At 48.1% G+C, this 54236-nt stretch overlaps 1 protein-coding gene across 1 annotated transcript; it reads left to right on the top strand.

Moving 5' to 3' along the window:
* Positions 1 to 9067: 9067 nt before the first annotated feature.
* Positions 9068 to 51186, top strand: LOC144936461 (tumor susceptibility gene 101 protein-like). The gene is made up of 10 exons (XM_078863531.1): positions 9068 to 9300; positions 15757 to 15841; positions 19266 to 19331; positions 20557 to 20720; positions 42815 to 42971; positions 45151 to 45199; positions 45978 to 46093; positions 47084 to 47286; positions 48138 to 48377; positions 49837 to 51186. Exons 1-10 carry the CDS (start codon positions 9256 to 9258, stop codon positions 49924 to 49926), a joined length of 1215 nt encoding a protein of 404 aa, XP_078719657.1. The 5' UTR covers positions 9068 to 9255; the 3' UTR covers positions 49927 to 51186.
* Positions 51187 to 54236: the final 3050 nt, after the last annotated feature.

Raw genomic sequence — 54236 nt, 5'->3', positions numbered from 1 at the left:
CACCCGTCGGGAACTATTGGCAATCGTTTTCTTCATTCAGCAATATCGCCCATATCTGTACGGTCGCCACTTCACCGTCCGCACAGATCATGCGGCATTACAGTATGCCTTGCGGGTTCAACAGCCTTCAGAACAATTGTCTCGATGGTTGGAGATTCTTCAAGATTTCCATTTCGAGACTACATATCGTAAGGGTGTTCGCCACACGAACGCAGATGCTCTGTCGCGTTTGCCGCCCACTTCCGATTGCGCTTGCCTCCTGGGTTCGGGGCGTTGCAGACCTCCAAATGAGATCTCTAATTTGGTCCTTGCGGCCGCCGCCAATGCACCTTCGATTGCGGGTCCTATTGAGCAAGAGGGGAGGGATTCCTTGCTGGGGTTGTCCGTTGCGGAGTGGGGGCGCCTCCAAATGGAGGACACTTCCCTCCTCGTTGCGCCGTCGCATAGGGGGATCTGTTCTGGGTGCAGCGAATATCGACTCATGGGGGTTGTACCAGGGTCTCCTGATGCATTGGGATGGGAGATCCCGCCGCCACAGGCTCGTGGTGCCTTCCACACTGAGGGGTAGGGTGGTGTGGGCTGCTCACGAGCGGTTCCTGCACCTGGGGACTCACAAAACTCTTGCCATGCTCCAGCTGGATTTTTCTTGGCCAGGCATGGCAAAGGACGTGTATGATCTCCTAGGGTCCTGTACTCAGTGCGCGCAATGGAAGCCACCAGAAAAGGGGTCCAACCCACCGCTGCAGTCTATTAAGGTTACCCGGTTTACGAACTCGTCGCACTTGATATTTTGGGTCCATTCCCTACTACACCAAGGGGTAATAAGTACCTATTGGTTGGCGTTGAATATTTTACGCGATGGCCTATGGCCTGGCCCCTCGTCAACCAGTCGGCAGAAGCCATCGCTGAGGCCTTTGTCCAGGGCTACGTCCTCGACAAGGGCACTCCGGAGCGGCTGCTGACCGACCAAGGGAAACATTTCTCTGGTAAACGTCTCCACGAGGTGTGCGAGCTCTTGGGTACGAAAAAGATTCGTACCTCGCCATATCACCCGCAAACTGATGGGATGGTGGAGCGTCTACATCGGATTATCACGTCCATGCTGTCTCACCAGGTGTCTGAATCCCAGACCGATTGGGACCTTCATATCCCGGGGGTTTTGGCAGCCTACAGGATGGCTCCTCATGCGGCGACCGGATTTTCGCCCTTTTTCTTAATGTATGGTTGTGAGGCTGAATCGCCTGTCGCGACCCAGCTGCGGGTCTCCACGCCGCATGCTAAATCCAAATTGGCCGACCATGTCAAGTTCAACATCTCTAAATTGGCAGAGGCGCGGGAGGCGGCCATCCAAAATTCAGACCTCCGCCAAAAGGCGAATGAAAGGCTCAAGCTGGGCCGGGTACATGTGCACCGGTGGAAGCCGGGTGACAAAGCGTGGTTGCACTGTCCCCAAGTTCCGCTGGTAACCTCGTCGAAACTGTTGCGGCCATGGAGGGGGCCCGTGGAAGTGGTAAAGGTCTTGCGGCCACAATGTGTCCGTATTCAGTGGGGGAAGCGTCGTTGGTTCGTCCACCCCTCGCGGTTGAAACCGTTCGTTGCGCCCCATGTTCCTACTCCACACACACATGGCCGAACATGTGAGGTTTCCACTGACTCCCAGAGTCCGACTTCGCTGCATGCGCCTGATTTGCCACTGACTCTTCCACTTCCAGGTGCACCGGGACTGACGCGCTCGCAACCGCCAACCCCTCCCGGGGGGGTCGGGGGTCGCTCATCCGCGAAGCCAGACCCTCTCGCACCGGAACTGCTGACACCAACCGCTGGGCAGACCGGGGTTGCCGCTTGTGACAAAAGTCGCCAATACGCGCCGACTTTTGTGAGGCCGGCCTCTTGTGCAGCCCTCGCTGCGGTCACGGGGGAAATCCGTTTGGGGTGGGGAGACTTGTATTGTATATATGTTGGTTTCTTTATGGGATGGGGTATTTATTGGGGGTACGTCGTTTTTTTCAGTGTTGTTGTTGTTGCTGTTATTAATGCGAGGCACACACGGTTTTGGGGGGTTTTCATCTTTTATTGTAAAATTTTGTTGCAGCCGGGATGGCTGCGGGCTGTACAGGGGGGGGGGGGGGGGGGTGGGTGATGTAGGGGTGTTACGGGAGAGCAAACAAACACACAAGGGGTGGTTGCGCCCGCACAAGTAAGGGTGCCTACATCCACGTCCGCAACGATTAGCACTGGGGGGCTGTGATGGCGCAGTGATCCCCCACGGCCCCACCCCTCGGGCGGGGAGCCGGTGGGCTCGGGGTCCAGTATTACAGCTTAAACCAGTGAAGAGTGAAGACCAGCAGGATAGGCCCTGGAACTCCCCTGGCTCGCTGTCCTTCTAAGGACCGACCAGGGCAAGCCAGTGGCGCGGCCCTGAGAGCCCAGAGCCGATGCTCTTGTAAGAGCCGGTCTGGTTGGCTAAGGGTGCCGAGATCCTAGCTTGGCCAGAGCTGGATCAGCTAGCCTCCCCTAGCTCTCTAGTGGAGGACCTGGGAGCAGACTAGCCAGGCTAGCACTAGTGGTGTCTCCCTGTTAGACGGGTGAAGGGGCCGTTTGCCCCTTCAAGTATGGTGTCCTGCCCTTTGGTTGAATAAATAAGTGTGCCTCCGACTACGTCGTCTACGTCTCCTTGAACTCACTACACTAGTACTGATCTGGGAGTATTGCGAATAAAACCATGAGGTTTGTTAGGTTTATTAAGATTTGAACTTTAAACCTCAAATTCAGATCTGAAAAAAAATGTTTTTTCCACCCCTGCTTCAAACCTCGACGTCCAGTGAGTGTCTCTCACGAATAAAACTACCAGCGTTAACCCTCATCTGAATTCACCGCCCTCCTGAGGGCAGCATCATCAGCTTCCTGAACGAACTTTCTGACCTACTTTATCTGCTTCACGTTAAAGCTCGTCTGCATTCTTTGTTATTTAAAACATAATATTTAATATTATTTTTGTTGCTGGCAGTGAAGCAACAATACATTTCAAAATATGGTAAATGCAATTCAAGTATATTAGTTTCAAAAATAAATGTCATTGGTTTTATGGTTAAGTCAGACTTTAATCAATAATGTTTAGCTAAAGAAGATGGTGGTGAATTTAATTGTGAATGGATGAAGGTAGACCCCAATGCAAGGCTCATTGAGACTTTAAGTGAAAGGGCGAATGCTTCACAGGCAAAGGCTATTGGTGAATGAAGTCATCCATACAACACGTGGAGTGCTTCCATGGCAATGTCACCATAGCCGTGATACATAAAAGCCACTGCAAGGCAGTAAGTGGGGTATACGGGTTTTCAGTCAGTCGCTGTGCCTTACAGAACCCGACTGGGTTCACATATTTGCAGTAAGTCGTTCAGGAACGGAACGCATCTTGGCTTTGTTATCTACAGAGGCAGACACACGCATGTGAATAGCAAACCTCCTTCTTCTGAAAAATCGCTCAATACCAAAACGAGCCTTTGCCTTGAAGACTGCTCAACACGCCAAAATAGTAAGTTTTTGTTGATGTCGTTGTCTTTTTTCATGCTCAATTATATTTTATTGGATTGATTTAGAGGTTTCACTTAGCGATTGGATTATCAGTTTGTTTTAGTGAAATGTGTTAATTCCATAAATGAGTATGTAAGGTTGGGATTGTAGATTAATGCATGTTGTACTTGTCATACTATATTACTTCTCAAACTGTATTAGAAACAAAGTTTTGCTGGCAAGTGTGCGGTGGTGAAGTCAGTGGGGAGTGGTGGTGTAGCGGTTAGCGCTCTGCGCTACGAACCCGGCGACCTGAGTTCGATTCCACTAATGATGATTATCTGAACCGGCCCTGGGGCTTCTCTAGGTCGACTCAGCCTCAAATGACCACCTGGTGCGATGTGTAAACATCGCCACTGCGTAGTGGTGGACACCCACCCCTTCGTGTGCCGTTCCGGTCTTCATAGGTGCTCGCTAACAGCACTTGTCCCAACAGTATGTTAAGGCGATACGGGATTGTTTAGTGGTGAGTCACCCACGTTACACAGCGTTGAACCGGGTTCGTGCGTGCTGACATTACACCTCCACCCACAAACACCCTCCGTGCAGCCCGTGCAAATGCGCGGGTAGTGCTGGTGCGGTTTAAAAACTAGGTGTAAAATTACATTTACACGCTGGAATGTGTAAAGTGAGTGTGTAATCACGGAGCTTTATCTCCAATGGAGGGCAATTCGATGTTCTAATCTTCAGTTTCGCTTAAATTGTTTATGGAGATCACTGGGAACAGAATAACAAAAACAATAGAGGCCAAGCAACCACGTGAGCAAGCAGGGTTTAATCAAGGTGTAGCTACCATCGACCACATCCATGCTATTAATCAGAATTTGGAAAAGACCAATGCGTTTCTATTTCCATCGTGTCTCTCATTTCCAGAATATGGAAAGCATTCGACTTGGTAGAAATTTATGTAGTCATTCGAAGAGCAAGAAATACAAGTAATAAAAACCGTTAAGAAAAATGGAACAGCCACACTAAGATTACATGAAGACTATGGCTGATGATGATGAAGCTTTAGAAAACAATCATGTTCAGAAGTATCGTAAAGTATTTTGTTTTCAAATTAAATACTTTAAAATGGATTCTTCAAAGTTTCCAAAGTTCTAATTTTGAGAATTAAGGTGGTTGTTTGTTGAAAGCCCCTGTTTTTCCAGTCTCTGCTGCGCTGCCATGCGGGGACTGACAGTCGTGGCATTCCTGTTCCTCGTCTTGTGCTGCGATTCTTTTGGGAAAGTCGTCTCGTTTTATGGCTTCAAAGAATCCACCAAAAGCGGAGGTGAATGATGATAAACTCACAGTGACCGTCGTCATGCAAGCTGCAAAAGCATACCAGTCCATGCTTTGAATCTGGTGTAGGTCATATTAACCGGGCTTAAACTAGCACATATATATTTTTAAACTGGACGTTTAATTTGATTGACTTATGCACTAATCTAGTAATTTTTGCCCCAAAAAAATGAATGTAACAAAATGTGTGTTATTTCTTGCCACATGCGACAGACATCACAATGGCAAATGGTGCAAAGTGTAACTTTGTTCATGCATCATGTATACAGGACCGGATATATATATATTTTATATATTACACTGTTGTAACAAAGGCAATTTATATGTAGATTTGAAGCTTTCGTGACTGCAAGTATTCATACTCTTAGGTTTTTTCGGTAAAGTCACGTAGGTAAAACAATTTTAAATTAATAAAAGTAAAATAAAACAAATTAAAAAATTAACGACGTTTCGCAAGCAACACAAGCCTCCGTCTTCAGGTAAAATAAAAAAAGTGTGCCGTTCCTGGCCCTTCCCCCCTCAACCATTATATATACGGGGTAGTATTTCTTGTGATCTCTCATTTACTTGATACAGCTGTCGTGGCTGTGACGGTTCCACCTGAAGACGGAGGCTTGTGTTGCTTCCGAAACGTCGTAATTTTTTTATTTGTTTTATTTAATTTTTATTAATTAAATTTTTTTTTACCTACGTGACTTTACCGAAAAAACCTAAGAGTAGCAATTTATATGTGTTTAACGTATTAAGGTCGGTTGTGTTAAACAGATATGGCCTTCATCCAGCAGCGGATGGAACATGGATGATGATGATGATGAAACAATGTATATGTCAAAATAATGGCATTGCACTATTCACTGTTGTATGCAAAAGTACCTATTCTTATAAAAAATACTGTATACATGTTTTTTGTGAAACTATGCTGCCATATTTTTTGGGGTTATTTATTCATTTCATCACCTAAAATGCTTCATAAGTTGAATAGTTTTCTTGTTATTCGAGATACCATAACAAATGAAAAAAAACTATTGTTTTTTTAATATGAAATCTATGTCAGCATCTCCAATAACTTAATAACTATTCAACGTTATTTTTGGTATATTCATTTTCGGACACCCTGTATAGTATTGCTGATTGTATGAACCAGAAGCAGATTGTTTCGAGGGAGTGCTCTTGCCAATAACATCTGGTGTCTCAGTAGTATTTGTTTAACGTGGCTTACTGTCGATGATGCCAAACGGATTGAAACCTTATCACTCAACTGGATAATATTGATCTGGCAAGTCCATTGGCTGATAAATGACAACGTGTAATTCTTCTTTATCTGGTGATATGGGGTGGAGGTAAATTTATTTCTGTATCGTATCACCGGTACTTTATTTCACATTTACATATTTGTGTTCGGTGATGAGTTTCAGCTAACCCCGTTCTTTTCCTCAGGAGGACAGCCGCCTGGCGATGTGACTGACATTTTGAGAGAGATTACATCCCTGCTGGAGGGGGGTCCCGTTGACAAGGCCTTCATGTCGCCTCTTCATTTCTATCCCATGCTAAGAGCCCGGATGCGCAGCCTGCCTGCCAGTGACGCCGACGAAAAGAAAGGCTCCACCTACAACTGGAATTCGTTTGGGTTACGTTTTGGGAAGAGAGAATTGGATTTAATGAATTTAAGCAAATTATTGATTATTTTTACGAAGCGACAGTAACCTATTACTGGCAACATGAGCAGAGAGGTCATACGAAATGAGTCTTCTGGGAAATTGTCCGCTTATCTATGTGCTTCTATATCAAAGCTCGCATGGCAAAATTGTGACAGGTGTGACGTCCTAGTAAACAGTGGCTTTATTGCCAGGTAACATTCACCATCAATACCACGACAGATGGAAACATTGTGACGTCATGTAGGAAAAGAAAATTAACACTTGTTTGCAGTATTGTACGTTGTGATGTTTGCAATAAAATTACTATGATTAAACTACATTGTTGGGAAACACATTTTCAACTGGCATCATCAGGCATAAATATCCACTGCTGGATGAAGATTTCAAGACACCACCATCCCTCAATGTCAAGATACAACAATCCATCTCGCGCCTGCGCATGAGCTGATGTCATCGATCTGTCATCTCCACCGTGGTTGTACTCTGGGGTGTGTACCCTCCTTCAGCTGCCGCTCCATTAAGCAGGCTCATGTGCCATACTTTCTTAAAGCGCACCGGGGTTGTCAACCAAAATAACAAGAGACATTTTTGTTTAATTCGGTAAAACTAAAACATCTCAATGTCAACAGCCGCAATGCACTGTGACGAATACGAGATGGTGGGTCCTTAATAAATAACATCACGAAGCAAGTCCTAAAAAAGCCGCATGCGGCTCCGGAGCCGCGGGTTGACGACTCCTGTCCGAGCGTGCCCTGCCAAAGTCTCTCATTTGTGTTCGTTCTCTGACCCCAGTGTTCCTCTTTCTCTATCTCGGTGTAGCTCCAAACATCGACATCTCCGCGATTTTATCTGCATTTGTTTCAGCTATGCTTCCATTTTCTTTGTTAAAGTGTGTGTTATCGATCCATGTCATAGCAAGTACATTAATATGCGCACTGAATTAAACATCTCCTCTAGCCTTGTGTCCAATCGACCAGGATACGACCATCAACTCGCTCCACTTCAGCCCAGCCACTGAAACATGGAATTGAACCCAGGCTCTCGAGCGGTGCCGGCTTAGCATCTTACGCGGTCATTATAAACTCAACAATTTTTATTTTATTTTACCAGGTAAGGCCCACTGAGCTAATATAGATCTTTCTCAAACGCGGCCTGGTCACAAGAGATAGCTCAATGAAGTGGCTTATCACGTGGACATTTATAACAGCCAAATACTCTCAACGCATTACGAACTTCCGAGCGACTTAGGTTGCCACTACTGCCACTGACTTAGGTTGCCACGATATGGCGACACCATGATACGATATTGTTCTATTACCATCATGGCTCAGTTTTTTCACACTTTTATATTGATTGACGTGTTTTTCTTCTTCTGGGTTGTGGTCGCACCCACCACCATGGAGACGAGGCTTGGTAGATGGCACAACATCTTGTGAAACTCCCTTTCCATGGGCGTCGAGGTGCCAGAAACCCTGGCTCGCCAGACGGCGGTACAGCAAATGCGGACTCCATCTGTTCCATCTTGCACTGGTGGGGTTTCTCCAGGTACTCCGGTTTCCACACAGGGCGTATGAACACTCATTAATTTGCTCAAACAACTTCATATGTAGAGGACCACAGAGCTTGGGGATTTGTAGCTCACGACGTGGCCGCTGCCTCGTCTGTGGTTCCATCTCGGGCTTCTGAGTCCTCAATGAAAGCAAGCGAATCCTATGCTATCGAACATACTCTACTATTATTATGCATCACAGATTGTAATTATTAAGACTTTATGGGCAGGCATTTGTTGAGTTGAACTACAGTTTAATGAACGTTGAGTTATCTTTATTTCCAGTGGAAGTTACAGCGAATCACACAAAAAAAACACAAAACAAATGGGGAACACAAAACACGTTTTGAGAATTTGATATAATCGTCACATTGCGAAAAATGGTAATCTATGGAAAATGACGCTAAGCACATTGGTCGCGAGTCAGAAGGAGATAAGAAGTAGTTACACTATGGGGCCGGTACAAAAATAAAGTGTTCCAATTAAGTGTGTTTTTATTGGCATATGAATAGTTAGTATACACTGAGCAACAGACCCCTAAATAATAAAAAATGTGACGTATAATGTACTATTATGAAATACATTCATCCCGGGCCTGATGACGTCACCAGATCAACTCCTTGTGTAAACACGCGCGGCACCACGTGACCACCCTGGCGAAGACGGAGGGGTCACGCGCGTGACGTCACCGTACCGGGGAGTGGGGGGTCAGGCACGTGACGTCCCTACGCGGGGGTGGGAGGGGTCACGCGCGCGACGTCACCGTACCGTGGGAGTGGGGGGTCAGGCACGTGACGTCACTACACGGGGTCGGTGGGAGGGGTCACGCGCACGACGTCACCGTACCGGGGGAGTGGGGGTCAAGCACGTGACGCCACTACGCGGGGTGGGTGGAAGGTATCACGCACGCGACGTCACCGTACCGGGGAAGTGGGGGGTCAGGCACGTGATGTCACTACGCCGGGGGGTGGGAGGGGTCGGGTGCGTGACGTCACCGCGCGGGGAGCGGCGAGGGGTCACGCGCGTGACGTCACCACTAGACGCCGCCTGGAGTCGCGCGGGAGCCGAGGCGGTGACTGCACCGCGGGTCCCCCCCGCCCCCCCCCCGCGTCGTCGTCGCGACCCAGCGAGAGAGAGAGGAGAGAGAGAAGTCGCCCATCTCCCGTGCTCCTTCCCGCTCAGCGCAGCGGAGCCATGGCGCTTCCCACCGAGGCGAGCGTCAAGAAGCTGCTGAGCAAGGTGCGAGGGGGTCACGCGACCCGGGCCTTGAGCGGGCGACGGGGAATGAGAACCGGGCGGGGGGGCTGGGGCTCAGTGGCGTTGAGGAGTCGTGAAACCCCGGAGGTCGCTCGACTCGTGGTGGTTGTGCGGCCTTCAAAGAGGTCACCGAGCCTCAGATTGCGCGTGAGGCGCCGTGTTTGTGTCCCTCCCTCGTGTGTGTCGGGGGCGGTATTGGTGCGGTTAGCGCGCTGCGCTATCCGAGTTCAATTCCTGCTCACGGCCAACACCGGCGATGAATATCTGACCCGGTCCCGGGCCTCCCCTAGGTCGACTAAGCCTCAAATGAGTACCTGGTGCGGTGTGTAGTAAACATCGCCACTAGGGAGACAAAGGTGGTTGGGCGTGGTGCTGGCCACCCACCCCCTCGTGTGCAGTGCCGGCCTTGTTGGTTGCTCGCTAACGGCACTTGTAACAGTCTGGTAAAGGCGACACGGGGGATCTTTGTGTGAGCATGGGGACCACTGTCACTGCTGGTTGTGTTGGTGGAGCACGGGGCGGGAAGCATCAGGCACCTGCGAGTCGCGATATGACTCGGGTCACCCCCCACACCCGGGTGACCCCTCAACCGTGTCACCCCCCACCCACAGCCGGGTCACCCCCCCCCACCCGTGTCAACCCCCACCCACCCATGTCAACCCCTCCCCACCCACCCATGTCAACCCCTCCCCACCCACCCATGTCAACCCCCCCCCACCCACCCACCCATGTCAACCCCCCACCCACCCACCCATGTCAACCCCCACCCACCCACCCATGTCAACCCCCCCCCCACCCACCCATGTCAACCCCCCCCCCACCCACCCATGTCAACCCCCCCCCACCCACCCACCCATGTCAACCCCCCCACCCACCCACCCGTGTCAACCCCCCCCACCCACCCACCCGTGTCAACCCCCCCCCACCCACTCGTGTCAACCCCCCCACTCGTGTCAACCCCCCATCCGTGTCACCCCCCCCCTCCACAGGGGTCACTCCCCACCCGTGTCACCCCCCTGCTCCTCCTTCCCGTACGTGGAGGAGTCGGGAGGATTCTCTTCTGGCTGTAGCGACACTCGCCTTGAGATGTTATCTGGCCTTTAGATGGTGTTTGACCAAGGTCCGCTAACCAGGCGTCATTGCTGGTTGCAGGGCTCGAGCAGACGCGTATATCGTGTCTGTACTGTATGTTGAACTTCTTTCGCACTGTACATAGCTCAGAATCAGAATATTTATTTATATTTGAAGAATCCGATGGGCTATAAATTCATTTTTCGCAGATGCCCAAGTGGCGCGTTATACCACATTGGCACCTCTCACCCCGGTCCATGCACCTCCACAACCCCTTTCCCCAACTCGTGACCCGCTCGCCAGCTGACACCGATGACAGCACCAAGCAACCCAAGCTGAACAAACTCGGCAGCATTCAAGTGCAGTGTTAATAATGAAGTACAGTCTGTTCTCCTATAACGCGTGTTTTCATTACGAATATAACGCGATGAATGTATTAGGGAACACATTTTCTATAACGCGGATGCGAATTTTGATATAACGCGATTGAGTGAACGGAACTACGTCGCGCGAGTAGGAATAAGCGGTTGTACGGCTGCCTTGGCGTAGCATCGCACAAGGTGGGGATGCTGCTGGATGCTTCGAGATGCTACCCACAGGCTGAACAAATCACCGGTGTGCTGTACTACTAGTAATTAATTGGCATGTTCTGCTAACGTGACAAACTTTACTGTGTCAGGTGGTGGCGGGTTTAATGACACATTAACGCGATCTAACCCAAAAAACCTGCATTATAAGGAATGACATTTATAAGTTGGCGAGCTTGCCTCCACCGAGACGGGAATCCGCCAGGCATAAAAAAACTTCCAAACTTTGAACCACGCCCTCGGATTTTTGTTTTGCACGAAATGAGGAATTCAAACGACGTGCCAAAAAGATACCTTAATATGAGAAGCCTCTTAATGTTGAGATTGGTGCTTAAGTAAAAAAAAACTGGCTTTATATTAGCCACTTGGACCCACAGTACCAGCTCTTTAAGGATAAACAGCTTGAAACAAGTGGTTAGCACACTGCACTATGCGTCTGGAAACCCGAGTTTGATTCCCAACTACGGCTAGCATCAGTGGCGAATGATCTCTGAACCAGTCCAGGGTACCCCTTCACTAACCTTCGCTGACTAGCATGGTGAAGTGTGGTTGAATCTCGAGACACTGGATTGAGATAGATGTAAAGCATTATTCTAGCTCGTGACTACAGCACCACGCCACCCGTGTTGGGTCTCAACTTCCCATTTTCGCGCTGGGCTCAGCAGCCTTATTATTTATTAATATAATTTGATACTCGTGTTTATAACATTTCCCTTCCTTTTTTCTACGGAACCCCTGTAAACCCTCCATTCCCATGTAGCATATCTCCTATTGTCTTATCAGCTGTTCTATGCAACCCCTCGAAACCTTCTCTTCCCCATGTAACTTGTTTGCTGCTTTGGGTTGCCATTGAATAAGAGCTTCTGAGCTCGATGGGCCTTACCAAAAATAAAATGACATGATTTAGGTCCTAGAAGCTAATAGACACGTCCTTTGAGCACATGTATATGTTGATTTTCATTATTTTCTGATGTTCATTATTAACTTCAGTTTTCCAAAAGCTCTGAAACCTGTTCTCACTTGCCTCTATTTAATCGTTTAATCCCAGTCCATTTTAACTGGTATCCATGTTGTGATGTGTTTTCCACTTGCATCCCTCCAATAGATCAATTTTGTTTAGCAGACTTATTGCACTAGACTCGTTTTGCTTGTATAATTATTGAGCTCAAATATGCAGTATTTTTGATCAAACTATTCAATAATTTCCAATCAAATTTTCACGTTGTGTTATAATAACACGTCATTGGCTGATCTGAAATGCTTACCATTTTCTTCATTTATGTTCGTGCCTTTATTTCTCTGGCCCCGTTTTCAGAAAAGCACCTAGTGCTGCCATGAATAACTTTCACCAAAGTGTGTCCCACACGACTTCTGATGGCTACCTTTGTTATGTCATGCAATCTCAGTTCAGCTCTCAGTTTCATTCTTGACATTTTTATTTTTTATAGGTATAGATTTCTGTGAGCTCGAATTACTGCATCAGTTTCTGCAGACTCAGTGCTATTTCATAGGCTGCAAATGATAGATATAACAAATGGTCCTTAATAAAGAAATGTTGTGTGAACAAATGGTGTGTGATATAACAAGCTTTGCTTGCTCACTTTCTTGGTTGGTTGGCCTCTTAAATATTCCAGAAATATTAGTGAAAAATTGATGTATGGTAAGTGGCTAAGTGGTCTGTAACTCCTTAAGGTTTGTGCCCTTGAAATAGAATATTCAGGCATCATTTATTTAGGTGTTTATTAATTTCAGTGTAGATGTTTATTGAAGTTCCACTCATCTTGCTCCAACAACTGGTCCAGTTTTTTGGATGATGTCCTTAGTTATGCCATGTGGCCCATTTATTAATTCTGCGAAGGGTGGTATTTCCAAAGTGTGTCATCGTGATGTCCTCCTCTTCATATGATATTTTGTATATCGCGATATGCTTACAATTTTAACACTTGTGTTTAGTTTGTCTTTTTTCCGTACATCCGATTAACATGGTTGGCTACGTACGATGCAAAAGAAGTTCAACATACGTACATGCATATATAAAAATATATATGTTCTTACTCATTCTCCCTAAGCACTACCATTTGTGAATTGTCAATCAACATCACTTTTGTGGTTTTCAAGCTCCCATTGCTTCTTATTTCTTCAATCTTTTTTTGTGGTGTTCTCTAGGATTAGAGCATTTTAAATACCGGATTGTATTTCACGTAACTCATTTTACTCCCACCATCTCTTCCCTTTTGTCAATCCACTATTGGATCAGGGCCTCACCATGGCGTACGGGTTATGGGGTACTTTGACCACATTTCACCGCATTGGTCAGTGCAGGTTGGTTAAGGTGGGGAGAACATAGGTGTACAGTACTATGGATTTGTCTGCAGTGCCCAAAACTGCCCTCCATGTGGTTGTGCGGCCTATTAAATGTTTCGCAACATGGTCGCCCAATCCAAGGACTGGCTCACCCCTACTTAGCTTCTGAGATTTGACCAGATTGGGCACATTCCAGCTGAATTGGTCATAGGACTATAAACATAACTCTGTCATAATTGTGGACACTCATTATAAACCCCGTGTAGACTAACTGAAGCCACTCTGCCAAAATATTGAACTGTTTACCAGCTATTATGTAAGTTCATTGCAGCAGTAATCCTATTAATACCAGTGTTGTTAGGGAAGCATATTTTTTGAGGCACAAATTGATCTACAGTAGTTGTTGCTATGTGACTGATTTACAATAAGTCCATGATGAAACATTTAGCTTAACCTAACCATATGTGTGTGTCCTTCTACACCATTTCCTAAAGTTCGTTTTGAGCGCAGAAGGCAGTATTCGTTGCGTAGTATTCTTGAGGGTTATCGTGACATTGCATTCATACGATATTTTTTGTACGATATAAGATCGTTGATAATTGTTTAGTCCATTTTGCGCAATATTGTAACATCGTGGTTATCTTTGCTTTTAACATTTTATGAAATAGATTGTATTTTTCTCTAACAGTACGAAATAATAATAATTAACGTTGAAAATAGCAACATTCTAAAACAATAGCTCTTAGTCGTTAAATGAGTGCTTTAAAAAACTTTTCCAAATGAAAAAAATGGCAAAGTGGTTATGTAACATAGTTTTATTAAAAGCGTGTGCGCTTTCAGCGTTGTAGATTGTATCATTGTAACAATTACATGGCTTATGTTGAGCGAACTGCAGCTGAATAACTTTTAAGAAATCTATATTCGTATTTGACTCATCAAAGCACAAAATTGCAAAGTTAATGGAAACCGATCGTGGAATAAACGTCTTCTTGTGAAATTTAATATCGTATCTTGAAAAATGACATGGCAGCAACTCGGGTAATCATCCAGTATATTTCAACAATTAAAAACTCAGAATTACATGGCTTTAGAATAACATAATAACAATTGCTGCAGCATAACCGAGCCTGCTGTGAGGGTGGTCATTTTAAACAATTCTGTCAAGTAGGAACGAGGTCATAGTTTGTAATGTTCAATGTGTGCTGCGGTCTATCTTAAAGTTATCAGGCTTGAGTGGCGCGTTATTACCTCTGTGCTCCTATTATTGGATAACATTTACCTAAAGTAATGTCACACACCTCTTCACCGTCAACATTTAAGGGACATCTTGCCAGCAAAACTACATCATTATTGGCCGATTAGTTCAAGTGACTGTTGAGTCGTTTTCAACTAAAATAAACTTAACACGCACAGGTTTTGTTTTTATGATGAGCATTAAGAATGCATGTTTCTGAATGAGTGCACATTTTCTGGTTCTATAGCATGCATACATTGGCATGCTTGCCTGTATATGCTTACACACACACATTCTGGTTGCTGCAGACAGCATTAACGGAGCAATTTAATAAAAAACCTTTAAATGTATTTTAATAAATAATTAAAACGGCTCAAGTATCTTTGAGCTTAAGTGTTGGGTGTACATGTTGTATTGACAACAACAACCTACCCCATCAACCAAGACTTTAAGATTGTACCTCGCCACGAACTCAAGTCTCGATCCCCCTTCTGGAATCGTGCTGTCGCCACCCTATAGTCTCATTCAGATCTGGAAGAACGCTGGTGAACAGAGTGGAACCATACGCACGTTCAGAATAAACACCGCATTCAATACCCAAACATTGCACGTCCTGGCTTTGACATTCCTCGAAGACACCGGCGTAGTGGTGTCACGATCAAGCGCATCAGAACATCCACAGCTTGATGCGCACATCTTCATAAATGGAAAACTAGAGACAAGCCACAGTGCAACTTTGGCAATGCAATCAAAACTGTGGACCATATCGTAAACCACTAGTCTGCGCTCCTTCAATAGAGCAATCGCGTAACTACACGAACTGTATCCTGAAACTAGCAGAGCACGACAGTGGTACTTAGCTCCAAAATTATATTGCCATACGCAAGAATGGAATACTCTTGAATTAGCATATAGTAATAACATGTATTACTATATCAGAAGAATAAGAATCTTTATTTACTTTCTATACGGGTTGGAACAATGTGGAAAAGTGATCAGAACACTTTGCGATGAGCCTGACAAATGGAGGATAGGTAGTGGATAATATCTGAATCGGTCCTGCACCGCTGTCTGCTCCCCTTCAACCCACACTAACCAGCATGGTGAAGTATGGTCAAACAACGATGATCGTCATATGTTGTGTAGACATCTTTGTCCAACAGTGGATTGACAAAGCGCTGTCAATCATTATTCTTATTCTGGTACAGATGACTATTAATTGTAGTGTTTTGTGTGTTGCAGTACAAGTACAAGGACATGACAACCAAAGATGTCATGAACGTAATTGCAGTTTATAAGGATTTGAAGCCAGTTGTTGACATGCATGGTATGTATAAACCCATCATACACGGCATTTAAAATGCTGTTCAATGCGCACATTTTCTGAAACTGGTGATTTTTCTTAAATGTACAATCATTGTAAGTGATGGAAACAGACATGTCAAGTCGAGCATTGTGGTACCCAGTGCAAAAATATACGTTGTGGTTCGAGTGGAGTTTTAAATTTAAAACATTGTAGGAATTTGCCTTGCTTCCAGGACATGATACACTTTCACGTGATTTCATGGCTTGAGGGTTATCAATGCTACAGATTACTGAAACAAGTACAGGTGTCTCACTCGCAATAGAGCTACAGTGAGGGAAAAAAATATTTGATCCCCTGCTGATTTTGTACGTTTGCCCACTGACAAAGAAATTATCATTCTATAATTGTAATGGTAGGTTTATTTGAACAGTGAGAGACAGAATGACAACAAAAAATCCAGAAAAAACGCATGTCAAAAATGTTATAAATTGATTAGCATTTTAATAAGGGAAATAAGTAGTTGACCCCCTCTCAATCAGAAAGATTTCTGGCTCCCAGGTGTATTTTGTACAGTTAACGAGCTTAGATTAGGAGCACACTCTTAAAGGGAGTGCTCCTAATCTCAGATTGTTACCTGTATAAAAGACACCTGTTCACAGAAGCAATCAATCAATCAGATTCCAAACTTTCCACCATGGCCAAGACCAAAGAGCTCCAAGGATGTCAGGGACAAGATTGTAGACCTTCACAAGGCTGGAATGGGCTACAAGACCATCGCCAAGCAGCTTGGTGAGAAGATGACAACAGTTGGTGCGATAATTCGCAAATTTGAAGAAACACAAAAGAACTGTCAATCTCCCTCGGCCTGGGGCTCCATGCAAGATCTCACCTCGTGGAGTTGCAATGATCATGAGAACGGTGAGGAATCAGCCCAGAACTACACGGGAGGATCTTGTCAATGATCTCAAGGCAGCTGGGACCATAGTAACCAAGAAAACAGTTGGTAACACACTACGCCGTGAAGGACTGAAATTCTGCAGCGCCCGCAAGGTCCCCCTGCTCAAGAAAGCACATACATGCCCGTCTGAAGTTTGCCAATGAACATCTGAATGATTCAGAGGACAACTGGGTGAAAGTGTTGTGGTCAGATAAGACCAAAATGGAGCTCTTTGGCATCAACTCAACTCGCCGTGTTTGGAGGAGGAGGAATGCTGCCCATGACCCCAAGAACACCATCCCCACCGTCAAACATGGAGGTGGAAACATTATGCTTTGGGGGTGTTTGTCTGCTAAGGGGACAGGACAACTTCACCGCATCAAAGGGACGATGGACGGGGCCATGTACCGTCACATCTTAGGTGAGAACCTCCTTCCCTTAGCCAGGGCATTGAAAATGGGTCGTGGATCGGTATTCCAGCATGACAATGACCCAAAACACACGTTCAAGGCAACAAAGGAGTGGCTCAAGAAGAAGCACATTAAGGTTCTGGAGTGGCCTAGCAAGTCTCCAGACCTTAATCCCATAGAACATCTGTGGAGGGAGCTGATGGTTCGAGTTGCCAAATGTCAGCCTCGAACCCTTAATGACTTGGAGAAGATCTGCAAAGAGGAGTGGGACAAAATCCCTCCTGAGATGTGTGCAAACCTGGTAGCCAACTACAAGAAATGTCTGACCTCTGTGATTGCCAACAAGGGTTTTGCCACCAAGTACTAAGTCATGTTTTGCAGAGGGGTCAAATACTCATTTCCCTCATTAAAATGCAAATCAATTAATACAATTTTTGACATGCGTTTTTCTGAATTTTGTTGTTGTTATTCTGTCTCTCACTGTTCAAATAAACCTACCATTAAAATTATAGACTGATCATTTATTTGTCAGTGGGCAAACGTACACAATCAGCAGGGGATCAAATACTTGTTTCCCTCACTGTATGTCACATGTCGTTTTTAAAGCATTTTTTGCATGGGTATATCCTATTCTCTATGTACTACATACAGATGTACGCATGCCGTGCAGTGTCATGCACTTCAAGCCTAGGGACCACTGCCTTAGCATTAACAAGGTCCAAAGTTTAGTAAAACCCAGAAAGGTACCTTGGAAATGTTTATAAATAGCTTATTCTTTACATCCAGAGAATATATGAACACATATTAACGTGTGACTTTCAGTTGGATAAAAACAATTTTTAAGTATATATTTTTTAATCTGGTTGGTTAATTTTCATCACCTTTTTCAAAACTACAATATATTGCACTTGTTTATGTGCAATCGCAAATGTGAATGTGCTCCAAGACACCTTTTCTAGGTCCCATGAGCCCAGCAGCATCCTGCCATCGTTATCCAACTGCCTATGCTTCCTGCCACATAGTAACCCCCCTCCTCCCCCAGCCACATCTTACTGCCCTGCTCTTCCCATTTCTCTCTTCTGTTTTTATATAAAAGCCCCTTATTGCTCTCGCTAAATAGAGCTCTTTTGTGGCCTGTAATTCAACGCCTCTCCTTCACCTGTGACCTGCGGTTATTTTCTGTCATAGGGCCTTAGTCGCCAGGCAACGCGGTGCCCTGTAACCTGTTTGCCTATGGGTTTCTGCGTTTGTTTTAGCTTAGTGCTGTGCCATCTGCCTGCCTGCCCCTCTCAGGTGTCGTGGCCATACTGCTTCGCTGTGTTTAGAGCGTTGTAGGCAAATGTCCCACTGACTCGCCCGCCACCCTCCTCCTCTCATCACTGCTCCTCTGTCTCTATATTGATATCTCCTGCCACTCCTAACCAATCTATTAAGGCCCGAAGATAAAGCTAATCACAAGTTATCACATGCTTTGTGTGGTGTAATTCACTTTGTATACCTGTGTAGCAGAGTGACTCACCAATGCACCACGCGCATACTCAGAGATTGAGCAATATGGATACAGTACTTAGATTTTCCAAATGTCTTTTTTCAACCTGTTGCTGTGATTGGCATGCATGATAATATAGGTGATGCATTCCACACACTATTTGAATCATTAATCATAGTTGTATACATTTTGGGTTAACATCTAAGTTTATTTTCGTTCTGAAATCCGAAGAGGTTTATGTATTCATGGATTAAAAGTTGGTGGGGAGTATTTTTTAACATAGTGGAATGTAGTGCGAGGAATAATCTGTGATAGTTATGAATTGTAATTGTCGCATTATTTACAGCTGCACCAAATAACATCTATAATTTTAGAGTGGTTAAAACAGAAATGCAATGTAATTGGCATTAAAAACAATCCAGAATGCTATTGTTGTTATTTATGTTTTGTTTAAATACACGCATTTAAATACAACTAGACTAGCCAGTTAGTAACTGGCTGTTTATCACAGTACATTTTGTAACAACTTGAATATTGCTTGCTAATGTGTGAATGGGTTATTTTTTATTGTTGTGTGTGGCTTGAGTTCATCTTATTGTTTTTTTTTAGTGTTCAATGATGGCACAGCAAGGGAACTTGTAAGTCTCAATGGAACCATACCTGTAAACTACAGAGGTAACATTTTACACTCCCGTTATTTTACGTGTTCAATCAATGCACTGCATTTTTTTTATTTAGGATGTTTTCAATTACAGTTTATTCAAGTTTCATCCTATATCACCAAGCAAAGGCATTTCACTGATGCAGTCCCACACCCTTTATGACATCAAGTAAAACAGGTTTATAATTTTGGTAAAGGTATGCTTGCTTGTGTAAGCAGCGTAGCACTTCCCTATGCAGTTAAAAACGTGGTTCCTTGCAAAGTAGAAACCTCTCCAACTCCCGTCGTGTGGCTGGCACCCCGCTTGTTGGTGCAGGTCGAAGTCAATCTTAACTTCTACATCCCCCAAGCATTTGAGGAAGGTTTTCAGCAAAAAGAAACCAGACCTCCCCATCTAAGATATATTAAAAGAACAGAGACAAACGGGCAGAATAAATACTTGATTCGAATGGAGATGCATGTTAATAATGGGGAACATGCCACAATTTAGCGAGTTCTCTTGTACACGATCGTCCTGCAGTGGACACCCATGGGTGAGGCCTACATTCTGACATTGTCCTTCATAACCAACACCAACAATGCTATTGGAGAAGAAGTGAACACGCATACTTGGAATGTGTGGCCAAATTCAAACAGCCCCGTCTCATGCTCTTGGAATTCGTAACTGTTACAACTTCAAATATGCTGGCTCGTTCTTAATAAATCATACTCAAATCCCATGCCTATAGCCAACACAAATAGTGGCTTAATAGACTCAAGGTGCCTTTGCTAGGCGACATCAATAACTACAGGGCAATTTACTTTTCAGTAACCTGCAAGGGAAAATGTAAGTTTAATTGTCATCAATAGTAATTCTGCTACTTATTTATTGGAAAATATGAAGGTGGCTTAACGCCAACATGTCAACTCATTTGCTTCTCCCACACTTGGTGCTTTCAGCTGTGGCGTTTTGTCTATGATGAGACTCAACGTTCGGTGCAAAAGCATACATATGTCTCACTTCAAATACACATCCATATGCCAGATTAATTTTTTCCCTGTTCCACCTAGTCGGAAGCATAGAGTATAGCTATGTTAAGTATCGTGCTATTATCCTCCAATGGCCATGTAAACACATTTTGCTAACTATGGCAATCATTGTACTTGTGTTTTTACAATACAAATATATAGTCTTGTTTAGTTTTCGGTGGTGGGATGCACAGTTGGTGTAAAACGTTGATACGAGTTTCTTTCTTGCAGGAAGCATCTACAACATTCCTGTGCAACTCTGGCTGTTTGACACACATCCATACAACCCTCCCATCTGCTTTGTGAAGCCCACAAGCACGATGTTGATTAAGCAGGGAAAACACGTGGATACCAATGGCCGTGTGTACCTGCCCTATCTACACGAGTGGAAAGCTGTAAGTGGTGTCTTGTGTCTGCTGCAGTCTGTGTGTTGTTAAATGTGGTTGTATTACAATTGAGATTTCCATGGGAGTTATTTCTTTAAGGTGTATTCTTTGTATATTTCACCAATACTGTCCTAATCGTATTATGAGTAAAAGCAAACAGTAAAAAAGAAATCTGACACTCCCCATCTCTCATCCTGGAATGACCTGGACATGACAGCAAATACCTTTAGCAAATATCTTTCAGTTGTCAATGTACCCCCAACAGGTTGTTTAGATGATGTGTACATTAATATATAGGGCTCTTTGCGCCTTTTTCCCCCAAAATGATTCAGCAGGTTTCAGCTGAATGTAATCGATATATTTCCTGTGCGTTTATTGGTTACCAGATCAAACTAATTGGCTACAGGTGGCTAATCAGATGTGCTGATTGTATTCTGACATGAGCTCCCTGAGGCATGCAACCACCCCAACACAAAGCCATTCCTATTTGTGGTAGCATTGCATGTCACATTTTTTAACAAAGCTTTGTGTAAAAAAAGAAATGTGAGTGTCTATCGTCATTTTTAGCCTCAGGCAAAAAAGTGTTGCTGCTCCTCAAATTCTATAAAGAATCGCATCATGTGTGTAATTTTAAATGTCTGCTGGATTCCCTGTTTGCATTTTCTATTTCCTCTGCCTGCTTTAGCCACTAATCGGGCCTATCCCGAGCCACCTTTGGTAATTTATTTCCATTACACATGATTCTTATACTATATCCTCTTTTCGATTTAAAGCTTTCGTGACTGCAGGTATTCATATTCTTGGTTCTTTCGGTAAAGTCACGTTGAAGGGAAATAATCTAACCTATATAATTCATTTTTTGTCTGTCTGTCCGTCCGTCTGCTTACGCTCGCTTCCGGGGGATTTAGCTCTTCGACCGTGGGGTTCGCCGAGATTAAATTTTGCCGGTGGGCACGCACCGGCCCCGCGGTAAACTTGGACATTTCCGATTTTTCGTCTCTAAACTTTAAATCGGACCGATTATCGATTTAGTGCGATTTCTCTTTATTTATTTACTATTGCCGACTGGCATACGGGAAGGCGGTTGCCCCTGGCAACGGGCGGTTGGCCCCTGGCAACGGGCACAAACGCCGTCGCTGCGGGGTGGACGCCATTTTTAATTCCCGTTAAAAATATGCACAAGCATTAACACGCGACGCTGAGGTAAATTCATCAAAGTTTAACGTCCTCTTCACTCCCCCCCCACCCCAATGTGTGCAATTACTATCAGGGTCGGTAGATAATAAAATTATAGCGATTAGACAGTATTATTGTAGCGCGGGGGGGGGGGGTAACGGCCACAGTACCCAGCCTCGGCCGGGTGGGCAATCTAGGCTAGGCCGGAGGCTCTGCACAGTACTAGGCCTCGACACCCCACACGTGTCAGGCGACGACTTTGTGGTATAAACTCGATATACCCAGCGTTGCCCGGGGGGAAAATACATTTAAAATTTTCTGAAAACTTTTAAACATAACATACCAATGAAAATACAACTGTGTAATTTAAAATGTAAAACCGACGCGCCAAGAATCGATTCTCTGAATCGCGCAAAGGAATCGAAGGTTGTAGATTCATTTAGAATCGCCCTGTTCCCGTTTAATATAAGTTTGTTATGGAGTCGATATAAACTGCTACGAATGGGAAATATCCGGCGTTGACCGGGGCAAAAATATAATTAAAAACTCCTGAAAACTTTAAAACATAACATACCAATGAAAATAAAACTCTGTAATTATACATGGAAACCTCCTACGTGCCAGGAATCGATTCTTTGAATCGCGCAAAGGAATCATCGAAGGTTGTAGATTCCTTTAGAATCGCCCTATTCCTGTTTAATATACATACGTGTCGCCACGTTTGCTTAACATTTCCGACACACACATTCACACATTTAGCTTTTACATTTAACATACAAAACGTTAGCATGTACTGCTGTCATCATAGGAAAAAAATGTATACACCCTCAACACTCTCCCTCGCCACTCTCCCTCACCACTCACTATCACTGACCACTCACCACTCACACTCACCCTCACCACTTACCCTCACAACTCACCCTCACCACTATTCCTCACTACTTACCCTCACCACTCTCCCTCACCAATCACCAATCACCCTCAAGCATACTTGGCGACACGTAAGTAAGTTTTTAAAACGGGAATAGGGTGAGTGGTGGTGGTGAGTGTTGAGGGTGAGTGGTGAGTGGTTAGGGTGAGTAGTGAGGGTGAGTGGTGAGGGTGAGTGGTGAGCATGACTGGTGAGGGAGAGTGGTGAGGAAGAGTGGTGAGGGAGAGTGGTGAGGGAGAGTGGTGAGGGTGAATGGTGAGGGTGAGTGGTGAGGGTGAGTAGTGAGTGGTGAGGGTGAGTGGTAAGTGGTGAGGGTGAGTGGTGAGGGTGAGTGGTGAGGGTGAGTGGTGAGAGTGAGTGGTAAGTGGTGAGGGTGAGTGGTGATTGGTGAGGGTGAGTGGTGAGGGTGAGGTTGAGTGGTGAGCGGTGAGGGTGAGCAGTGAGTGGTGATTGGTGAGGGTGTGATTGGTGAGGATGAGTGGTGAGGGTGAGTAGTGAGGGTGAGTGGTTGTTGTGAGGGTGAGTGGTGAGGGTGAGTGGTAAGAGTGAGTGGTGAGGGTGAGTGACGGTTGTGAGAGGTGATTAGTGAGTTGTGAGGGTGAGTGGTGAGGGTTAGTGGTGAGCATGAGTGGTGAGGGTGAGTGTTGAGTGTGAGTGGTGAGGGTGAGTGGTGATTGTTGAGGGTGTGATTGGTGAGGATGAGTGGTGAGTAGTGAGGGTGAGTAGTGAGGGTGAGTGGTGAGGGTGAGTGGTGAGGGTGAGTGGTGAGGGTGAGTGGTGAGGGTGAGTGGCGGTTGTGAGTGGTGATTAGTGAGGGGTGAGTGGTGAGGGTGAGCGTGAGTGGTGAGGGTGAGTGGTGAGGGTGAGCAGTGAGGGTGAGCAGTGAGGGTGAGTGGTGATTGGTGAGGGTGTGATTGGTGAGGATGAGTGGTGAGTGGTCAGGGTGAGTGGTGAGGGTGAGTGGTGAGCGGTCAGGGTGAGTGTTGAGGGTGAGTGGTGAGTAGTGAGAGTGAGTGGTGAGCGTGACTGGTGAGGGAGAGTGGTGAGGGAGAGTGGTGAGGGAGAGTGGTGAGGGAGAGTGGTGAGGGTGAATGGTGAGGGTGAGTGGTGAGGGTGAGTGGTGAGGGTGAGTAGTGAGTGGTGAGGGTGAGTGGTGAGTGGCGAGCGTGAGTGGTGAGGTTGAGTGGTGAGCGGTGAGTGTGAGCAGTGAGGGTGATTGGTGAGGGTGTGATTGGTGAAGATGAGTGGTGAGGGTGAGTAGTGAGGGTGAGTGGTTGTTGTGAGGGTGAGTGGTGAGGGTGAGTGATGAGGGTGAGTGGTAAGAGTGAGTGGTGAGTGACGGTTGTGAGAGGTGATTAGTGAGTGGTGAGGGTGAGTGGTGATTGTTGAGGGTGTGATTGGTGAGGATGAGGGGTGAGTGGTGAGGGTGAGTGGCGGTTGTGAGTGGTGATTAGTGAGGGGTGAGTGGTGAGGGTGAGCGTGAGTGGTGAGGGTGAGTGGTGAGGGTGAGTGGTGAGGGTGAGCAGTGAGGGTGAGCCGTGAGGGTGAGTGGTGATTGGTGAGGGTGTGATTGGTGAGGATGAGTGGTGAGGGTGAGTAGTGAGAGTGAGTGGTTGTTGTGAGGGTGAGTGACGGTTGTGGGAGGTGATTAGTGAGTGGTGAGGGTGAGTGGTGAGGGTTAGTGGTGAGGGTGAGTGTTGAGCGTGAGTGGTGATTGTTGAGGGTGTGATTGGTGAGGATGAGGGGTGAGTGGTGAGGGTGAGTGGCGGTTGTGAGTGGTGATTAGTGAGGGGTGAGTGGTGAGGGTGAGCGTGAGTGGTGAGTGGTGAGGGTGAGTGGTGAGGGTGAGTGGTGAGGGTGAGCAGTGAGGGTGAGCCGTGAGGGTGAGTGGTGATTGGTGAGGGTGTGATTGGTGAGGATGAGTGGTGAGGGTGAGTAGTGAGAGTGAGTGGTTGTTGTGAGGGTGAGTGACGGTTGTGAGAGGTGATTAGTGAGTGGTGAGGGTGAGTGGTGAGGGTTAGTGGTGAGGGTGAGTGTTGAGCGTGAGTGGTGAGGGTGAGTGGTGATTGTTGAGGGTGTGATTGGTGAGGATGAGTGGTGAGTAGTGAGGGTGAGTGGTGAGGGTTAGTGGTGAGGGTGAGTGGCGGTTGTGAGTGGTGATTAGTGAGGGGTGAGTGGTGAGGGTGAGCGTGAGTGGTGAGTGGTGAGGGTGAGCAGTGAGGGTGAGCAGTGAGGGTCAGTGGTGATTGGTGATTGGTGAGGGTGTGATTGGTGAGGATGAGTGGTGAGTGGTCAGGGTGAGTGGTGATGGTGAGTGGTGAGCGGTGAGTGTTGAGGGTGAGTGGTGAGTAGTGAGTGGTGAGCGTGACTGGTGAGTGGTGAGGGTGAGTGGTGAGGGAGAGTGGTGAGGGTGAATGGTGAGGGTGAGTGGTGAGGGTGATTGGTGAGGGTGAGTGGCGGTTGTGAGTTGTGATTAGTGAGGGGTGAGTGGTGAGGGTGAGCGTGAGTGGTGAGGGTGAGTGGTGAGGGTGAGTGGCAAGTGGTGAGTGGTGATTGGTGAGGGTGTGATTGGTGAGGATGAGTGGTGAGCGGTCAGGGTGAGTGTTGAGGGTGAGTGGTGAGTAGTGAGAGTGAGTGGTGAGCGTGACTGGTGAGTGGTGAGGGTGAGTGGTGAGGGAGAGTGGTGAGGGAGAGTGGTGAGGGAGAGTGGTGAGGGAGAGTGGTGAGGGAGAGTGGTGAGGGTGAATGGTGAGGGTGAGTGGTGAGGGTGAATGGTGAGGGTGAATGGTGAGTAGTGAGTGGTGAGGGTGAGTGGTGAGGGTGAGTGGTGATTGGTGAGGGTGAGTGGTGAGGGTGAGTGGGGCGGGTGAGTGGCGGTTGTGAGTGGTGATTAGTGAGGGGTGAGTGGTGAGCGTGAGTGGTGAGGTTGAGTGGTGAGCGGTGAGGGTGAGCAGTGAGGGTGAGTGGTGATTGGTGAGGGTGTGATTGGTGAAGATGAGTGGTGAGGGTGAGTAGTGAGGGTGAGTGGTTGTTGTGAGGGTGAGTGGTGAGGGTGAGTGATGAGGGTGAGTGGTAAGAGTGAGTGGTGAGTGACGGTTGTGAGAGGTGATTAGTGAGTGGTGAGGGTGAGTGGTGAGGGTTAGTGGTGAGCATGGGTGGTGAGGGTGAGTGTTGAGCGGTGAGGGTGAGTGGTGATTGTTGAGGGTGTGATTGGTGAGGATGAGGGGTGAGTGGTGAGTGGTGAGGGTGAGTGGCGGTTGTGAGTGGTGATTAGTGAGGGGTGAGTGGTGAGGGTGAGCGTGAGTGGTGAGTGGTGAGGGTGAGTGGTGAGGGTGAGTGGTGAGGGTGAGCAGTGAGGGTGAGCCGTGAGGGTGAGTGGTGATTGGTGAGGGTGTGATTGGTGAGGATGAGTGGTGAGGGTGAGTAGTGAGAGTGAGTGGTTGTTGTGAGGGTGAGTGACGGTTGTGAGAGGTGATTAGTGAGTGGTGAGGGTGAGTGGTGAGGGTTAGTGGTGAGGGTGAGTGTTGAGCGTGAGTGGTGAGGGTGAGTGGTGATTGTTGAGGGTGTGATTGGTGAGGATGAGGGGTGAGTGGTGAGGGTGAGTGGCGGTTGTGAGTGGTGATTAGTGAGGGGTGAGTGGTGAGGGTGAGCGTGAGTGGTGAGTGGTGAGGCTGAGTGGTGAGGGTGAGCAGTGAGGGTGAGCAGTGAGGGTGAGTGGTGATTGGTGAGGGTGTGATTGGTGAGGATGAGTGGTGAGTGGTCAGGGTGAGTGGTGAGGGTGGGTGGTGAGCGGTCAGGGTGAGTGTTGAGGGTGAGTGGTGAGTAGTGAGAGTGAGTGGTGAGCGTGACTGGTGAGTGGTGAGGGTGAGTGGTGAGGGTGAGTGGTGAGGGAGAGTGGTGAGGGAGAGTGGTGAGGGAGAGTCGTGAGGGTGAATGGTGAGGGTGAGTGGTGAGGGTGAGTAGTGAGTGGTGAGGGTGAGTGGTGAGGGTTAGTGGTGAGTGGTGATTGGTGAGGGTGAGTGGTGAGGGTGAGTGGGGCGGGTGAGTGGCGGTTGTGAGTGGTGATTAGTGAGGGGTGAGTGGTGAGCGTGAGTGGTGAGGTTGAGTGGTGAGCGGTGAGGGTGAGCAGTGAGGGTGAGTGGTGATTGGTGAGGGTGTGATTGGTGAAGATGAGTGGTGAGGGTGAGTAGTGAGGGTGAGTGGTTGTTGTGAGGGTGAGTGGTGAGGGTGAGTGATGAGGGTGAGTGGTAAGAGTGAGTGGTGAGTGACGGTTGTGAGAGGTGATTAGTGAGTGGTGAGGGTGAGTGGTGAGGGTTAATGGTGAGCATGGGTGGTGAGGGTGAGTGGTGATTGTTTAGGGTGTGATTGGTGAGGATGAGGGGTGAGTGGTGAGGGTGAGTGGTGAGGGTGAGTGGCGGTTGAGTGGTGATTAGTGAGGGGTGATTGGTGAGGGTGAGCGTGAGTGGTGAGTGGTGAGGGTGAGTGGTGAGGGTGAGCAGTGAGGGTGAGCCGTGAGGGTGAGTGGTGATTGGTGAGGGTGTGATTGGTGAGGATGAGTGGTGAGGGTGAGTAGTGACAGTGAGTGGTTGTTGTGAGGGTGAGTGACGGTTGTGAGAGGTGATTCGTGAGTGGTGAGGGTGAGTGGTGAGGGTTAGTGGTGAGGGTGAGTGTTGAGCGTGAGTGGTGAGGGTGAGTGGTGATTGTTGAGGGTGTGATTGGTGAGGATGAGGGGTGAGTGGTGAGGGTGAGTGGTGAGGGTGAGTGGCGGTTGTGAGTGGTGATTAGTGAGGGGTGAGTGGTGAGCGTGAGTGGTGAGGGTGAGCAGTGAGGGTGAGTGGTGAGGGTGAGCAGTGAGGGTGAGCCGTGAGGGTGAGTGGTGATTGGTGAGGGTGTGATTGGTGAGGATGAGTGGTGAGGGTGAGTAGTGAGAGTGAGTGGTTGTTGTGAGGGTGAGTGACGGTTGTGGGAGGTGATTAGTGAGTGGTGAGGGTGAGTGGTGAGGGTTAGTGGTGAGGGTGAGTGTTGAGCGTGAGTGGTGAGGGTGAGTGGTGATTGTTGAGGGTGTGATTGGTGAGGATGAGGGGTGAGTGGTGAGGGTGAGTGGCGGTTGTGAGTGGTGATTAGTGAGGGGTGAGTGTTGAGGGTGAGCGTGAGTGGTGAGTGGTGAGGGTGAGTGGTGAGGGTGAGTGGTGAGGGTGAGCAGTGAGGGTGAGCCGTGAGGGTGAGTGGTGATTGGTGAGGGTGTGATTGGTGAGGATGAGTGGTGAGGGTGAGTAGTGAGAGTGAGTGGTTGTTGTGAGGGTGAGTGACGGTTGTGAGAGGTGATTAGTGAGTGGTGAGGGTGAGTGGTGAGGGTTAGTGGTGAGGGTGAGTGTTGAGCGTGAGTGGTGAGGGTGAGTGGTGATTGTTGAGGGTGTGATTGGTGAGGATGAGTGGTGAGTAGTGAGGGTGAGTGGTGAGGGTGAGTGGTGAGGGTTAGTGGTGAGGGTGAGTGGCGGTTGTGAGTGGTGATTAGTGAGGGGTGAGTGGTGAGGGTGAGCGTGAGTGGTGAGTGGTGAGGGTGAGCAGTGAGGGTGAGCAGTGAGGGTCAGTGGTGATTGGTGAGGGTGTGATTGGTGAGGGTGAGTGGTCAGGGTGAGTGGTGAGGGTGAGTGGTGAGCGGTGAGTGTTGAGGGTGAGTGGTGAGTAGTGAGTGGTGAGCGTGACTGGTGAGTGGTGAGGGTGAGTGGTGAGGGAGAGTGGTGAGGGTGAGTGGTGAGGGTGAGTGGTGAGGGTAAGTGGCGGTTGTGAGTGGTGATTAGTGAGGGGTGAGTGGTGAGGGTGAGCGTGAGTGGTGAGGGTGAGTGGTGAGGGAGAGTGGTGAGGGTGAGTGGTGAGGGTGAGTGGTGAGGGTAAGTGGCGGTTGTGAGTGGTGATTAGTGAGGGGTGAGTGGTGAGGGTGAGCGTGAGTGGTGAGGGTGAGTGGTGAGGGTGAGCAGTGAGGGTGAGCAGTGAGGGTGAATGGTGATTAGTGAGGGTGTGATTGGTGAGGATGAGTGGTGAGTGGTCAGGGTGAGTGGTGAGGGTGAGTGGTGAGCGGTCAGGGTGAGTGTTGAGGGTGAGTGGTGAGGAGTGAGTGGTGAGCGTGACTGGTGAGTGGTGAGGGTGAGTGGTGAGGGAGAGTGGTGAGGGAGAGTGGTGAGGGAGAGTGGTGAGGGTGAATGGTGAGGGTGAGTGGTGAGGGTGAATGGTGAGGGTGAGTGGTGAGGGTGAGTAGTGAGTGGTGAGGGTGAGTGGTGAGGGTGAGTGGTGAGTGGTGATTGGTGAGGGTGTGATTGGTGAGGATGAGGGGTGAGTGGTGAGGGTGAGTGGTGAGGGTGAGTGGCGGTTGTGAGTGGTGATTAGTGAGGGGTGAGTGGTGAGGGTGAGCGTGAGTGGTGAGTGGTGAGGGTGAGTGGTGAGGGTGAGCAGTGAGGGTGAGCCGTGAGGGTGAGTGGTGATTGGTGAGGGTGTGATTGGTGAGGATGAGTGGTGAGGGTGAGTAGTGAGAGTGAGTGGTTGTTGTGAGGGTGAGTGACGGTTGTGAGAGGTGATTAGTGAGTGGTGAGGGTGAGTGGTGAGGGTGAATGGTGAGGGTGAGTGGTGAGGGTGAATGGTGAGGGTGAGTGGTGAGGGTGAGTAGTGAGTGTTGAGCGTGAGTGGTGAGGGTGAGTGGTGATTGTTGAGGGTGTGATTGGTGAGGATGAGTGGTGAGTAGTGAGGGTGAGTGGTGAGGGTGAGTGGTGAGGGTTAGTGGTGAGGGTGAGTGGCGGTTGTGAGTGGTGATTAGTGAGGGGTGAGTGGTGAGGGTGAGCGTGAGTGGTGAGTGGTGAGGGTGAGCAGTGAGGGTGAGCAGTGAGGGTCAGTGGTGATTGGTGAGGGTGTGATTGGTGAGGGTGAGTGGTCAGGGTGAGTGGTGAGGGTGAGTGGTGAGCGGTGAGTGTTGAGGGTGAGTGGTGAGTAGTGAGTGGTGAGCGTGACTGGTGAGTGGTGAGGGTGAGTGGTGAGGGAGAGTGGTGAGGGTGAGTGGTGAGGGTGAGTGGTGAGGGTAAGTGGCGGTTGTGAGTGGTGATTAGTGAGGGGTGAGTGGTGAGGGTGAGCGTGAGTGGTGAGGGTGAGTGGTGAGGGAGAGTGGTGAGGGTGAGTGGTGAGGGTGAGTGGTGAGGGTAAGTGGCGGTTGTGAGTGGTGATTAGTGAGGGGTGAGTGGTGAGGGTGAGCGTGAGTGGTGAGGGTGAGTGGTGAGGGTGAGCAGTGAGGGTGAGCAGTGAGGGTGAATGGTGATTAGTGAGGGTGTGATTGGTGAGGATGAGTGGTGAGTGGTCAGGGTGAGTGGTGAGGGTGAGTGGTGAGCGGTCAGGGTGAGTGTTGAGGGTGAGTGGTGAGGAGTGAGTGGTGAGCGTGACTGGTGAGTGGTGAGGGTGAGTGGTGAGGGAGAGTGGTGAGGGAGAGTGGTGAGGGAGAGTGGTGAGGGTGAATGGTGAGGGTGAGTGGTGAGGGTGAATGGTGAGGGTGAGTGGTGAGGGTGAGTAGTGAGTGGTGAGGGTGAGTGGTGAGGGTGAGTGGTGAGTGGTGATTGGTGAGGGTGTGATTGGTGAGGATGAGGGGTGAGTGGTGAGGGTGAGTGGTGAGGGTGAGTGGCGGTTGTGAGTGGTGATTAGTGAGGGGTGAGTGGTGAGGGTGAGCGTGAGTGGTGAGTGGTGAGGGTGAGTGGTGAGGGTGAGCAGTGAGGGTGAGCCGTGAGGGTGAGTGGTGATTGGTGAGGGTGTGATTGGTGAGGATGAGTGGTGAGGGTGAGTAGTGAGAGTGAGTGGTTGTTGTGAGGGTGAGTGACGGTTGTGAGAGGTGATTAGTGAGTGGTGAGGGTGAGTGGTGAGGGTTAGTGGTGAGGGTGAGTGTTGAGCGTGAGTGGTGAGGGTGAGTGGTGATTGTTGAGGGTGTGATTGGTGAGGATGAGGGGTGAGTGGTGAGGGTGAGTGGCGGTTGTGAGTGGTGATTAGTGAGGGGTGAGTGGTGAGGGTGAGCGTGAGGGTGAGTGGTGAGGGTGAGTGGTGAGGGTAAGTGGCGGTTGTGAGTGGTGATTAGTGAGGGGTGAGTGGTGAGGGTGAGCGTGAGTGGTGAGGGTGAGTGGTGAGGGTGAGCAGTGAGGGTGAGCAGTGAGGGTGAATGGTGATTGGTGAGGGTGTGATTGGTGAGGATGAGTGGTGAGTGGTCAGGGTGAGTGGTGAGGGTGAGTGGTGAGCGGTCAGGGTGAGTGTTGAGGGTGAGTGGTGAGTAGTGAGAGTGAGTGGTGAGCGTGACTGGTGAGTGGTGAGGGTGAGTGGTGAGGGAGAGTGGTGAGGGAGAGTGGTGAGGGAGAGTGGTGAGGGTGAATGGTGAGGGTGAGTGGTGAGGGTGAATGGTGAGGGTGAGTGGTGAGGGTGAGTAGTGAGTGGTGAGGGTGAGTGGTGAGGGTGAGTGGTGAGTGGTGATTGGTGAGGGTGTGATTGGTGAGGATGAGGGGTGAGTGGTGAGGGTGAGTGGTGAGGGTGAGTGGCGGTTGTGAGTGGTGATTAGTGAGGGGTGAGGGTGAGCGTGAGTGGTGAGTGGTGAGGGTGAGGGTGAGTGGTGAGGGTGAGCAGTGAGGGTGAGCCGTGAGGGTGAGTGGTGATTGGTGAGGGTGTGATTGGTGAGGATGAGTGGTGAGGGTGAGTAGTGAGAGTGAGTGGTTGTTGTGAGGGTGAGTGACGGTTGTGAGAGGTGATTAGTGAGTGGTGAGGGTGAGTGGTGAGGGTTAGTGGTGAGGGTGAGTGTTGAGCGTGAGTGGTGAGGGTGAGTGGTGATTGTTGAGGGTGTGATTGGTGAGGATGAGGGGTGAGTGGTGAGGGTGAGTGGCGGTTGTGAGTGGTGATTAGTGAGGGGTGAGTGGTGAGGGTGAGCGTGAGTGGTGAGTGGTGAGGCTGAGTGGTGAGGCTGAGTGGTGAGGGTGAGCAGTGAGGGTGAGCAGTGAGGGTGAGCAGTGAGGGTGTGATTGGTGAGGATGAGTGGTGAGTGGTCAGGGTGAGTGGTGAGGGTGAGTGGTGAGCGGTCAGGGTGAGTGTTGAGGGTGAGTGGTGAGTAGTGAGAGTGAGTGGTGAGCGTGACTGGTGAGTGGTGAGGGTGAGTGGTGAGGGAGAGTGGTGAGGGAGAGTGGTGAGGGAGAGTGGTGAGGGTGAATGGTGAGGGTGAATGGTGAGGGTGAGTCGTGAGGGTGAATGGTGAGGGTGAGTGGTGAGTAGTGAGTGGTGAGGGTGAGTGGTGAGGGTGAGTGGTGAGTGGTGATTGGTGAGGGTGTGATTGGTGAGGATGAGGGGTGAGTGGTGAGGGTGAGTGGTGAGGGTGAGTGGCGGTTGTGAGTGGTGATTAGTGAGGGGTGAGTGGTGAGGGTGAGCGTGAGTGGTGAGTGGTGAGGGTGAGGGTGAGTGGTGAGGGTGAGCAGTGAGGGTGAGCCGTGAGGGTGAGTGGTGATTGGTGAGGGTGTGATTGGTGCGGATGAGTGGTGAGGGTGAGTAGTGAGAGTGAGTGGTTGTTGTGAGGGTGAGTGACGGTTGTGAGAGGTGATTAGTGAGTGGTGAGGGTGAGTGGTGAGGGTTAGTGGTGAGGGTGAGTGTTGAGCGTGAGTGGTGAGGGTGAGTGGTGATTGTTGAGGGTGTGATTGGTGAGGATGAGGGGTGAGTGGTGAGGGTGAGTGGCGGTTGTGAGTGGTGATTAGTGAGGGGTGAGTGGTGAGGGTGAGCGTGAGTGGTGAGTGGTGAGGCTGAGTGGTGAGGGTGAGCAGTGAGGGTGAGCAGTGAGGGTGAGCAGTGAGGGTGAGCAGTGAGGGTGTGATTGGTGAGGATGAGTGGTGAGTGGTCAGGGTGAGTGGTGAGGGTGAGTGGTGAGCGGTCAGGGTGAGTGTTGAGGGTGAGTGGTAAGAGTGAGTGGTGAGTGACGGTTGTGAGAGGTGATTAGTGAGTGGTGAGGGTGAGTGGTGAGGGTTAATGGTGAGCATGGGTGGTGAGGGTGAGTGGTGATTGTTGAGGGTGTGATTGGTGAGGATGAGGGGTGAGTGGTGAGGGTGAGTGGTGAGGGTGAGTGGCGGTTGAGTGGTGATTAGTGAGGGGTGATTGGTGAGGGTGAGCGTGAGTGGTGAGTGGTGAGTGGTGAGGGTGAGTGGTGAGGGTGAGCAGTGAGGGTGAGCCGTGAGGGTGAGTGGTGATTGGTGAGGGTGTGATTGGTGAGGATGAGTGGTGAGGGTGAGTAGTGACAGTGAGTGGTTGTTGTGAGGGTGAGTGACGGTTGTGAGAGGTGATTCGTGAGTGGTGAGGGTGAGTGGTGAGGGTTAGTGGTGAGGGTGAGTGTTGAGCGTGAGTGGTGAGGGTGAGTGGTGATTGTTGAGGGTGTGATTGGTGAGGATGAGGGGTGAGTGGTGAGGGTGAGTGGTGAGGGTGAGTGGCGGTTGTGAGTGGTGATTAGTGAGGGGTGAGTGGTGAGCGTGAGTGGTGAGGGTGAGCAGTGAGGGTGAGTGGTGAGGGTGAGCAGTGAGGGTGAGCCGTGAGGGTGAGTGGTGATTGGTGAGGGTGTGATTGGTGAGGATGAGTGGTGAGGGTGAGTAGTGAGAGTGAGTGGTTGTTGTGAGGGTGAGTGACGGTTGTGGGAGGTGATTAGTGAGTGGTGAGGGTGAGTGGTGAGGGTTAGTGGTGAGGGTGAGTGTTGAGCGTGAGTGGTGAGGGTGAGTGGTGATTGTTGAGGGTGTGATTGGTGAGGATGAGTGGTGAGTAGTGAGGGTGAGTGGCGGTTGTGAGTGGTGATTAGTGAGGGGTGAGTGTTGAGGGTGAGCGTGAGTGGTGAGTGGTGAGGGTGAGTGGTGAGGGTGAGTGGTGAGGGTGAGCAGTGAGGGTGAGCCGTGAGGGTGAGTGGTGATTGGTGAGGGTGTGATTGGTGAGGATGAGTGGTGAGGGTGAGTAGTGAGAGTGAGTGGTTGTTGTGAGGGTGAGTGACGGTTGTGAGAGGTGATTAGTGAGTGGTGAGGGTGAGTGGTGAGGGTTAGTGGTGAGGGTGAGTGGTGATTGTTGAGGGTGTGATTGGTGAGGATGAGTGGTGAGTAGTGAGGGTGAGTGGTGAGGGTGAGTGGTGAGGGTTAGTGGTGAGGGTGAGTGGCGGTTGTGAGTGGTGATTAGTGAGGGGTGAGTGGTGAGGGTGAGCGTGAGTGGTGAGTGGTGAGGGTGAGCAGTGAGGGTGAGCAGTGAGGGTCAGTGGTGATTGGTGAGGGTGTGATTGGTGAGGGTGAGTGGTCAGGGTGAGTGGTGAGGGTGAGTGGTGAGCGGTGAGTGTTGAGGGTGAGTGGTGAGTAGTGAGTGGTGAGCGTGACTGGTGAGTGGTGAGGGTGAGTGGTGAGGGAGAGTGGTGAGGGTGAGTGGTGAGGGTGAGTGGTGAGGGTAAGTGGCGGTTGTGAGTGGTGATTAGTGAGGGGTGAGTGGTGAGGGTGAGCGTGAGTGGTGAGGGTGAGTGGTGAGGGAGAGTGGTGAGGGTGAGTGGTGAGGGTGAGTGGTGAGGGTAAGTGGCGGTTGTGAGTGGTGATTAGTGAGGGGTGAGTGGTGAGGGTGAGCGTGAGTGGTGAGGGTGAGTGGTGAGGGTGAGCAGTGAGGGTGAGCAGTGAGGGTGAATGGTGATTGGTGAGGGTGTGATTGGTGAGGATGAGTGGTGAGTGGTCAGGGTGAGTGGTGAGGGTGAGTGGTGAGCGGTCAGGGTGAGTGTTGAGGGTGAGTGGTGAGTAGTGAGAGTGAGTGGTGAGCGTGACTGGTGAGTGGTGAGGGTGAGTGGTGAGGGAGAGTGGTGAGGGAGAGTGGTGAGGGAGAGTGGTGAGGGTGAATGGTGAGGGTGAGTGGTGAGGGTGAATGGTGAGGGTGAGTGGTGAGGGTGAGTAGTGAGTGGTGAGGGTGAGTGGTGAGGGTGAGTGGTGAGTGGTGATTGGTGAGGGTGTGATTGGTGAGGATGAGGGGTGAGTGGTGAGGGTAAGTGGTGAGGGTGAGTGGCGGTTGTGAGTGGTGATTAGTGAGGGGTGAGTGGTGAGGGTGAGCGTGAGTGGTGAGTGGTGAGGGTGAGGGTGAGTGGTGAGGGTGAGCAGTGAGGGTGAGCCGTGAGGGTGAGTGGTGATTGGTGAGGGTGTGATTGGTGAGGATGAGTGGTGAGGGTGAGTAGTGAGAGTGAGTGGTTGTTGTGAGGGTGAGTGACGGTTGTGAGAGGTGATTAGTGAGTGGTGAGGGTGAGTGGTGAGGGTTAGTGGTGAGGGTGAGTGTTGAGCGTGAGTGGTGAGGGTGAGTGGTGATTGTTGAGGGTGTGATTGGTGAGGATGAGGGGTGAGTGGTGAGGGTGAGTGGCGGTTGTGAGTGGTGATTAGTGAGGGGTGAGTGGTGAGGGTGAGCGTGAGGGTGAGTGGTGAGGGTGAGTGGTGAGGGTAAGTGGCGGTTGTGAGTGGTGATTAGTGAGGGGTGAGTGGTGAGGGTGAGCGTGAGTGGTGAGGGTGAGTGGTGAGGGTGAGCAGTGAGGGTGAGCAGTGAGGGTAAATGGTGATTGGTGAGGGTGTGATTGGTGAGGATGAGTGGTGAGTGGTCAGGGTGAGTGGTGAGGGTGAGTGGTGAGCGGTCAGGGTGAGTGTTGAGGGTGAGTGGTGAGGGAGAGTGGTGAGGGAGAGTGGTGAGGGTGAATGGTGATTAGTGAGGGTGTGATTGGTGAGGATGAGGGGTGAGTGGTGAGGGTGAGTGGTGAGGGTAAGTGGCGGTTGTGAGTGGTGATTAGTGAGGGGTGAGTGGTGAGGGTGAGCGTGAGTGGTGAGGCTGAGTGGTGAGGGTGAGCAGTGAGGGTGAGCAGTGAGGGTGAGCAGTGAGGGTGAGCAGTGAGGGTGTGATTGGTGAGGATGAGTGGTGAGTGGTCAGGGTGAGTGGTGAGCGGTCAGGGTGAGTGTTGAGGGTGAGTGGTGAGTAGTGAGAGTGAGTGGTGAGCGTGACTGGTGAGTGGTGAGGGTGAGTGGTGAGGGAGAGTGGTGAGGGAGAGTGGTGAGGGAGAGTGGTGAGGGAGAGTGGTGAGGGTGAATGGTGAGGGTGAATGGTGAGGGTGAGTCGTGAGGGTGAATGGTGAGGGTGAGTGGTGAGTAGTGAGTGGTGAGGGTGAGTGGTGAGGGTGAGTGGTGAGTGGTGATTGGTGAGGGTGAGTGGTGAGGGTGAGTGGGGCGGGTGAGTGGCGGTTGTGAGTGGTGATTAGTGAGGGGTGAGTGGTGAGCGGTGAGGGTGAGCAGTGAGGGTGAGTGGTGATTGGTGAGGGTGTGATTGGTGAAGATGAGTGGTGAGGGTGAGTAGTGAGGGTGAGTGGTTGTTGTGAGGGTGAGTGGTGAGGGTGAGTGATGAGGGTGAGTGGTAAGAGTGAGTGGTGAGTGACGGTTGTGAGAGGTGATTAGTGAGTGGTGAGGGTGAGTGGTGAGGGTTAGTGGTGAGCATGGGTGGTGAGGGTGAGTGGTGATTGTTGAGGGTGTGATTGGTGAGGATGAGTGGTGAGTGGTGAGGGTGAGTGGTGAGGGTGAGTGGCGGTTGTGAGTGGTGATTAGTGAGGGGTGAGTGGTGAGGGTGAGCGTGAGTGGTGAGGGTGAGTGGCGGTTGTGAGTGGTTATTAGTGAGGGGTGAGTGGTGAGGGTGAGCGTGAGTGGTGAGTGGTGAGGGTGAGCAGTGAGGGTGAGCAGTGAGGGTGAGTGGTGATTGGTGAGGGTGTGATTGGTGAGGATGAGTGGTGAGGGTGAGTAGTGAGGGTGAGTGGTTGTTGTGAGGGTGAGTGACGGTTGTGAGAGGTGAGGGTGAGTGGTGAGGGTTAGTGGTGAGGGTGAGTGTTGAGCGTGAGTGGTGAGGGTGAGTGGTGATTGTTGAGGGTGTGATTGGTGAGGATGAGTGGTGAGTAGTGAGGGTGAGTGGTGAGGGTGAGTGGTGAGGGTGAGTGGTGAGGGTGAGTGGCGGTTGTGAGTGGTGATTAGTGAGGGGTGAGTGGTGAGCGTGAGTGGTGAGGGTGAGTGGTGAGGGTGAGCAGTGAGGGTGAGCAGTGAGGGTGAGTGGTGATTGGTGATTGGTGAGGGTGTGATTGGTGAGGATGAGTGGTGAGTGGTCAGGGTGAGTGGTGAGCGTGAGCGGTGAGGGTGAGTGTTGAGGGTGAGTGGTGAATAGTGAGGGTGAGTTGTGAGCGTGACTGGTGAGTGGTGAGTGGTGAGGGTGAGTGGTGAGGGAGAGTGATGGTTGTGAGAGGTGATTAGTGAGTGGTGAGGGTAAGTGGTGAGGGTTAGTGGTGAGCATGAGTGGTGAGGGTGAGTGTTGAGCGGTGAGGGTGTGTGGTGATTGTTGAGGGTGTGATTGGTGAGGATGAGTGGTGAGTAGTGAGGGTGAGTGGTGAGAGTGAGTGGCGGTTGTGAGTGGTGATTAGTGAGGGGTGAGTGGTGAGGGTGAGCGGTGAGGGTGAGTGGTGAGGGTGAGTGTTGAGGGTGAGCAGTGAGGGTGAGCAGTGAGGGTGAGTGGTGATTGGTGAGGGTGTGATTGGTGAGGATGAGTGGTCAGGGTGAGTAGTGAAGGTGAGTTGTTGTTGTGAGGGTGAGTGACGGTTGTGAGAGGTGTTTAGTGAGTGGTGAGGGTGAGTGGTGAGGGTTAGTGGTGAGGGTGAGTGTTTAGCGTGAGTGGTGATTGTTGAGGGTGTGATTGGTGAGGATGAGTGGTGAGTAGTGAGGGTGAGTGGTGAGGGTGAGTGGTGAGGGTGAGTGGCGGTTGTGAGTGGTGATTAGTGAGGGGTGAGTGGTGAGGGTGAGCGTGAGTGGTGAGGGTGAGTGGTGAGCGGTGAGGGTGAGTGTTGAGGGTGAGTGGTGAGGGAGAGTGATGGTTGTGAGAGGTGATTAGTGAGTGGTGAGGGTAAGTGGTGAGGGTTAGTGGTGAGCATGAGTGGTGAGGGTGAGTGTTGAGCGGTGAGGGTGTGTGGTGATTGTTGAGGGTGTGATTGGTGAGGATGAGTGGTGAGTAGTGAGGGTGAGTGGTGAGAGTGAGTGGCGGTTGTGAGTGGTGATTAGTGAGGGGTGAGTGGTGAGGGTGAGCGGTGAGGGTGAGTGGTGAGGGTGAGTGTTGAGGGTGAGCAGTGAGGGTGAGCAGTGAGGGTGAGTGGTGATTGGTGAGGGTGTGATTGGTGAGGATGAGTGGTCAGGGTGAGTAGTGAAGGTGAGTTGTTGTTGTGAGGGTGAGTGACGGTTGTGAGAGGTGTTTAGTGAGTGGTGAGGGTGAGTGGTGAGGGTTAGTAGTGAGGGTGAGTGTTTAGCGTGAGTGGTGATTGTTGAGGGTGTGATTGGTGAGGATGAGTGGTGAGTAGTGAGGGTGAGTGGTGAGGGTGAGTGGTGAGGGTGAGTGGCGGTTGTGAGTGGTGATTAGTGAGGGGTGAGTGGTGAGGGTGAGCGTGAGTGGTGAGGGTGAGTGGTGAGCGGTGAGGGTGAGTGTTGAGGGTGAGTGGTGAGTAGTGAGGGTGAGTGGTGAGCGTTACTGGTGAGTGGTGAGGGAGAGTGGTGAGGGTGAGCAGTGAGGGTGAGTGATGATTGGTGAGGGTGTGATTGGTGAGGATGAGTGGTGAGTGGTCAGGGTGAGTGGTGAGGGTGAGTGGTGAGCGGTGAGGGTGAGTGTTGAGGGTGAGTGGTGAGTGGTGAGCGTGACGGGAGAGTGGTGAGGGAGAGTGGTGAGGGAGAGTGGTGAGGGAGAGTGGTGAGGGTGAATGGTGAGGGTGAATGGTGAGGTGAGTGGTGAGGGTGAATGGTGAGGGTGAGTGGGGAGGGTGAGGGTGAGTGGTGAGTGGTGATTGGTGAGGGTGAGTGGTGAGTGGTGATTGGTGAGGGTGAGTGGGGAGGGTGAGTGGGGAGGGTGAGTGGCGATTGTGAGTGGTGATTAGTGAGGGGTGAGTGGTGAGCGTGAGTGGTGAGGGTGAGGTTGAGTGGTGAGCGGTGAGGGTGAGCAGTGAGGGTGAGTGGTGAGTGGTGAGGGTGAGTGGTGAGGGTGAGCAGTGAGGGTGAGCAGTGAGGGTGAGTGGTGATTGGTGAGGGTGCGATTGGTGAGGATGAGTGGTGAGTGGTCAGGGTGAGTGGTGAGGGTGAGTGGTCAGGGTGAGTGGTGAGTAGTGAGGGTGAGTGGTGAGCGTGACTGGTGAGTGATGAGGGAGAGTGGTGAGGGTGAATGGTGAGGGTGAGTGGTGAGGGTGAGTGGTGATTGGTGAGGGTGTGATTGGTGAGGATGAGTGGTGAGTAGTGAGGGTGAGTGGTGAGGGTGATTGGTGAGGGTGAGTGGTGAGGGTGAGTGGTTGTTGTGAGGGTGGTGAGGGGTGAGTGGTGATTGTTGAGGGTGTGATTGGTGAGGATGAGTGGTGAGTGGTCAGGGTGAGTGGTGAGGGTGAGTGGTCAGGGTGAGTGGTGAGTAGTGAGGGTGAGTGGTGAGCGTGACTGGTGAGTGATGAGGGAGAGTGGTGAGGGTGAATGGTGAGGGTGAGTGGTGAGGGTGAGTGGTGATTGGTGAGGGTGTGATTGGTGAGGATGAGTGGTGAGTAGTGAGGGTGAGTGGTGAGGGTGAGTGGTGAGGGTGAGTGTTGAGGGTGAGTGGTGAGGGTGAGTGGCGGTTATGAGTGGTGATTAGTGAGGGGTGAGTGGTGAGGGTGAGCGTGAGTGGTGAGTGGTGAGGGTGTGATTGGTGAAGATGAGTGGTGAGTGGTGAGGGTGAGTAGTGAGGGTGAGTGGTGAGGGTGAGTGGTGAGGGTGAGTGGTTGTTGTGAGGGTGGTGAGTGGTGAGGGTGAGTGGTGATTGTTGAGGGTGTGATTGGTGAGGATGAGTGGTGAGTAGTGAGGGTGAGGGTGAGTGGTGAATGTTGAGGGTGAGTGGTGAGGGTGAGTGGCGGTTATGAGTGGTGATTAGTGAGGGGTGAGTGGTGAGGGTGAGCGTGAGTGGTGAGGGTGAGCAGTGCGGGTGAGTGGTGATTGGTGAGGGTGTGATTGGTGAGGATGAGTGGTGAGCGGTGAGGGTGAGTGGTTGTTGTGAGGGTGAGTGGTGAGGGTGAGTGGTGAGGGTGAGTGGCAGTTGTGAGTGGTGATGGGTGAGTGGTGAGCGGTGAGTGCTGAGTGGTGAGGGTGAGAGAGTGGTTAGTTTTGATGGTGAGTGGTGAGGTTGAGTGGTGAGGGTTAGTGGAGAGTGGTGAGTGGTGATTGGTCAGTGGTGATTGGTGAGGATGAATGGTGAGTAGTGAGGGTGAGGTTGAGTGGTGAGGGTGAGTGGTGGTTGTGACGGTGAGTGGTGAGGGTGAGTGGTGAGGGTGAGTGGTGAGGCTGAATGGTGAAGGTGAATGGTGAGAGTGCGTGGTGAGGGAGAGTGGTGAGGGAGAGTGGTGAGGGAGATTGGTGAGGGAGATTGGTGAGTTGTGAGGGTGAGTAGTGAGGGTGAGTGGTGAGCGTGACTGGTGAGTGGTGAGGGAGAGTGGTGAGGGTGAATGGTGAGGGTGAGTGGCAAGTGGTGAGTGGTGATTGGTGAGGGTGTGATTGGTGAGGATGAGTGGTGAGTAGTGAGGGTGAGTGGTGAGGGTGAGTGGTGAGGGTGAGTGTTGAGGGTGAGGGTGAGTGGCGGTTATGAGTGGTGATTAGTGAGGGGTGAGTGGTGAGGGTGAGCGTGAGTGGTGAGTGGTGAGGGTGTGATTGGTGAGGATGAGTGGTGAGTGGTGAGGGTGAGTAGTGAGGGTGATTGGTGAGGGTGAGTGGTGAGGGTGAGTGGTTGTTGTGAGGGTGGTGAGGGGTGAGTGGTGATTGTTGAGGGTGTGATTGGTGAGGATGAGTGGTGAGTAGTGAGGGTGAGGGTGAGTGTTGAGGGTGAGTGGTGAGGGTGAGTGGCGGTTATGAGTGGTGATTAGTGAGGGGTGAGTGGTGAGGGTGAGCGTGAGTGGTGAGGGTGAGCAGTGCGGGTGAGTGGTGATTGGTGATTGGTGAGGGTGTGATTGGTGAGGATGAGTGGTGAGCGGTGAGGGTGAGTGGTTGTTGTGAGGGTGAGTGGTGAGGGTGAGGGTGAGTGGCAGTTGTAAGTGGTGATGGGTGAGTGGTGAGCGGTGAGTGGTGAGTGGTGAGGGTGAGTGGTGAGGGTGAGTGGTGAGGGTGAGTGCTGAGTGGTGAGGGTGAGAGAGTGGTTAGTTTTGATGGTGAGTGGTGAGGTTGAGTGGTGAGGGTTAGTGGAGAGTGGTGAGTGGTGATTGGTCAGTGGTGATTGGTGAGGATGAATGGTGAGTAGTGAGGGTGAGGTTGAGTGGTGAGGGTGAGTGGTGGTTGTGACGGTGAGTGGTGAGGGTGAGTGGTGAGGGTGAGTGGTGAGGCTGAATGGTGAAGGTGAATGGTGAGAGTGCGTGGTGAGGGAGAGTGGTGAGGGAGAGTGGTGAGGGAGATTGGTGAGGGAGATTGGCGAGTGGTGAGTTGTGAGGGTGAATGGTGAATGGTGAATAGTGAGTGGGAGTGGTGAGTGGTGAGTGGTGAGGATGAGTGGTAAGGGTGAGTTGTGAGTGGTGAATGGTGGGGGTGAATGATGAGTACAGTCAATATGCACTGCTGTCATCATAGCAGGTACCACCACACTATGTACTGCTGTCGTCATAGCAGGTGCCACCACACTCGGTATGTACTTCTGTTATCATACCAGGTACCACCACCACAATATGTACTCCTCTCATCATAGCAGATACCACCACAGCAGTATGCACTGCTGTAGTCATAGCAGGTTCCACCACAATATGCACTGCTGTAATCATAACAGGTACCAACACAGCAGTATGCACTGCTGTAGTGATAGCAGGTACGACCTCAGTCGGTATACACTGCTGTAGTGATAGTAGATACTGCTATCGAGTTGGTAGATACCGCTATAGTAAATACTAAAACAGTCAGTATATACCACTACAGTCAGTCAATACTGCTACAGTCAGTATATACTACTATACAGTCAGTACATACTACCACGGTGAGTAGCTACTAGAGTCAGTAGATACTATTATAGAGTGAGTAGATACTGCTATAGATTTTGTAGTTACTACTATAGTCAGTGGATACAACTATAGAGTCAGCAGATACTATACAGTTAGTCGTTACGAGTATATAGTCAGTAGATACTACTGTAGGCCCAGTAAATACTAGTATGGTCAGTAGTTATTACAGTCACTAAATACTACTATACAGTCAGTAGCTACTACTGGCTCAGTAGATACTACGGTACAGTCAGTAGATACTACTACAGAGTTAATATATACCACTTCCTCTGTTGTATGTAAGGTGTTGTTAGTATATATACCTACGAGGGGTAAAGATATTTTTTGAGGGGGGGGGGGGGGAGACCACAATTTTCGGAAACCTTTTGACATCAACTATTTACCCCACACTTTCTACAACTTTTTGGACTTGTGAAAGCCTCTTACATATTTGTTGGTGGAGAAATGTACAAACAGCCAACCGGGCTTTGACAATACCTTAGTATCTGTGTATATATATGTAAGGTTTTTAAGAAATACATTTTTCACCCGTGCAAAGCCGGGTACTTCCGCTAGTAAAATAATAAAAATAAAACAAAATTCTCACGACGTTTCGACTGCAACACAAGCAATCATCATCAGGTGTGAAAACCACAGCAAGAATTTTTTTGAAAAAAGTGGCGTTTTTTAAAAAAAAAAGACCCAATAATATATATCCTCTTCTATTATTTTCTTGTAGATGTCCTCACTTTTGTCCAGGTTTAATTATTTTGTCAGTGACTCTACGTTTATGCTGTATTTGTGTATTTTGTGAACATGCACACATCTTTCTTAATATGATGTATATCTATTTAAATTATGCCTTCAAAGGCACGATTTTGGTGTAAAGCGATATGCTCGTATTTGTACTCTGGATATGTTGTATTTAAATGTAATCTATGTTTCCAGAATGCGTCGGACTTGGTGGGCCTGATCCAGGTGATGCTGGTGGTGTTTGGGGAAGAGCCGCCTGTGTTCTCTCGCCCCTCCGCTGGCCAGGCCGTGGCCCCCATGGGCCCTTTCAACCAGGGCTACCCTTCGTACCCAGCAGCCGGACCGCCCATGGGTAAATGGGTGGTGGTTGGAACACCGTTTTTTATTCCTCCTGCTCGTTCCTACACTTCACATGGAACCAGCAACTTGCAGATGCCAGAGATATATGTGCTAGGCTCTAGATTTCAAATGAAATATAAAGTTTAGCAAAATGCACATATCTAAAATAGTTTTGGAAATGTGTTGCTAAAGTGTAGATATATAATGATAATACAATTTACAAATATCCTTAACGGAGGTTGTGTATGATCAGTTCATAGGAGAACTAACCACCTAACTCTCACTTGTGAATACAACAGATAGTTTGTGAGGACTATTTGGACGTCATCTACCATCTTCTTTCGGTTCAGATATATTGTTTTGCTCATATTTTGAGCCCCACTTAGCAGCTTTCTTAACTTCTTGATTTCACAAGGTAATTCAAACATACACCATGGCAATGTAGAAGTATACCACGTGTTTGAAGCAATGCACCAATTTGTAAACGAGGACAAATCACACTACGTAATAATATTTTGATGTATATTGCGTCTATGTTCATGTAAATTGCATGTCACAAACACTGAGGAATTACAGACAAAGCTGGAAGACAGCCAGGCGCAGTGAACCGGAACCAATATTTGCCCAAGATCTGCAATACTCTTTATATATTAGAATGTTATTAGTCAATTAATGAGTGTTAATATTTGTACACAATATTTTTTTATTTTACCAGGAAAGACCCACAGAGCTATAAAGCGCTTTTTCTTTCTCAGAAGCGACCTGGCCACAAATGATAGCTCAACGAAGTGGCTTATCATGTGGAAATGTATAGCAGCCAAATACTGTACACGCATGTTTCTAAATGTGAAGGTAAAAACCGGAGGACCCGACGAAAAATCCTCGCGGCCACGGGGAGAACACGCCAACTCCAAGTGTACAGGCGTCGGGGTGGGGATTGAACCGACAACCTCCAGTATACCAGGCGAGGTAGTTAACATCTCGCCACCACGGCACCCAATTGGTTAGGGTTATAATGGGATACTTCAATGAAAAGGTAGGTAAGAGGGCTAGAAATGAGAGGATTATTGGCAAATTTGGCATTGGAGAGAGGAATGAAAGGAGATCTGTTATGGATTTGAAGCTTTCGTGACTGCAATGATTCATACTCTTTGTTTTTTTTCGGCAAAGTCACGTAGGTAAAACAATAAAATAAAATAAATGAAAACAACTAAATTAAATCACGACGTTTCGGAGGCAACACAAGCCTCCCTCATCAGGTGTAAAAAGGCACAGCAAAATAACTGTAGCGAGAGTTATTTGTGATGAGTGGACCCCCCCGCCATCAACCGTGACTCTCCCCCGCTCTGCGTCCCCCCTCCCCCATCCGGGGCTCCGTCCTCCTTCTCTATCACCTTCCTGGCCCCCCCCCCATCCTACGCCCGTCCTGCTTGGCTCCTCCCCCTCCTCTTACCCTATATAAAAATATCTCATTACAAATAACTCTCGCTACAGTTATTTTGCTGTGCCTTTTTACACCTGATGAGGGAGGCTTGTGTTGCCTCCGAAACGTCGTGATTTAATTTAGTTTTCATTTATTTTATTTTATTAATTGTTTTACCTACGTGACTTTACCGAAAAAAACCAAAGAGTATGGATCTGTTATGGTTTTCAGCTAGCAGCAGCAACGTGAAGATATTGATCACCTTTTGCAAATGGTCCACAGAGGAGCTGATGTCGAGAAATAAAAGAAATGAAGTGGAATGATTCTCGAGGGCAATCCTCAGAATGCCAGGGATATATCTGTCCTCACCCTGGTGCCTGTGTCAATTCAATGCCAGTATTTCCAAATGCATTAAAAAAATGCATGATAGGGAACAAAAAAAAACATATCAGTGCAGGAGAGAGGAAAAAACAAATATCAGTGCAGGATATATTAGAAGAACAACGATAATATGGATCATAATCGCTTTAAAAAAGCATGTTACAATCAACGTGGCACTGAAGAGAAGGGAATATGTGAAAAAGCAAACAAAAATAATCTATTTAAAACCATGGTCCAGAGAAGGAGCTTTATTAACAAGAGTTCTTGATCATAACAAGTGTAAATGTTGACAACCTGTTGGAGATGTCATCACTTTATTCTTATTGTTATGTAAGATAAATTTCATTGCATTATAATCCAACATTGCCCTTCTGTTTATTTACTGTAGGACCCTATGTGCCAGGAGCAGGCGCCTACCCATACCAGCCGACAGCCAAGTAAGTCTGCCAATCGCTGTATATTTCTATTCTATCATTGATAATAGTTGTGTATACTAAATAAATCCGTAAACAATCCTTGTGTCATCAATCTTGAAGCTAAGATTATTTAAACAAATTTACCCAGGGGATATTTTTAATAAATACAACTGCCAAGTGGTTGACTAATTTAACAGATAATCAGTGGTGTCATCACTTAAATTATCAAATATTCCAGCTCTATAAAAAATATACAATGCACCGTGATCCAAGTTCAATTCCCAACAACAGCTAACATCTGTGCTATCTAAACTTAACCTGGTTCCCAACCCCCGTCCACCAATCCAAACCGACCAGCATTAAGTACGGTCCGACAACCCTCAGGATCCACATGGCAAACATGGAGAAGCCACAAGTGGATTATATATATTAGCTTATCGAGGTATGACTGCATATGTTACATAGTTTGTATAGGGATTCAGGGCAAATGTGCTGGTGGTATATGCAGTAGGATTTGTGTTGGTAGTATCTTAATTTTCTTGAAAAAACTCCACATTTGGCTTCTATATCTATATTATTGTCTTATACAATGGGAAAAACAATGTCCCCAGAGGCACATTTTTTCTTTTTTGAAAGTAGTTACTGCTATTTCAAAGAATGCGGTTGTCAAAACATCTACAACCCACCAAATGTGAATCGGGACCTTTGTGTCCTGCAAAGCTATTTAACAATGTGAGATAATTTTAAGCTTCTCTGTGTCACCATTGTGATGAAGCTGTGTGTGATTTTTTGTTTGCAGTGCCAACTATCCTCCTTACCCATACTCTGGAGGCTCTGCGTATCCAGCACCACCACCAGTCCAACCCCAAACCAGCCAACCACATTACGGCGGTCAGCCAGTTCCTGGAACGTCTGGTAAGGTGCCAGAACATCATTGTGGTCGCAGCTGCAATGCATACCAAGTCACATGGTGGCAGCGGCAGAACACAGTGTTTCTTTACTGCGTTGAGGCACGTGAAAATACGCCACAAACCTAAACCCGTCTTGTGTGTACATAATGTATGCGGGCGATTTAATGTTATATCTTGCCTTGCACTGATTAAAATGTATTGGAATTTTCTACAAGCATAGAACGGAAGTTATTCACAGTTTTTCTGCTTTCACCCATTAGCATGCCACTCCTTGTAGGCCTGGCACAGCAATTGTAGACTATATATGAAGCTCATCTGCTTATAAGTGAAATGTAGCAGTGTTTCTTTCATCAGACTATTTTCAGCTTGTAAGAAATGGGGTCTGCTGCATAGGATCCCTGCAGATAGAAGTCCACAAGACAAGTTAATCTGGATTAGACACAAAAATCAGTTTGATGTCTCTTAGTGCGTCTCTAAACGTGCTCTTGAGTTTGACTACGGATGGCCTGCTTGAAGTTTTCTCAGAGAAGTAGCAGTTCCGAGTTATTGATAGTGTTGTTTACCACATGTGCTCCATCAATAAATCATTGTTTTCCGTCTTTCTGAATTATCAATAGGTGTACGTAGTCACATGAACAAGACTGCCATACAGTTGTGTACATCTCTTGCACCCATGTCTGATTCCCCTCTTTTGTCTATCTAAGGCTTGCTGGATGACCATAACTTTTACAGGATTGTCAAGGATTTGGGTTTTCCACAGTGGACTTGTTGACATAGCAACCGTTGCTGAAATGAAACTACTTCATATGAATATCTCAGAATTACGGGAGACACACAACTTGTTATTTGTTATAAGCCAATGAAATGACGAGCGTTTCTGCACGGAGATGTTCACCCTTTACAATGCGCATAGAAGGCCGAAGATGCACGTTGCATAAAACAGCTGAGGTGCCGTTCGCAAGCATTAATTCACCCCTGATGTCGTTGCGCTCAGCCATGTCCAGGGACGGCACCATCTCGGAGGAGCACATCCGCGCGTCGTTGGTGTCGGCCATCACTGACAAGTTGCGCTGGCGCCTGAACGAGGAGGTGAGCCGCGCTCAGGCGGAGCTGGAGGCGCTGCGGCGCACCGAGGAGGAGTTGCGCAATGGGCAGCGATCGCTGCAGGATATGGCCGGACGCATCACCCGCGAGATTGTGCGTAGCCCCTCGCAGCACGCACGCACGCACACCAGCGCGGGCTTCGCAACGTTCTGTTTGTTGTTGTAGACGTGCGCACAGTGATGAAACCAGGCGCAGAGTGGATTGTATGCTGTGTAACGTCGAGGTAAGGGGTTGCCAAGTTGCCAACCTGCGGCTCCGGAGCCGCGTGCGGCGGCTCTTTGTCTGCCCCTTTGGGGGCAGCCGTTTTTTTACTTAAATGTTAAATGTAATTTAACGCAAAGAGAATAAACAATTTATTAAATATGACAATGAAATGTACAACAGTCCAACTAGTATTGTTAAAGAATAACTAATGAGGAAAAAAAACTAAATGGATGGCAGTTTTCTCCGTCACCTAAGTCACAAAGTGTTTGTCATCTGCTTTATACCTGCTGTGCATGTGCACAAGTTGCTCTCTGCGTGTGATGCGGCTCTCAAAACAAAACAACGTCTCTTCTCCTTTTAAAGGTTGCCAACCCATGCTCTAGGTAGATTGTGAGTTATCGGTAGATGTACAGAAGCTTCTGAATTAATTCCCACCATACATTTAGGGTTTCTTCATGTTTCTAATGAATGTTGCACATTTGCTATTGTGCAGGTGTGTGAGACTTCCTAAACAGGTAAACACTGCCCTTCACATAATGAAGAAAATTTAATTCCTGGACTAGATTGTCCCAGTGTGGACATTTGTTTACAATAAAACTCTGAAAATATAACATTTTATAATGATTAAAAACATTGCTTTTTTAAACGAATAGTTGGTCATGCAATATGAGAAAAACGTTGTCCTAATTTATTTTAGGATGTGGATTTATTCATCATAGTTGATGTTTCCTGACCTTCAGGGTGATGTAGATCAAAACATTGATCTGCTGAAGAAGAAGGATGAAGAGATCACATCAGCTCTAGAAAAGATGGAGTCCCAGTCAGAATCGAGTAACATTGATGAGGCTGTGGTGACAACGGCACCGCTGTACAAGCAGATCTTGAACCTGTACGCAGAGGAGAACGCCATTGAAGACACCATATTCTATCTGGGAGAAGCGCTGCGCCAGGGAGTCATTGATTTGGACGTGTTCCTGAAGGTAATTTCACCCCTTGACAGAAAGTCGCCTTTTCGCTCATTTAAGATGACAAAATGTCTACAAAAGGAGATATTTTGCTGCAAAAAAAGTCTTCATCATTATCAATGTAAAAATGTAAATTACAGATGAGCATTGCCTAAATAATCGTACACATGGAGGTGATACTCAATGGCCAGTTGTGATCACAGTACAGATGCACAATGATTAAGCCCATAATAGGTATGGAGTGGAGCTCCAGAATAGGGACGAGGGCTGTATATAGGTAATGGTGGAAGTGGGTGTTGTGGGGCGTGGAACAATAATTGACAGGTAGTGGCGTTACACTGGTAGTTCAGAGGACTGTGCGTGCTGAATGGAAATTAAATAGATCCTTCTGTGCAACTTCTTATGAACACCGGCATAGGAATATGCATGCAACAGTCATGTCATCATATGCATTCAGGCTGTAGGGAGATTGGTCATTTACTAATACTTGTCAGTGAATGCGTGGACGTGAAAGCTTTATTCCTGTTTTGTTTCGTTTTTCATTGAAGAAAATGTTTCTATTTTATTTGATGTAAAACATCATGGAGCCTTTTTCAAAATAATGTTTTTAATGTTGGCCCTTTATTTTTGTGAATCGACTGGATTTGCTGGACAAATGTATCTGCATGAGGGAGAAATGTTCCAATAAATATCCAGATTAGTATGTTTAAACATTATGCTGGCTACATTGCTTACTGCAGGTATTTTAAATATACCGTTGAGACAATCCTCTCAACGCGGAAACATGTGATGTCGTAAAATATAGCGCTCTGTCCAGTAAGTGGATATTTAGCTCAACTGCACTTGCAATTCACTGGGTTATACAGGCACATGGTACGAACCCGGTGATCATTATAGTTGAAACGGCTCGTAAAAATTTGAGGCTGCTGTGCCCAAGTTATTTTTACTCCCTTTTTACTACTATTTTCTCTTATATGTACGAGGATATTCATGTTTTCTCACGAAAAAAGTATAAACAAAATAATGCTTTAGTGTGACTATGGACTCCTGTTACCGAGCACTGCGAGGGTTGGTGGATTGCACAAATGGTGTAAAACTCCTATCCCATCGCGTCGTTGAGCCCATACCCTGGCTCGCTGGGAGAATGTAGAACAGCAAAATGTGGACTTCAGCTGTTAAATCTGTATCGGATCGAGTGTTGCCCCATCACACGCGTGGTTTTGTCACCGGGTTCTCCGGTTTCCTTCTTAAAGTAAACACTCATTAATTGGCCGAAAACATCATATCTAGGGGATCGCAGAGCTTGGTCAATTTTTGAACACCGGCTCACCGCCTCGCTGCCTTCCCGCTTGTCGGTGTTCCTCAAACTTCTGAGTTGTTATCTCTTAGAGAGTGAGCGAATACTGTGTGCGTGTTATGATTGAAATTCTGCTATGAATGGCTACGTTGTTGTGTGTCCCCACTCCCTGTTCAGCACGTGCGCCTGCTCGCCAGAAAGCAGTTCCAGTTGAGAGCACTCATGCAGAAGGCCAGGAAGACCGCCTGCCTCACAGACCACTACTGACACGGATATTTGGGTTTACCTCTGTTGAACTCATTCCCTCCCCCCTTCGCTAATTGTACCAAACCACAGCGTCTACGGACAGTATTTCCATTGTCGAGTCTGCTGACAGTGCCCTATGGTGTCGCTTATGGATCAAATAAAATGTAATAAATTTTGGTTCGTAGGACATATTTTGGAACAAAAATATTCACGTTTAACATTGGCCTAAAGAATTAGGATATCTAATTATCATGTTCTGAGTAGGGTCTCTTTACACTGGTTGATGTGTGAGATCAAGCTCAGAGATATGGTGACTCATGGACTGTGAAATAAAAACAAGCTGGTGTATGTATATGGTGTCGCGAATGAAGATACTTAATGTTGTTTTAAAGAGTTTGCTTGGTAATATACGTAGTTGATATGCAAAATTCATTTGTTGTATATTTTTCCCCTAAACCTGTGTCCGCAAGCGAGGATTTGCTACCTTTTCAATGTTTTCCTGTTCCAGAATAGTGCCAGTACACTAATGATGCAACCCGTTCAGCTTAAAAGACTGGTTAGTGGTTACGTTTATTGTTTTGTTATTTCGATCTGTGCTTCGTTACTGTAATCAACAATGCATACAGCGGGTGCGTACAAACACAAAGATTCAGCCTTCATACCAGATCTCAGAACCTAAGCACCAAACATATGTTAACAGAAACTAATGATAGTTGTTTTTTGTCGATCGATTTCTTGAGTCTGAGAGAACTGAGAAGTCAAGAGTTTACTTTTCTTGCTGATCCAGGACAGTTATTTCAACAATCTTTACAATATCTAACATCTTCCGCAGTTAATGAGGAATAGTAACATGCAGATGTTTACAAGCACACTTTTATTTATTTTGTTAACTCCATAAATTAATCGACATTTTTGTTATGTTGGGTAAAATGTTTCTCACGTGCTTTTCCCTCCTGACATGTTCAATTGTTTGGACATGAACTACACCTGTGATTGAGAGAGCGTAAAAACAAGGAAACAAACCGTTTCGCTCTTGTTGCTTTTCCCTGCTGATCCTTCATCACAAATGTGTTTTATGTGAAGCGAGTTTAAAATATAATAACAGCACTCAATTCCTGCTACTATATAGAATGTGTATTCTGTAATATTTTCAAGTTGCACTTAATGCTAAAATGAATGGTTATGCAGCATAGAAAATAAATTTTTTGATATGTATGTCAAGGAAAGGTGACGTGTGTACTTTTACCAAAAAAACAATAAAATATAAAATAATTTACCAAAGTATTAAATTGCGACGAAACGGTGGTCATCTGCATGCCTCTTGACGTATGGGGTCGAGCACCATGAGCCTCTGGTGGAGCGGTGTTCACTTCATGACGTTCACTTCATCACGTTCACTTTCAATAACTTGCCGCATTGAGAGATCAGGGGCAGATGAGCTCCAACAGTTGTGAAGAACGAGTGATTGAAGAAGGACTTGAAGATCTTGATTTAAAGCTTTCGTGACTGCAGGAATCCATACTCTGGTTCTTTCGGTAAAGTCACGTAGGTATAAAATCACGATGTTTTGGGTGCAACACAAGCGTCCGTCATCAGGTGAGAAAGCATGATCTGCTGCTGAGGCAGACTTTGAAAAGGTTTGAAATGGGTGTAGCCCAAATGTCAGCAGCCAATGATAATGTGAGTGTTCGGCAGCGAGCCCGGCGGTGGTTCGTTTTCCACAAATAAAGGGCTGCCAGGTGAAAATTTGCATGTTAAAGAGAGATTAGCATCTTCTTGGTTCTTTCGGTAAAGTCACGTAGAAGGGAATTAATACAATAATAAAAATAAAATAATTCTCACGACGTTTCGGCCACAACGCAAGCAGCCGTCCTCAGGTGAAACGTGAGAATTATTTTATTTTTATTATTGTATTACTTCCCTTCTACGTGACTTTACCGAAAGAACCAAGAAGATGAATCCCTGCAGTCACGAAAGCTTTAAATCGAGAGATTAGCATGTTCATGGAAGATCGCAGAGCCGCAACCAAGGGGTCGGCACGCGAAGTGACTGGAAGCGCAAGTTTGAAATGGGCATAAAGCACAACTAACAGAAGGTTGTAGGATAGGAACATCACAGCCAGTTATGACTTAAACTGGTTGATAACGTCCTTCCAATGATTGCTCAGTTTGTACCCATCTTCTTGGTTGAAATTGTGTCTATATATATGGATGACTTCATGGCGAATCTTTGTTGATAGCCAGTGGGCTTGCAAAGTACCTTCGTCTTAGAGAAATCTATTTCGTGTGAGCCCACCGCATTAAAACTGATCAGCCACGGCCGAGGTATTGGTCCTACCGTGTTTCAGATCTGCCTCATGTTCACGAACACGGTCCGAGACATGTCACTTAGTTTCTCCAATGTAACTACTGCCGCAGACGCAGCTTAGTTTGTCGACGCCGGGGTATTGCATGTCAGAGATCACATCCTTCACAGATGGGATCAGATCACGAATTTTACGTACTGTGTTAAATCGAACCCGGATCTTGTGTTTGCTCATGATTTTGGGAATATTTTAGTGACCCTGCTATGTATGGCAAGGTGATGGTTTTTATTGGATCCTCAGATGGTTCTTTCCCAACGGTTGGGGTGATAGCTTTACCAATTCCTCAACCACATCAATTCTATACACCTAGCCATCAAATTCACCATGGAGGTGGAAAAGGATTGCAAGTTACCATTCTTGGATGTTTTAATCGAAAAGAGACCAGATGGCTCAATGGGACACTGTCTACAGGAAAGCCACCCATAAGGATGCTTACCTAAAACCTGACTCCCACTACCATCCATCCGAGAAGAATTCCCTCATCAAAACTCTACACTATAGAGCTCGATGTATGTCCGACCGTCATCACCTAGCCAGTGAACTGGAACACGTACACCAAGCTCTCAAGATGAATGGATATTCAGACTACACAATCCGTAAAGCTATCACCCCAACCGTTGGGAAAGAACCATCTGAGGACCTAATCAAAACCATCACCTTGCCATACATAGCAGGGTCACTAAAAATATTTCTAAAATCATGAACAAACACAAGATCCAGGTTCGATTTAACACCGTACATAAAATTCGTGATCTGATCCCATCTGTGAAGGATATGATCCCTGACATGCAATATCTCGGCGTCTACAAACTAAGCTGTGTCTGCGGCAGTAGTTACATTGGGGAAACTAAGCGACATGTCTCCAACTGTGTTCGTGAACATGAGACAGATCTGAAACACGCTAGGACCAATACCTCGGTCGTGGCTGATCATTGTTTCAATGCGGTGGGCTCACGAAATTGATATCTCTTCTAGACGAAGGTACTTTGCAAGCCCACTAGCTATCAACAAAGATTCGTTCATGAAGCCATGCATATATATAGACACAGACACAATCTCAACCGAGAAGATGGATACAAACTGAGCAATCATTGGAAGGACGTTATGAACCAGTTTAAGTCATAATTGGCAATGAGTTCCCATCCTACCACCTTCCGATGTTAGTTGTGCTTTCCGCCCATTTCAAACTTGCGCTTTCACAGTCACTTTGCGAGCCGACCCCTTGGTTGCGGCTCTACCATCTTCCATTAACATGCTAATCTATACTTTTTGGTTCTTTCGGTAAAGTCACGTAGGTAGAAAAATAAAACAAAATACAAATAATATATCACGTTTCGATCGCAAAAAAGCCGTCGTCCTCGGGTGGAAAAAATAATCCAGCAGTGGAACTGCTGAATCAGCGAGAGAGCTGTGACAATAAGGTTATATATGTGGCAATGGGCAAGCAAGTGGGGTTCAGACGTGCTTGCGTCCGTGGATATAACTAATTTCTAGCCTGAGCTGAAAATGAGTTCCATCCACGGATGCAAGCACGTCAGTTGTGTTAATGGGGGAGATTAGGGAGAAAGATTAGCATGAATGAACTTCCGTTGCCGCATAAGAGTATCATCCCCGCATATGTGCACAACAGTAGTGTTAATGAGAGATTAGCACCATGAGAGTGCAATCCAAAGGACATGTGAGCATGAGAGTGTAATCCAAAGTCATGTGAGCATGATAGTTAAATCCAAAGGGCATGTGAGCATGAGATTGCTCACATACAGATCTTAGTTACAGTGAGGGAAAAAAAGTATTTGATCCCCTGCTGATTATGTACGTTTGCCCACTGACAAAGAAATGATCAGTCTATAATTTTAATGGTAGGTTTATTTGAACAGTGAGAGACAGAATAACAACAAAATCCAGAAAAACGCATGTCAAAAATGTTATAAATTTATTTGCATTTTAATGAGGGAAATGAGTATTT

Source organism: Lampetra fluviatilis, chromosome 16 (genome assembly GCF_964198595.1).
Source record: "Lampetra fluviatilis chromosome 16, kcLamFluv1.1, whole genome shotgun sequence".
Lineage (NCBI taxonomy): Eukaryota > Metazoa > Chordata > Hyperoartia > Petromyzontiformes > Petromyzontidae > Lampetra > Lampetra fluviatilis.
Note: the sequence above shows the minus strand (reverse complement) of the source record. Positions and strands in the feature narration are given on the sequence as shown.

Coding starts and splice junctions, on each gene's coding strand:
- LOC144936461 (XM_078863531.1), top strand. CDS start 9,256: ATGGCGCTTCCCACCGAGGCGAGCGTCAAGAAGCTGCTGAGCAAG. Junction 19,332..20,556: donor CATACCTGTAAACTACAGAG/GTAACATTTTAC, acceptor TCTTTCTTGCAG/GAAGCATCTACAACATTCCT. Junction 45,200..45,977: donor CCATACCAGCCGACAGCCAA/GTAAGTCTGCCA, acceptor TTTTGTTTGCAG/TGCCAACTATCCTCCTTACC.